Genomic DNA, 72089 nt, shown 5'->3' on the forward strand with positions numbered 1-72089 from the left:
CAAATGAGGTGATGTCATTCCTGAAATCAGGTGGTGTAGTATGCAGAGAATTTCTCATGCAAAATTTTTGATTGACATTTGTGACCAGAACTGGGAGTAAAACCATAATGATAAAACTCAGAATCCGTTGGTCTCTTTTTCTTATGACATAGAGAAGACATTTTATGATTAATGGTTCATTTACCAATATTACAAGAAATATTTTTATTAACTTCAAGAGAGCTGGTAGTTGGAACAGTTTGTACATCATTGGAACATGATTTGACTGGTACAAAACTTTTATCAGAACGATTCAATTTTTCTATGGAGTTAAGCTTTTCTAAGAATTTTAACATGTTCTCAAACGCTCTAAATAGATCCTTGTCAATAGATCCTTTATGATAATATTCCTCAAAAAGATTAAGTGTGATTCTTGTGAGGGTCCATACCTTTGAGCGTTGATCATGTTTTCTTTGACGATTCTCATTAGAGAATTCTTTAATTTTTCCTTTAGACTGTTTCTTCACATCTAGATTTTCCGATAGTCTAGATGGCATAAGATTATCATGAAAGACGGTTGGTATGAACAATAATCTCTGAGCAGTCTTAAAGGAGCTATGGTGTGCGTTACAGATGCCATGAACAAGCCTCCCAAAAAGATTTCCCATAGGGATAGACTTTTGAGTATCAGACAAACACAAACTTATAAGGTTTCACGTGTTTGCCTGCTCTGATACCAATTGAAAAAGCGGGGGTCTAACAACCACACCCAATATTTTCAATTAGCAATCTTTATGGACTAACTCCAATATACTTTCTAGAGAATCAACTAGACAGTCAGACTCAATCTAGAGAAAAGTATATCGAGGAGTTAATATCTCTCTCTCTTGATTTGATTTTTACTCAAGCAAATAGAAATCTGCGAGTCTTTATCAAATACAAGGATAATAAACTTGGATGGTACCAAAGGCCAATATCTAAGGATCAATCAATTTCCAATCAACAACAAAAGGTTGGATTTCACAATTGATCGATACAAACGCACAACATGTGATATTTCAATTATATAACAAAATATAATGTGGAATAGAAATAACACAGACACCAGAAATTTTGTTAATGAGGAAATCGCAAATGCAGAAAAACTCCGGGACCTAGTCCAGATTGAACACCACAATGTATTAAGCCGCTACAGACACTAGCCTACTACAAACTAACTTCGGTCTGGACTGTAGTTGAACCCTAATCAATATCACACTGATTCAAGGTACAGTTGCGCTCCTTACGTCTCTGATCCCAGCAGGATACTACACACTTGATTCCCTTAGCTGATCTCACCCACAACCAAGAGTTGCTACGACCCAAAGTCGAAGACTTTAATAAACAAATCTGTATCACACAGAAAAGTCTACGATCATAGATAAATTTGTCTCACACAGATAAACCTACAAGTTTTGTTTCGTATTTTGATAAAATCAAGGTGAACATGAACCAATCGATAACCCGGACTTATATTCCCGAAGAACAGCCTAGAATTATCAATCAGCTCACAATAATCTAAATCGTATGGTAGCGAAACTAGATATTGCGGAATCACAAACGATGAGACGAAGATGTTTGTGATTTCTTTTAATCTTTCCTGGCGGAGATATAATCTCAAGCCAATCTTACAATTGAACTCGTACGATAGAAAATGGCAAGATCAGATCGCTCAACTACAAGAGAAGTAGTTTCGTCTGGCTTCACAATCCCAATGAAGTCTTTAAGTCGTTAACCGACAGGGTCTCGAGAAGAAACCTACGGTTAAAGGAGAATCGACTCTAGCAAACCAACTAGTATCACACAGGAGGTGTGGGGATTAGTTTTCCAGTTGCTAGACGTCTCCCTTATATAGTTTTTCAAATCAGGGTTTGCAATCCAAGTTACCTTGGACAAATCATTCAATATTCACCGTTAGATGAAAAACCTGATTTATCCAAGCTAATATCTTTCAACCGTTAGATTGATACTTAGCTTTGTCATACACGAAAATGAAATGTATTCATTTAGGTTTGAGTAACCGTACCTAAACGTGTACACTTAGTTAGTTCACAAATAGTTAACCAATGGTTAGCCATATGAGCACTTTCATATTAACCGTATTCATCTTTCTCATAACTAGTTCAAATGACTCATAAGAACTAGTTCAAGAGTTATTCAATTGCTTAGATCTTTATACATAAACACAATTGAAACAAAATCGGTTTGATTCACTTGAATCAATTCATGAATAATATAGCCATGATTTGCAAAGATTGCATTCCTTATTGATTTATTGTTTAAGTTCATGAAACTACCGATTTGAGAAATATAACAAGCTTAGGTACGCGTACGGGTACGTGTACCATAGCAACCGGACTTTGAGTTTAAAAACTCAGGAGAAATTTTTGTTTGAAAACTTCTGTGGGTACGCGTACGGGTACGCATACCTAGGTGGCTGGTTTTTCAGTTTGCAAACTTTACAAATTACAGCAGAAATTTTCGGTATGAAAACTTCCGCCAGTACGCGTACCTAACCTGTCTCCTTCACCAATACCGCATGCACACATATGCACGCACTTGGTTTTCCGGCACATGGATTTATACACTAGTGTGCGAACACACTATATATTCGTATATCCATAGTTGGTTACGTAATCTCAACTCTACATTTCAATCATTGAAACATTCTTCTATAATGTTATAATAATCGTTAGACATAAAGAATCGACTATCGTCATCAAAGCTATTTTCAAGATTGAAACGTTATCATGACTTTCGTCACGGGTAAAGATGAAAATGGTTAAAGCAAAAGCTTACCAACACATATTTCGAGAAAAAGATAGGCGAGTAAACTCGGCTCGAAATAGCAAATGTGTATGTATGAAAACTATCATACTTATACGACTTTTGTCTCAAGAGTAGAAGATACAGTAGATGTACTTTTGAGTGACAGATGAGTTCAAGTCTCCACATACCTTTTGGTCGGATGAAGTTCCACTAGTTCCTTGAGTAGTTCTTCGTCTTCGTAAGATAATCGCCATGGAGTCTGGAGCTCAACTATTCCTAACTATCCTAGACCGAGACTTAGTCATAAGTATACTAGAAATCAAGACATATAGTATTGATCACTAACATTGACAAACATGCTTGAGACAGCAACGCATGCGAGTTCGACCGAGCAATGCTCTAACAATACTATTAGTATTTGGTTTAACGTTATGGAAAACCAGATTGTATCTATCTTTCCAAATGTACCAGATAGTGCACATCAGTTTACAAGTATAGCTTTCAGCCCCATAGCCTGCAACCTATTCATTAGCATCATTATTTGTGAACCAACTTACCAACCATTCATAGAAAGAACTGAAATCCTGCAAAATAGTTGAGATATTAACATCCACACCTAGCCAGATTGACCTAGCATAAGGACAATCTCTAAAAATATGACTACTGGTTTCCATATAATGATTACAGAAACTACAATGATGCTCAATGTCCTGTTTATAAATTGAGATCTTGTCCCTTGTTGGTACTATATCTTTCAAACATTTCCACAGATACAGCTGCACTCTATGAGGAACCCTCATATGCCAGAGATTCTTCCAAACCTCCCTAGGTACAACATCATCATTTATAGCATTATTGACATAATCAGAACATAAAGTGTTGTAAGCACTTTTGACAGAGAACTTACCTTTTCTATCTGGCTTCCAAACTAGGTAATCTTGGCCAATTAAAGGAATATTCATGCTAAGGATGGTTGTAGCAGTATCTTGATTAAACAAATAGGTAATAAGATCAATATTCCAAACTCTAGTATTAAGGAGGAAAAGATCACAAACCAAGGTATAAGTATTTAGACTATAAATTCCCATAACTGGGACAGGTGGACTATTGTAAACTATAATCCAATTATCTAGCCATATATTAATTTTTGTGCCACATTGAAAAACCCACATAGCATGATGTTGGAAAACCTCAAGACCAGAGTAAATACTTCTCCAAAGCCAAGAACAATCATCCTTAAGCTTGTCAAGATGAAGTAAACTACCATTCTTACCATATTTGGATCTAATAATCTGCATACAAAGAGAATCACTGTCATTACAGGCCTTCCAAATAAGTTTAGTGAGCATAGAAGTATTAAAATGCTCAAGATTTCTGAATCCTATACCACCTAAAAATTTAGGTATACTAAGTTTATTCCAACCCAAAGGACAATGACCTCTATTGTTTTGATGACCCCACCAAAAATTCCTTTGGATAGAATACATTTTATCAATCATTGTCTTAGGAAATCTAAAACAACCCATTTGATGAGTTGGCAAGGCATTAAGAACATGTTTCACCATGGTAGACCTAGCGGAGTGATTCATGGTTTTCCCTTTCTAATTTTTGAGCCTAGAACCAAAGGACTGCATGACAGGTTTAAAAGCTCTAGTTTTGTTTCTACCTATCAACAAAGTAACACCAAGATATTATCAGTATCTTTCATTTCAGATATTTTAAGCTGAGTGGCAAGAAACTGCCTAGTACTAGGACTGATATTATGACTAAAGTAGGCACTTGATTTATCTAAATTTAGCACTTGACCAGAAACTTTACCAAAATCATCCAGAACAGACATGACACCAACAACATTATACATATCTGCTTTAGTAAAAATAATGATATCATCTGCAAACATTGAGTAATACCTGGAGCATGTCTAGCTGCCTTAACATCTGAAATTTCATGGTTAGTTTCAGCATTCAAGAGGAGTCTAGATAAATATTCCATGCACAAAATAAAGAGATAAGGTGAAAGTGGGTCACCTTGCCTAATACCTCTAGAAGGTGTGAAACTCTTTGTAGGAGAACCATTCAAAATAATTGCAATTTGTGTAGTTCAAATGCATTGCTCTATATAACCACAAAATTTCTCATTAATGCCAAATTTCCTAAGTATACCTAGTAAGAAAGGCCATTCAACCCTATCAAAGGCCTTAGAGAGATCAAGTTTTAGTGTCGTAGTGCCACTAATTCCTTCCTTGTGTTTCATAGTATGTATCATTTCATGAGCAATAATAATGTTTTCATGTATGGCTCTACCTGAAACAAATGCAGCTTGATAAGGGGAAATAAGGTGTTTCAAATGTGGTTTAATCCTTTCAGCAATAATTTTTGAGATGATCTTGTAAACAATATTACACAAATCTATAGGTCGGAAATCTACTGGATTTTTAGCTTCATCAGTCATAGGTATTAATGAAATATAAGTTTTGTTGAAAGCAGAATGCGTAAAACCATTTTCAAAACTTTGGAAAACAATAGTAACATCATGTCCAACAATATCCCAATTGGCTTGGTAAAAACCAGCCTGAAAACCATCAGGCTCTGGAGAGCTCCAGGCAGGTATGTGTTTAATAGTATTATGAATTTCTTCACTAGAAGGAACTCTAGTGAAGTCAAGATTGTTCTGATCAGAAATAATTATTGGCAGAATATCAAAAGTATCAGCAGATAAGCAAGGGCTAGAGGTTTTACTAACAGACTCAAAATGGTTAACAAGCAAATTGGCAATGTCCTCCCTATTTATTATACCAGAGTCTGTTAGATCACTGCTCGGTCAAACTCGGATGCGTTGCTATCTCAAGCATGTTTGTCAATGTTAGTGATCAAAACTATAAGTCTTGATTTCTAGTCTCTTATAGCTAAGTCTCGGACTAGGATAGTAAGTGTAGTTGAGCTAAAGGACTTCATGGCGATTCATCATACAAGTAGAAGATCTATTCAAGGAACCGGTGGAACTTCTCGACAAAAAGGTATGTGGAGAATTGAACTTATCTGTCACTCAAAAGTCTATCTATTCTATCTCCTACTCTTTGAGACAAAAGTCGTATGCTATATATATATACTAGATCATACACATTTGGTATTTCGAGCCGAGTATACCTCTCCTATCTATATCTCGAAATATGTGTTGGTAAGATTTTCACTTCGACCAAGTTTATCTTTACCTAGTGACGAAAGTCATGAATGTTTCAATCACTTTGAAAATTGCTTTGACGAGAAATAGTGTAACAACTATATAACGTCCTCTAAGAATGTTTCAATGATTGGAATGAGAGTTTAGATTACATAACCAATGGATTCCTTGAACCGAAGTTTTCGAACTTTGTTGATCAAGAGAACCAGAAGTATGGCAAGTGCCAAGTCCGCGAACTCAGTCCGCGAACTGCGGAAGTTCTCAAACCCGAGAATTTCTGCTGGAGTTGACAAACTACTTGTGTCATCCAAGTCCGCGAACTCAGTCCGCGAACCGGCGTAGTTCTCGAACCCGAGAATTTCTGCTGGAGTTTGTAAACTTTATCTGGTATCTTAAGTCCGCGAACCTAGTCTGCGAACTTGAGAAGGTTATATATCTAAAGATGATTTCTGAACTTAATCTTAAAAGACTAAGGAATGCATTTGCAAACCGTGGCTATTAAAGTTCATGAACCGATTCTAGTGAATCAAATCATCTTTGCTTCAATTGTGTCTTGTGTAGTTACATAAGATTTTCTTGAAATTGAACAACTCTCTTAACTAGTTTATTTGAGTCAATTGAACTAGTTATGGTGAAGAAGAACATGGTTGGTATGAAACGCTCATATGGTTAACCTCTTTGGGTAGACTATTTTTGAACCAACAATGTACACGTTTGGGTGCGGTTAACAAACCTAGAAGTGTACAGTCATTTGTGTATGACAAGCTAAGTTTTCGATCTAACGGTTGAGAAATATTAGCTTGAATCTAAATCAGGTTTTCATCTAACGGTGAATATTGATTTCTTTGTAACTAAGGCAAAACCCTGATTTGAAAGGCTATATAAAGGAGACATCTAGTATTGTGCAAAACTAATCCCCACACCTTAAGTGTGATACTAGTTTGCGTGCTAGAGTCGTTTCTCCTTTAACCTTGAGTTTTCTTCTTCTAAAACCAGGTTAACGACTTAAAGACTTCATTGGGATTGTGAAGCCACACCGATACTACTTTTATCGTAGTTGTGAGATCTGATCTTGCATCTTCTATCGTAATAGTACAATCATATTGATTGGCTAGAGATCTTGAGAGTTCTCCGATAGGCAAGCTATAAAAAGTAATTACAAACACCTTTGTCTCATTGTTTGTGATTCCACGACATCTTGTTTCTCTACCATACGATTAAGATTGTTGTGAGGTGATTGATTAATCTAGTCTGTTCTTCGGGAATATAAGACCGGATTATCAATTGGTTCCTGTTCACCTTGACTATTATCAAAAGACGGAACAAAAACTTTTAGGGTTTTTCTGTGGGAGACAGATTGATCCTTTGATAGACTTGTTTGTGTGAGACAGATTTGTTTATTGTTAAAGCCTACGATTTTGGGTCGTAGCAACTCTTAGTTGTGGGTGAGATCAGCTAAGGGAATCAAGTGCGCAGTATCCTGCTGGGATCATAGGCGTAGGGAGTACAACTGTACCTTGGATCAGTGGGAGACTGATTGGGGTTCAACTATAGTCAAGTCCGAAGTTAGCTTGGAGTAGGCTAGTGTCTGTAGCGGCTTAATACAGTGTGTATTCAATCTGGACTAGGTCCCGAGGTTTATGCATTTGCGGTTTCCTCGTTAACAAAATTTCCGGTGCCTGTGTTATTTCAGTTTCCGAATTATATTGTTTATCTTTATAATTGAAATAATACAGGTTGTGCGTGTAGATCATCAATTAGTATAATCCAACCTTTGGTTGTTTGATTATTATTGATTGATCCTTGGACATTGGTCTTTGGTACCGTCCAAGTTATTCCTTGTGTTTGATTATAGACTCGCTGATTTCTATTATCTTGAATGAATCAAAACAAGAGAGAGATATTAACTCCTTGAGATACTTTTACCTAGATTGAGTCTGACTGTCTAGTTGATTCTCTAGAAAGTGTTTCGGAGTTAGTCCATACAAATTGCTAAGCGAAATATTGGGTGGTGGTGTTAGACCCCCGTTTTTTCAATTGGTATCAGAGCAGGCAAACACGTTCAAGACCTTACAAGTCTGTGTTTGTAGTGATCTGACTCTATGGAAAGTAGTGCTATCTCAATAAATGCACCACCAGATCCAGGGATTTCAGAATATCTTCAATGACTGATTTAATAAAATCTGTAGAAGAAATTCTATCTAAACCTCCACCAGGTTTAAAATCCCTTGAAGTGTTTTCAGGGCTTGAAAAGAAGCTTGAGAGCTTATCTCTTGATGTTGAGTTATACCTCCAGAAAGAGCAAGAATCTCTTGACAGGCTAAATCAAGTTATGATGAATAATATTCGTGTTGAGGTTGATATTGATTTACTAATCAGTGAGAGCAATGCTCCTCCTCTGCTTAATCCAATTAGTTGTGATAAACTAAACGAATTACAAGAGGAGTTTAAATCTCAGTTATCTGAGTGTATCACCTCAAAGCATGAATTGATTCGTTGCTCAATTCCTGATACTTCCTATCAAGATAGTAGTATTGTCTTCTTTTATGAAGAAGCTAGGACGTCTCTTTTTATCAAAACAGTTTCCCTTCGCAGTACTAAAAACTATCTGCAGAAACTATTTTTTATAAGTTGGAAAATAAGAAATCAGAAACATAAATCTTTTTGGGTTCTCTTGAAGTTCCTTGATAGACTTATAAAAACAGTTCCTTGGGTGTTTCTCAACACTAGAAGATTTAAGAGTTGTTGGAAAGAAACTCTTTCTTGGCGCCATGGTGAGAAAGACATTGTTCACCTCAACACAACTTGTTCGTGTTGAAAGTGCATCCTCATCAAGAAATGCGTTGCTATGTATACGGTGAGGGAAGCACAACAACTGGGGCGCACATATTATATTCGGTAAGGCTGTAGAATTCAATTGGACTTTTCTAAAAAGATATGTCTATAAACTTGAGCAAGTTTTGTGTTTTTATTACTTGTTTGAGTACTTATAATGATCCATGTACCTTGCTTATTGTTCATTTCTACTTAACTTGATATGTGTTTAAGGTTCTTAAATGTTTAGGTTTGAAAACATTAGTTCGGGATGTTTGGACTTCATGGTACACATACCAAGTATGCATAACATCATTTAAAACCAAAATCCAGGGGTTTAAGTTCGCAAACCCCGTCTGCAAACTGCTCCAGGATACGAAAATTCGTTTGCAAACCCGTATGCATACTTGACGTCGATATTCGGTAAACTTGTTTTGGCCGTAATTTCTTCGTCCGAACTCGGATTGACCTCATTCTTTTTGCACTCTCTTCCTATTTGGATTATCTTCAAAATAAAGATGAGAAACCTTGAATTTGGATGAGTTAAGATTGGTATCTGTCCTGTCTCTTGTTTTTGAGTATTTTGCTCCGTTTCGTTGCACTTGTTCCACTTCTCTTGAACTTGGTATTAGGAGATACGTATATTATTGTATATTTTGTATATATGGGCATTAATAGGTTAGTTAGGAAAGATATTATTTTGTGTAATTATGCTAACCGTGTCTACCTATTTATCCTTGGAAGAAACGATTTGTAATTAAAAGCTTTTCAATAATAAGAAATCTTCATCTTCTACCTTGTCGTTTCATGGCATCTGAGCTAGGAAAGACTTAACCTAATTAAAATAAAATTAGAAAATTGGGCTTAAGAAAATTGTGCTTAAGATTAGCACCATGACTTGTGTAGCTAATGTAGCGATCACAACCATCAATTCTAGTAGGGGATCTTTATCGTTTCAAGATCGACTAGGTCTTGATAATACTCTTACTGATACCCAATGGGAAACCATTGTGCAAATGCTTAAAAATTCGAGTAATGATTCGAAGCTTTCTGGTAAATGGATACTTGATACAAGGGCTTCACGACACATGACAGGAACTAAAGAATTTTTGTTTAAAACTCATGAAATAGGGTTTTCTTCCGTAAAGCTTCCGAATGGCACATATTCTCATGCTCCATGCGAAGGCACTGTGGTGTTTGGAAACAATTTGAAATTATTATGTGTTTTATTCGTTCCTGATCTCCACTGCAATTTGATTTCCTTAGCATGTTTAATTAAAGATTTCAGATGTATTGTCACTTTGACTGATAAATTATGTGTGATACAGGACCGCACTACGAGGACGGTGATTGGTGTGGGTGAGGAACGAGACGGGGTCTACATCTTTCATAGTGGAACGCTCATTACTGCAAATCGAGTATCTGCTGGAAAAGATTATTGTTTATGGCATAGACGTTTAGGTCACGCGTCTAATAAGGTTGTTTCTTTACTTCCGGGTATGAATAAAGTTGATTGTCGGAATTTTCTTAATGAACCATGTGATATTTGCTTTAAAGCTAAACAAACTCGGACTACTTTTCCGGTTAGTGAGAATAAAGCGGATGACTTCTTCAATTTAGTTCATTGTGATGTATGGGGTCCTTATCGTACTCCATCTTCTTGTGGTGCACATTATTTTCTTACCATTGTCGACGATTACTCTCGTTGTGTTTGGGTTTATTTGATGGCACATAAAACTGAGGTGGTGCAAAAATTTTAGGAACTTTTGTGCTATGGCGAAGACACAATTTGATAGACAAGTTAAGAAGGTGCGCATACAGAATTTCTTCCATTAATTCCTTTCTTTATTGAACAGGGTATAGAATTTCAAACTTCATGTGTGGATACACCACAGCAAAATGGGCGAGTTGAACGCAAACATCGTCATGTATTGAATGTGGCGCGTGCTTTACGATTTCAAGCCAATTTACCTCTTCGATTTTGGGGTGAGTGTATATTAAGTACTGCTCATATTATTAATCGCACGCCTACGACCTTACTCAATGGGAGAACTCCATATGAATTGTTACATAAGAAGCCTTCTATTTATACTCATATTAACGTATTTGGATGTTTGTGCTATGCAAATATTATCCCTCGTGATCGTAATAAGTTTAATTCACGAAGTCGAAGATGCATTTTTATTGGTTATCCTTGTGAAAAAAAGGGTTGGCGGTTATTTGATTTGAAAACCGAAAAATTCTTTATGTCTTGTGATGTGGTTTTCTTTAAAAATAAATTTCCTTACGCGGTTGTTTCTTCTAACGATGTTTCTTGGGATGATAATAATAATAATGATGAAGAATGCCGAGTTGAATTGGAGCTCCCTACGAAACAGTCAGATCTGTTATTGTCTGACACAACCACTACAAGTCCAGCACATAGGGAGAGTAACATATTAAATACGGATTTGCAGACAATGTCAGATAGTATTCCTATTCCCGCTGTTAATTCAAAGAAACGGACAGATGGTACTCCTGTAATCGGTACACATGAAATGCCAAACAGTTTTGTCTCATCTGATGTTAACAGTCAGAGTGTTCCAGGCGAGATAACCAGAACTGGTGTTGGACAGGAAGTCAGCAGGTGTCCCGTGCAGTGTGTTCCAAACACTGTTGTGCAGATTTTGTCCGGTAGCAGCAATACTGCTCCAGGCAGTGATGTAGGTGATTCTAGTAGTCACAGAAGTCAAGTGGGCAATGATGTACAGATTCTGTCCGGCAGTGACAAGACTACTGCTCCAGGCAGTAATTCACGTGATGTGTTTCATAGTGACAGAAGTCGAACAGTCACAGGAAGTGACAGAAGTCGAACACTCACAGAATCATCTTTAGCTTTAAGAGAAAGTGATGATTTTGTCTCTTCTGGGCTCCAACAGAATACGTCATCCGTCAGGGAAAAAATTGGTTATAGTTCTTATGCAGCTTTATCACCTGCTAAGGAAAGTGATGCTACCGGTGATAGTTCTGATAAGGCAGTTCGACGAAGTGTTCGGACTCGGGTACCTAATACTCAGTTAAAGGATTATATATGTAATACTATCAAAGCAATAGACCCTGCCTTCTCCACTCCTCACTCGTCAACGTTCTCAGGTACGCCTTATCCCTTAACTAATTATGTGTCATATGGAAAGTTTTCTGCTAATCATACTCATTTTTTGGCGGCGATTACTATTCTTAAAGAACCTACGAGTTATGCCGAAGTTGTTCGTCTTCCCGTTTGGCGTGTAGCTATGTCTAAGAAGATTAGTGCTCTTGATAAGAATGGCACGTTATCTGTTACGGATCTTCCCCCAGGAAAGAAGGCAATTGGTTGTTAATGGGTTTATAAAATTAAATATAATTCTGATGGTACTGTCGAGCGATATAAAGCTCGCTTGGTTGTCCTCGGTAATAGACAAGTGGAAGGTGTGGATTATCATGAAACATTTGCTCCCGTAGCTAAAATGGTTTCAGTTAGAACATTTTTAGCAGTCGCAGTTGCTCGTGATTGGGAGTTACATCAAATGGATGTTCACAATGCTTTTCTACATGGGGATCTTGATAAGGAAGTATATATGCAACTTCCTCCAGGATATTCGACTAATCTTCTGGTAAAGTGTGTCGCCTCCATAAATCTTTGTATGGTCTTCGTCAAGCTCCTCGTAATTGGTTTGCTAAGCTTGCAGGTGCTCTTAAGGCTTTTGGATTTGTACAATCTTATGCTGATTATTCTTTATTTACCCTGCGACGAGGTGAGAATTCTATTAACGTACTTTTCTATGTGGATAATTTGATTATTGCTGGGAACAATTCCTCTGCTATTACTGCTTTTAAAAGCATACTTAAGTCGTTGCTTTCATATGAAAGATCTGGGTCATCTCAAGTATTTTCTTGGTATTGAAATGTCTCGAGGAGCTGATGGTCTGTTTTTATCTCAACGGAAATACACCTTGGATATTTTGTCTGAGACTGGACTTCTTGGAGCCAAATCAGCTTCTTCACCCATTGATCAACATCATCGTTTAGCTCTAGATGATGTACCTCTGTATTCTGATTCATCCCAGTATCGTCGACTTATTGGACGTTTGATATATTTGACCATAACTCGTCCTGAATTGTGTTACTCGGTGCATGTTTTGGCTCAATTTATGCAGTCTCCTCGGGTGTCTCATTGGGAAGCTGCTCTTCGAGTTCTTCGTTATCTAAAGGGCCATCCGGGTCAAGGGATTATTTTACGCAAGGATAGTGGTCTTCAGCTTACTGCTTATTGTGACTCTGATTGGGCCTCATGCCCTCTTAGTCGTCGTTCGCTTACTGGTTACTTTATTTTCTTGGGAGGCTCACCTATATCTTGGAAGACAAAGAAGCAACATACCGTATCTCGTTCTTCTGTTGAGGACGAGTACCGTTCCATGGCTCATACTTGTAGTGAACTCACGGGGATAAAGGCATTGTTGAAATATCTAGGCGTGTCTCATTCTCAGCCTATGCGTCTTTATTGTGATAGTCAATCTGCACTTCATATTATTGTTAATCCTGTTTTTCATGAGCGTACCAAGCATATTGAGATTGATTGTCATTATGTACGCGATCAAGTTCAGTCCGGCGCTGTTACTACTTCTCATGTTCGCACAACCGCCCAGCTTGCAGACATTTTCACCAAAACTCTTGGGCGACCCCAGTTTGAGCTGCTTCTTCGCAAGTTGGGCATTCGTGATCTCCATGCTCCAACTTGAGGGGGGGGGGGGGGGGGTATTAGGAGATACGTATATTATGTATATTTTGTATATATGGTCATTAATAGGTTAGTTAGGAAAGATATTATTTTGTGTAATTATGCTAACCGTGTCTACCTATTTAGCCTTGGAAGAAAGGATTTGTAATTAAAAGCTTTTCAATAATAAGAAATCTTCATCTTCTACCTTGTCGTTTCACTTGGGCACTTGGATTCTTGGAGTACTACTCTTCTAAGCTAATTTGTAGCTTTTACAAGAATGTTGTTAGTGAATCACAAAGAAGGAAGTTCAAGAATGGAAAGTAGTACGCAGTGATATGGAATTCTTGAATGTTCACAATCATTCTTTGTGAACTATGGTGCATAGTCGTTATTGACTTTGTATGTTCTTCTTTGTTAATAAAATCTTTTTATACACCTTTGGTAGCTATTATTGGTGTAAATCCATGCGAAAAAGATTGATTTTACCCTATAAGGACAAATCATCTTGTATGTGCATTACGAGTTTGTCTTGTTGCCTAGGAAACTTCTTATGAGAATTTATTCTTATTTTTGAGAAGGATTACTAGAGTTTGGAATAGCCATTATTGTGATTACACATTGCTATGTCCGACGGTTTCATCTTCATGTTTTTAGATTTATTGGTTTAAAATTCTAATAATATTTGGAGGATGATGTTTTTGCAGTATTAATCTTCATGATTTGTTATATTGCAATTTGTTATGGGATATGTATGTTTGCGTCCGTGAACTTGAAGGTCCCATACTTTGTCAAAAGTAAAGTCGTTCGTGTTCGGTATTCACGCACTGTTAAACGGATGAATGGACTTTTGACAAATACAAAAGTTAAGCCTATATTGTCAATTATGTTGATGAAAGATAGGTTAAAATCTTTTGTTTTCAAGGATTATGTCTATTATTGTTGTTATGCAAATAATGATTGAAGATAGAATGAATCCTTGTGTATTCCGCAGTATTGATCATCCCTGATCCATATTCGTATGTATTACTGTGAGGCTCCGTAATGTGTCTTATGTTGAGCACGATACAACCAAGTTAATTATTTTTTACTAGATTTGTTGGTTGTTCCGTAAGGTACTTTATGTTGACATTTTGAACTAAATTAATCATCTTGTTTGGTTATTTAGTTATTGCTCCGTAAGTTTTCTTATGTCGAGCAAAACAATTGACAATTAAATTAATTACTTTCGTAATTAGTTTGGTTGTGTATTCCAATTAGATTAATTATGGGTTCTCTTGTAATTAATCTAGTTGAGTATTTTTGTGTTTCCATGAGTTTTCTTATGTTGAGCACAAACAATTGAATTGATTACTTTTTGTGTTTGATTTGATTGCGTATACCGATTAAATTAGTCGCAGGTTTTACTTGTGATTAATTTGATTGAGTTTTTGGATATAAAAATCATTCTTATGGTTTTGGTGTCCAATAAAATCCTTCTTTTCTTGTGAAATTAAGGTCGCTCTTGTTGTTCTTTCGGGAATGACATCAAATGGGGGAGAGTTATTTTGAACTTGTGCTTAATGGTCATATCTTGAGGGGTGTGCGGCTATGGAATTTTAGAGGGGTTATCTTGTATATTTAAACTCCTTGATGAATGTTGTTAGCTTCGGCTATATGATTGCATCTAAATAAGATGATGTGTGTTTCTTTCTCTCAGTCATGAATTGTCTCTTACGGAAATTTCATTATGATCCCGTTCTTGTACCTTTGCCAATTTTATTGACAAAAAGGGGGAGAATTAATATGTAGTTCACACTACAAATACATATGATTTACGTGTTTTACGTATCATTATGTAAGGGGGAGTGGTTTTCATGTTGAGACGAAAGTATTGACTAAGTGGGAATGATTGGGGTTCAACTATAGTCCAGTCCGAAGTTAGCTTGGAGTAGGCTAGTGTATGTAACGGCTTAATAAAGTGTGTATTCAATCTGGACTAGGTCCCGGGGTTTCTGCATTTGCGGTTTCCTCGTTAACAAAATTTCTGGTGTCTGTGTTATTTCAGTTTCCGCATTATATTGTTTATCTTTATAATTGAAACAATACAGGTTGTGCGTGTAGATCATCAATTGGTATAATCCAACCTTTGGTTGTTTGATTGTCATTGATTGATCCTTGGACATTGTTCTTTGGTACCGTCCAAGTTATTCCTTGTGTTTGATTATAGACTCGCTGATTTCTATTAGCTTGAGTGAATCAAAACAAGAGGGAGATATTAACTCCTTGAGATACTTTTACCTAGATTGAGTCTGACTGTCTAGTTGATTCTCTAGAAAGTGTTTCGGAGTTAGTCCATACAGATTGCTAAGCGAAATATTGGGTGCTGTTGTTAGACCCCCGATTTTTCAGAGTCCATTAGCATCACACAAACAATCTATATTTTTCCTAAACATTCTCCTATTCGCTAATGTATGAAAATATTTAGTACTATTATCCATATTTGTGATAAACTTATCTCCAGTTTTTTGCCTATAAAAATCAATTTTTTATATCAAACCAATTATCCAGATTCTTGGTGATACTAATTATCCTATCATGCTGAGATTCAGAAATGAGAGCCTTTTGAGCTACTTCAAGTTGAGTTTGTAGATTATTGATATTTCTATCAATATCTCCAAACTCAATTCTATTCCAATGAGAAAGTCTTTGTCTAGTGTTTTGCTATTTAGTAATAAGTTTAAAAGCAGGAGAACCATGAATATCATCATTCCAAGCAACTTGTAATTGATTCCTAAATGCAAAGTGTTTCATCCACATAACAAAGAATTTAAAAGGTCTCCAAGTTTTAGAATTACCAATCTCAGTAGGAATTAAAAGAATTGGACAGTGATCAGAACTAGCTTGAACTAGATGAGACAATTTAGCTTTAGGGAAATTCATACACCAATAACTATTTCCTATGGCCATATCTATTCTAGATTTCCTAACTCCAATTTCGTATTTGTTACTAGACCAGGTAAAGTTCCTACCAGTATAACCAAGATCCATGAGACCACAATTGTTCATCTGATCTTGAACATAATTATCCTCAACAGAATAGTCCGAGCTATTATGCAAATCATGTATATGTAAATTAAGATCACCTATCACTAGCCATGGTTGCATTATGTTTTCACTAATTCTTAACAAATAATCCCATTGTTCCTTTTTTTGTCAAAATAGGTGGAGCCATACATGAAAGTAATTAGATCTATGGTTTACTAGGGTCAATCCTAGTAACTATATGAATCATATTCTTAGAAACATCTTGAACATCACAAATGATACCATCTTTCCACATAAAAATCAAACCACCAGCAAGACCTACTCTATCAATACAAACATGATTACACTAGTTCAAAGAATTTTCAAAAGGTCCCATCCTATCACAATCAATTTTAGTTTCAGAGAGAAATAAAAAATCAGGAGATTGTTTTTTAACAAGAACAAAGAGTTAGTCCCTAGTGAATTTTTTAGCCGAGCCTTGGACGTTCCAAGCCATAATTTCCATAGTTGAAAGAGAACAGTAGCAAAAACCAAAATTATGCAAGTTCCAAAGTAAATATTTGCGTAAGAAAGTTACGGAATTAGCAGATGCCTCATTCATTTCATGAAAGTTCTCCCTTGCAATTTGATCTCATTCCTCAGCCAAGTCATGGTCCATGCCATCAATATCTCCAGATGAAGTAGTAGTTCCAGTATTATGACCAGTGATATGTTTGTGAAGTTCATGATTTTGGATAACAAAACCAATGGGATAACTGGAGCTGCTAACATTGTTGCTATCATCACCTCTTGATCTTTTGGACCTTCTTTCCTCTTCTTGTTCCTCAGCTTCAACATTAAGTTGTCTTTGGCTGGCTTCACATATTTGTTTCAACATTAAATCCAAATCATTGATTATCTCAACACCATATTGTTTAGCTAATTCACTGCAATAGCTGATATACTCTTCATTAGTATATCTTCTTATTTTAAGATCTTCAACTATATTATCACACTCATCATCATCGAGGTCAACTGTAAAACACTGTGGGCAAAGAGAATGTGGTTGTATTTCCCAGTGATATCTAACCCATGTAACGCCACCCGATGTTGCATTCCACCAACCACCTCTATATAGAGGTTTTTTAAGATTTATCTTCACCCTTGCAGTGATCATACTACCATATCCAAGTCTGCAGTTTTCTAGAATTGTGTGAATTTTAGGACCTAGTTCCACCAATGCTTCATCCACCACTTGCACAAAGTGATGTTCAATCAAAATATTTTTAAACTGAACATTCCATTCCTGATGAGAGAAAGTTTGATCCTTGACAGCAATAGATGAATCATACTCTTTTAAGTTGAGATGACTCTTTGCAACATTCCATGGACTTCTTTTAAGTACAACTTTCATCACTTCATTGGTACTGAACTTGAAAAGAAAGATGTTCTTGTCCAGACCACGGATCTCCTTAGTTTTGTATTGTTTCTATAGTTGCAAAATCTCCTTTCTTACAGTATCAGTTTCAACTGGATCCTTTGAGAAAAGTTTTCCAATAAGAGTATTCTTCCATTCGTCAGTAGATACAGATAAAGCTCTTGATGTACCCACAGCACGCCTCATTTTTTTAGCACCAAAATCTCGAATCTTAGTTCTTTGCATTTGAGAAGTAATACCAGAAACTTGGTTATTTGAAGATGAAGACATTTCTGTGAAATCTAGAAGTTGTGATTTTCTTTTACAATATGATATGAGAAAAGTCTTTGAATTCTCTCTTTTATATATGTGCAAAACCCTTAAAAATAACCATAATTTTTTGTACCGAGATAACTGTGTTGAGTAACATTAGGAAAGAAAATCCTCTGAAAATATGAAGAATAATTCTCTACATGGAAAATAATGAGAGTCAACTGATACGTAATCTCAAAGGAGTCGTATTTCCTATAATCACGCAAACTAATTTGGGGAAAGTTTAATTTTTGAATTTTAAAATTTTGGATCTGGAAACTTTGTAACTGACGAAGATTAACTCGGAACGTGAACTCACTGCTAATGAACTCACTAACTTCATTGTGATCATAAACATAATCTAAACTATATTACTGGAACATACTGTTTTCATCCACCTTAAGATTGATGTCTTGCAATACTACTGACGAAACTGACCATAAATTGAATCTTGACTGCAACAATATAGTTGTCAGAAGAAGAGTTGAAATTGCAATAGTCCAAAACCGATGCCTTCCATGATATACTGAATGAAGAATCTGCAAGAAGAATTAGAAATCCATTACAAATAGATAACAGTAGTAAAATCTTTGATAAGATTAAATTTTTTTATGAAAACATCGATGAAATTGGAATGAAAGAAAATTAGCAAATAAGTTTAGGGAAAATAATAAAAGAGAGAAACATGATAGAATTAAAACTTTTAACCCTAGTAATCATTAAGAAAACAAGCTCTGAAGAGAAATAAAATCAAAGATTCATGAGTTTTGGAGAGATTTAGAAGAAACTTTTTTGAACTGAGTTAACTTACAGGGGTGTATTGGATCCGGATTTATTTGGATAACTAAATGTCCTCAAAACTCCACGGTATTCAATTAGGATTATTTCAGATTCCTTAAATATCATAGGTATTCAATTAGGATTATTTTAGATTCTTTGAATATCCTAGGTATTCAATTAGGATCGAATATCTTTGGATTGTAAATGATTCAAGATATATTAGGATTTTCTAGGATATGTTTAGGCAAAATATATATAAAATTATCCTCTACCAATCTCGACCAAGACCATGAGATTTTCATGGATACTCACTGTAGTCATATATTAACATATATTCATATATATATATATATATATATATGCGAGTGTTTTTTCTTCATCATCGTAAACAAAATGGATCCTCCATCTCTCTAGCAAGCAATACAAGGTACACTAGACATATGTATTTCTCAAATTCAAGACCATTTTCTACTGTGATTGATCGGGTATTCGTCGCCATTATTTTGATGAGCTTTCTGTTTTGTTTTTTTTTTGTTTCAGGAACAAGAGATAGAGTTTTTATTGCGTGAAAAGGTATTGTTTTTTAGATTAATTTTTATATTCATTAGTGCTAACGTTATTTAACAATCATAAAACACGTTTTGCTTGAACCTCTACCTTTACTGTACCCAATCTGTATGTACTTGAAAATACGTAACTAGAAATGTCTAATATGGGGGAAGAAGAACAAGAGGTTGCAAAGAGTAAACGAAAGAATGATACATGGACAACGGAAGAGAGCAATGAATTGCTTGTGCTCTTGGTTGATGCATGTAAGCGTGGTTGGCGCAATACTAATGGCACGATCTCTAAAAAAATTGTTGAAAATAAAATACTTCAACGACTTAATGCAAAACTTCAATTAGCAAATGAAAATGTAGTGTTCAAACCCAAAACCTATGACAACTATATTAGTCGTTGGAGATGGTTCAAAAATCGCCATAGGGATATGTGTACATTGATGCGGTTCAACTCTGGATTTGGATGGGATAAAGATGATCAAAAGTTCACAGCCCCTGATGAAGTTTGGATGGATTTCATGGAGGTATGCATTACCGTCATAGTAATAATTAATGTTACTTTTTAAGTATTTTTTGAACTAACATAAGCATTTTTTTTGTTTTTTTACTAGAAACATGAAAAGTTGGCATACCTCCAGCGAGAAGGTGTGTCGGATTATCCCGATTTATGCTTTATGGTGGGGAGTGAGACTGCCACTGGGAGGACTTCATATGGTGTTGGAACTGAAACGAATGCTCCTATTTATGGCGTGGAAGACAAAAGAAAATCTGCATTAGAAGACTTGTCTTGGAATTATGAAAGTGGAACATTTACACCATCAACATCAAGTTATGAAACGCAAACAACTGAACATAGTTCTCTTGGTGATCAAAATTTAGAGGATCACTTGGAAAAAACTCTACTGACAAAACGTAGTAGAACTGAGATTTCACAAGGGGGTAATTCACCAAGCATTGTTTCCTCTAAAGATCAACTTTTAGAAAAAATTATGTGTTGATGTGCACAACATGTCTAATAATTTTGATGCAATCCGGGTTGCGATGGAAAAGAGTTGTGGTCTTTGGGATGCAATGAAAGAGGTTCCGGGATTACAAAATCAAAATAGGTTCAAAGCCATGAACTTGATTGCTGGAAGAGAAATAAAAGATATGTTCATTGCTATGTCACCCAAGGAGCGCTACGAGTGGATTAAATTTCAGATGAAAGATGACATTATTGATTAGTAAGAAAATTGCGACCAAAAACATTAAAGTAAAATAAATTGGTCAAGTTAATTATTCGCTTCTAAGTGTTCATCGGTTTTTATTTTGCTTTTTATTAGGTTTTCATATGAATTTTATTTTAAAATAAATATCTATTAGCTTTTGTCTTGGAATTTTATATGATTAATTTTTTATACTACATGCATTTTAATATTTTAAGGTCAACACGGTGGAAGGTACTGCAGTAAGACAAGAGGAAGAGGAAGAGGAAGAGGAAGAAGAAATACATAGTGAGCTAATGCCTCAGCTAATGGTTTTAAATGTTGTGGTAAAGATAGTAATTGTGTTATCATTAGATTATGCGCGTATACGATATCCATTGATTCGACGACCAATTACGTCAAAGGGATTCGAGTACGTGAATGACGAATTAAATGGTGATGCCGAAGAATTCCGACAATTATATAGAATGTATCCCTTTGCCTTTAGAAAATTATGTGCCATCATAAGGGAGAAAACACTTTTAGAGGATACAAGATTCATTTGCATAGAAGAAATGCTCGCGGCTTTCTTACTTATAGTTGGCCAAAATAATCGATATTCTGTCATCCGTAAAACATTTAGCCGATCTCATTTTGCTGTAAGTAAGAGTTTTTTTAATAGGATGCTAAAAGCTTTGAACACAATAGCACCGGAATTGATGGTCAAGCCCGTTTCAACACCCTTTAAAATAAAGAAAAGCACGCGATTCTACCCATATTTTAAGGTAAGTTAAATATTATTTATTAACTATTTCGATACCTGTATTTTTCTGTTAAAAACAGTACAATTTTTCAGGATTGTATTGGAGCTATTGATGGTACACATATTCTAGCTACAGTTTCAGGATTGTATTGGAGCTATTGATGGTACACATATTCTAGCTACAGTACGTGGACGCCATAAAAGCAGTTATCGTGATCGGCATGGAAATATATCACAAAATGTGGTAGCCGCTTGTAACTTCGACTTAGAATTCATGTATGTGCTAGCAGGGTGGGAGGGATCAACACATGATTCAAGAGTTCTTACAGATGCATTGTCAAGAACAAATAGCCTCAAAGTTCCACAAGGTAACTAATATGTACGCATGTTTATGTATATATATAGACATAAAGGTAAATACTTAACAAGATAATTTCGGTGATTTTATAAAGGTAAATACTTCTTGGTGGATTGTGGATTCGCAAATCGCCGACAATTTTTGGCTCATTATCGTGGTGTTAGATATCATCTACAAGTTTTTTGTGGTGAAGGTCGTCATCTTGAAACTGCCAATGAGTTGTTCAATCTTCGCCATGCTTCATTAAGAAATGTAGTTGAACGAATATTTGGTATATTTAAATCTCGTTTCACTATCTTTAAATCGGCGCCTCCATTTCCATATGAGACACAAGCACATATTGTATTAGCTTGTGTTGGGCTGCATAATTTTCTTCGAAAAGAATGTCGATCAGATGAATTTCCACCTGAAGAGGATGATGATTCTTCATCTTCGGATGATGAAGAAGAAGATTTGGATCCAACTATTCAAAGTCAACAACGTCAGCGTGCAGATGCAAATAAATGACGATCAACTATCGCTGCTGAAATGTGGAAAGATGAAACCGGTGAAGGAAATAACAATGAATCATGAGGTTATTTTACTTACATGGATGAACTTTAGATAATAATTAATTAAGAGTAATAAAGATTTTATTTTATTTATTTATTTTGGTATGTTGAACTTTTTTTAATTATTAATTGCTCAATTTTCTTAAGATATTTGATGGTAGAAATTTATTTCAATCTTTATAAATCTAAATTAATCCAAGTTACAATCCATTATAATCTGAAAGTATATATCCTTAAGAATCTGAAAGATTCATTAAGAAATCATACATATCCACAAGATTCAGGTAAAACTTATATCCATATAAATCCACATAAATCAGGATCGAATACACCCGTGTTAGTTTTTGTCCGATTTGCAGAGCCCTCAGTAAAGCTAACATCGGCCCTTTATCCCTTGACCCCCGCTAAAGAGTATCTAATATCAAGGGTTGAGAAAAAGGATATCTAGAGTCGTAGGATCCACCCACCAATTAGATCAAAAGGCTAATACGCTCTTGGAATAGAAACCATTTTATCATCTGATGTTCCCAAACGAACAAGCCATTTCCTTGTTGGCACCACATAGAAACCCTAAAATTGAAAGGCGGGAGATTTATTTCCCCTGAAATCTGAATCTTCTTGCGAGCTAAAAATTCAAACTTTCTGAGGAGCTTGATTCTCACGATACACTAATGTCGGGAAGAGAAACTACGGTTTTAGTAAATGAAGCTGAATGGGTACTCTGTAATGATAATGGATTTGTTTATAAGAAAAAAAAGAGAAAGAGAGAAGAAAAATCTTCTTCTACTACTACTGCTAGTGATGGAGGTATCGTAGATCTGGAGATTGAGTTAAAGAAGAAAGGGTTAAGAAGACGAAAACATACTTTAATGAAGTTGAAAGATAAGTATAAGAAAGAATGTGTTCATTGGGGTAATTTATCAAACAGTTTGAAGGAAATTGAAGAAAGAAATCAAAATCAACAACAGTTACATATACAATCACAACCTTCGACGAGTACTTCGTCTTATAAAGTGAGAGAGATAGGGCAGACAGAAGAAGCTTGCTCTGGGGGGTCTTTGATTGATGATCTTCTTTTACAGGTTAGTGAATTTCTAGGGATTTTGTTTATTACTTTGTTTAGCTTGTAAATACCTAGAATATAGTTGTTCTTTGTTAATTAGGGGTTGTTAAAGTGGTAATCTTCTTTCTTTTGTGGTAATTTTAAGCTGTATTAAAAACGCACTGGATCATAGTTACTAGGGTTTTTAACTAGTGGTCCTTTTCTCAAGAAGCTTGTATCTTTTTGGTGGGGATTATGGTAGTTGGGATAGAGGAGGGGGGTGGTGGTGGGGGTGGGTGGGTGGTGGTGTTGGGGGTGGTTTGGTGGAGTTGCTGGTGTGGTGGTGGTCTAGGAGGAGTTGCTGATGGAAGAATTAGTGGAGGTGTCAGATTAGGTGGTTAGGGGTGTTGTAGTTAGTGGAGAGGTGGGGGTAGGTGTAGTTGTGTATCCGCCAATGGTGGAATCAGGTGGTTGGGGGGTGTTGGTGCTCGTGAAAGGGTAATTGCAGGCGTAGGTAGTGTATGCTGGTGGTGAAATTGGTGGAGGCTAGACTAGTTTAGGCTGCTGGAGGTTGGGGCAGAGTTGAGGTGGTTAATCTCTTGTCACTTATTCGGAGTACCTGTATACCACTTCCATGTCGTAATAAGCGGTGGAAGGAGTTTACATGTGTCACTAGTTTAGTCATTTAAGTTTCTTCTATGTTTCTTCATGACATATGCTAAGTGGTTTGATGTTAAATTTCTGAATTTTAGGAAGAAATGCGGGAAGGCATGATTCGGGACCTTTCGGAGCTCTGCGATGCAGCAGAAGCAATGTATAAGGCAGAAGAGGGGCAGCTGAAGCAATCTTTCTTCGACCTTCCAGTATGGGCATCTCCGCGTAGTCTATTGGCTTCTCTATCTGATCAGGATTGCTTTAGCAACAATAAAGAGAACGGCTATGCCCAGCTAACATGAATGTAATTTATCCTCCCATGCTGTTATTATTTTGCATGAGATTAGATCTTCTGTTAACATAGCATTGTGTCATTATCCACATTGAACGATTTTAATATCTTTTCTTCAGTAAATTTACATCGTTGCAAAATCTGAACTAGGTTCAATTATGTTTCACTAATCTTGGCAATCATAATATAGGATATTGCAAGAATGACGATATACTCTGTTACCTGAAGATTAAACCCTTCAGACCGACTTTGTGCAATAAGTTCTGGAGATTTAACTGCTTATGATGTTTGAACTGCTTGTTTCCTCTTTCGTCGAGTCTGTGCTCTAAGCAATGGAGAAATTTTATTTACTTTTGCGTTTTAATTAGCAGAGTACTAAGTGTTTGGTTTTTGCTGCAATAATGTTGCAGGTGTTTCTTCTTTTTTTGCTGTATTGTCTTCGAAGCTGCCATGCGCTAACTTATTCGCCATTATCACATTGCTTAGAAGGTCTGGATATGTTTAATTTCTAGCTTCAGATTCTGTGGTTTTACTTGTCGCTGCCGTATCTCTGAGGTAATTATTTGGGTGTAAATGAGGAATGTGAGGAGTAACCTGATATGAGGATCCTGGTAGGGTTTCCTGGAACCTTCTCAAGCAGTACTTTCTCAGATGAAATGCCAATGTCACTGACTGATCCTAGAAGCTGTGAGTCCTAAAGCAACGTGTGAAGAGTTTGTGCATTGTGTTCAATCAGGAGAGTAATGAATTATTTTTATTTTTACTGTTATTTGCAGCCGTCTGTTCATGGCCATGTTGATGTGTATTATCTTTTCTTCTTGTGAATAAAATTCATCATTTAACGTGATATTCCCTCTGTTTCCTAAAACCTATAGGTCTAGTCAAAGAATCTGGAGTACTCAAGTTTCTACTGAAAGTTCTGGAGTACTCAAGTTTCTACTGAAAGTTCCGGAGGAATGTACACAAAACCGTCGGCCGAGTCTGATTTTGTGCACACTTTCTAATGAGGATGCACGTGGCATTTTAACTTCCACCATTTGGGAGTTATTTAACCAGGGTCCCATCCGTCCATTAACCAAATTACCTTGTCAAATATATACTTTTTAGAGGAGTGCACAAAATGGACTCTCGGTAACCTCAAATGGATTATGATGAGTGAAGTGTACTACAAAGAGCTCCACCTAGCTTTGCTAATAACATTGAATCTTGCTATAAACTTTAGTTGTTTTTGCCCTCTACTCACTAAGGGCAGTTCCTATGGAACGAATAAACTCCGAGTTTTTTCATTTTGCTCCCACTATGGAAAGAACAAACATGAAAAATGGATGTTCAAATCAACAAATCTATTGATTTGAATATTGAGTTGGAACATTCAGCACGCGTCTGAAAGAAGGACGCGCGTTCTTGCCAAAAACGCGCGACCATGCCAAAACCGCCACGACTTTCTCATTAACGTTCGCGACTCTTGGATTGACGCCAAATACAATCCCTGATTATTTAACTAATTTTTAATCTTATTTTATCCTATTTTATCTCACTTCATCCTATTTTATCTCACATAAATATTATATTTTATTTTCCATCTTTATCCTACAGAACATTATATATTAAAAAATAATATTAATGGGGCCATAGAAAATCAAATCTGTTCATTTTGTCCTGCTTTACCATAATGGAGAAACCCGTTAGGCCATCCACATGGCTCAACAAAATTTTGAATTTTAACATTACCATAAGAACTGCTATAACAGGTTGACATAACAAAAATGTCACAGAACCAAGACAAGGAAAAGGAGACATTTGAGTTTGTTTGTATTGGAAATTAAGTTTAGTTGATATGAAACTTTACCTACCTTGTTAGTTGTATTTGTAATTTTTTCTACGCATTCAGTTGAGCAAATATGCCATGGTCCCATCCCATCACGTTAGGTCTTATTGGACTGGAAGTTTGGGCAGGACATTTTGGAACTTTGCTGCTCTCTATCTCTAAAATCTGTCCACAAACCACAATTTCCAGCAAACTTTGTCGGAGCACTTTTGATAGATTGAAAAATGGAAATTTCATACTATCCCACAGTATCTGGAGGACCTTTTCAAGAATTATTGATAACAATTCTTCACTCGTTTGGTTTATGGATGAATATTGGGGCTGTTTGGTAACCATTACTTTCATTGATTATCAGCTTACAATTCATTATGCAGATTATAATGGATTCTATATGCGTTTGGTAACCATTATAATAATTGCTTATTTTAATCATAATTGAAAAAATCAATTATTTCTATAAACAGGAAAAAGTTGATTTGAAAATTTATTATAATCAATTATTTTTCTAAGGAATTCAAATTGAATTTTTTCTTCTTATTTTCTCTAAACTATCAAGAGAGAGACAAAAAAACAATAGAGGACTGAAAAAATATCCTAGATCATTGTTCTTTCCTCTCCTTTTTGAGATCATCATTCTAAGATAATCAATTATTTGAAAAAAAAAAGTGTTTGGAAAAATTTATTTTTTAAATGATTATATCAAAATCATTTATCAATATGATTATTTATAATCATAAATAGTTAATCATAAATTTTACCAAACAAGGCCATAGTTCAATCAAAGCTTCTTCAAATCATGGGTAGTAATGAAAGTTCTTCCGATTTCGAAGAAAATTCTCTGGTTACTCGTCATTTTCCGAGATTGGTGCAAGACAGAAAAGTGGTGTAATTACCAAAAATAGGACTTTTTTGGGTGTGTCTTTCAAAAATATCGGAAACGTAAATTAATACACGAACATGGGTTTGTGTACCATTTTTACCCCTAACAAATAACTTTATTACATTTTTGTCCTAAAAATTCCTGGCTAAATTGGGACCTACCCTACTTAATTTGGCCCTACTACTAGATGACAAAAAAGGTCATTAGGAATAACTTTCACACCATTCCTTATCAAACAATTACTTAAGTACCTAATTTACCCCTGTTTAATTAGCACTAATTAATCGTATTAGATGTTAATAATGTTTTAAAGGTTAGATCAATTAATGTTAAATAGTTCTTCAAAACTTCAAACAACTTAAATTTTTTGATTTTTTTTTTGGTAAACAGTACCCAGAATCGGTTTACGTTAATGCACTTGTAAACCGATTCTGGATTGATGTTCCAAAATTAACAGAGGACTTCAACAATCGGTTGAAGTTGGCATATGTATAATCCGATTATTAAAATCGGTGTTTTACTTGACATATATAAACCGATTATTGTCTTTCATAAGAATTTTTTTCATTCATTTCATTATTGTAGGATGTATTTAGCACATGCATCAAGCCTTTAAACCCCTAGGCGACCCTAGAGGACGAGTTATAGTCTCATGAGGGTTTACATAGAGATCTATCCACAAAACCTACACAAAAAACTTCTAAAACCATCAATCTTCGTCGGAGGAATCCGAGTCCCATTCACTCGACATGAAGTCCGGGGCATACTCCGGAATTTTGGATACCATGAATTGATAGCTTACATCGAATGCGAATGCTTCCCCCTTTTCCTCCAAGTAGCGCGCTTTGACGACTTCATGCTACAAAAACACAAACACGAACTTACTTTGTTAGTGGTGTTTAGTAGGAAGATCAAACAACATGTATCACGTAAAATAAACCACAAGATAACTTACAAATTGTTCAATGGAGTAGTTAAAGTGGGTAGCGTTCAAAAACCGTTTTTGGATAGCTAAAAAAAACAAGTATTGCATTTTCGATGACTAGGTTCCTATAATGCACTTGTTGACCACTTCTTCCATTAGGAATCCCAAACTCTTTCCTATATTTGGTATGCACCTTCGTCCAAAAGGTTTCGGCATCTACCCTTACGGAGGACTGATTTTTGATTCGAGTTTCGCCATACCATGCTTTGGTGATGGATAGATCTTCATTTGAATCAAATGAAGCCATTTTGGAGGTATGAAATGAGTAGTTGTGGAGTATATGGAGTGAGAGGGAATAGAATGAGCAATTTTTGGCCAAATGGGGTCCAAGGATGAGGTCTCTATATATAGAGAAAGTCCATAACGGCTATTTTTTTGGAAAAAATGAAATAATTTGAAATAATCGGTCTTCTCGAAGGTCTGTGTAGCGCCCCCTAAGCTGGCATCTGGCTAATCCAAGAGATTAACGAAGAAAGAGGAACTAAGGATCTAAAACATATACTTAAGCATTCAATTAAATAATCTTCTACAAAACTTAACCCGAAAACTAGCCCCGCTCTGAAATATATATACATACAAGAACTCCTCTCAAATGATACTTATACAATAGTCATTTGGTTTACAAATATAATATACAACATAATAAACATAGCAGAAGTTAACCAACTAACGAAATCAATCCTTGAGGCTTTCGCTGCACAACTCTGATCTGTCTCTAAAACTGAAAGTGGGAATGGATGAGCACATCATCCCTAAAATGGCTGCCCAGTAGGAATAATATTTAACTTTCAAGTAATCACGGGCAAGATTTGGAAAACAATAATGTTTTCCCAAACATTAAAAAGTGACCAAGTCACTAAAATAAACAAACATGTATATAGACAAACTCCTTCTTCAAACAATGTATAATACGGTGTGATGTAGTTTTGATAGTGGTAAATAAAATTCGTTCAACTCGGACTTGTGGAGACTCGATTTTAGACTTAAATTCTAATTCTAATAAATATATACAAAAATATTGTAGCAATATTGAGAGGTACTGGGACTTTGGATTTCACCAATTTTCATACTCATGTGGTTCAAAAATCAATTCTACACAATTATACCTCATATGATAAAGATTCATTGACTCTTAATTCTTTGCCAAGGTAGATTCTGAAAGTAATGACTGTAAATCTAAAGCATGAGACATCAAAACACTTAAGCTAAGCATGAACCATCAGTTGAAATCACAACCATTCAATAGAAATCATAAATCAATTCAATTTTTAATACAAAAAGTCATATAAAGAATTAATAGAATTACCACACTGATGAAAAAGGGCTTCCTACGTCATCCCAGTGTTGGGGTTTAGCTCCTCATATCAAAAACACGCTCAAAATAATAACTCATGGCTAGATAGGTGTTTTATTGAAGACTTATCGAGTTTGTAACATATATAATTGTTACAGAACCCGCTGTTACAGAGAAATACTAACAGTAATAATTATTGGCAAAGTGTTACAAATTTGAAAGAAAAGGTGACGGTGTTTCTGTCTTCTTCTTCCTTCTTCTCTGTGATGATCGAAAACACCTTTGCAACCTTCGTTTCTTCTCTACAACTACCCCTAGGTCTACATTGCCTCCTTTGTGGCTCTCAAAATTCTATATATATACCACATGGTTCATATAGCTCGATTAAATCCGAGTTTATCTCTCCTTTTCTTCTCGGCCAAGTCCCAGCATTATCTCCACTCTTTCCTTTATTTTCTCTTGTTTACGCGGCTGTATTGTCCAACTGTTTCCTAACTTGATAGTTAAACTCGCAGAAGGATATTCTCTTCTTTTTTCTCACGTAACTTCCAAAACCAATCTCCCATAATCTCGATATCTTCTCATCCTTCTGTTTATAGAAAAGTCCGAGTAACTGCCATGTTTTATCGAAATGCAGCTAAAAGCTCCTCTGTTTTTCTCCTACGCGGCCTCTGAGTTGTCTTCAAAACTCTTATAAAGATGGAAAGAAATCTCCTCGAGAATATATCCTCCCCGAGTCACCATGTATCTTCCAAGCAGAAAACCCGAAACTCTCACGTCTCTGTTTTAATCCAATTCGATGCACTGACCCAATTTAATCGACCCTGGTGGACCTAATATCCGTGTTTAGCATTAACCAACCCATCCCAACGTAATTCATTGATTGAGTCTCTCTGAACTCGAGCAGAAATCAAGTCCAAAATTTTTTCATGTGTTGCAAAATTTCCCGCCAAAATCGTATCTTTAAAAGGAAAGAGAAAGGTGCCCCTTAACCAATTTCGACCTTCCAATAGTAATGTGAGTACCCCTTATCCAACTGAGGTGCCCCTTATCCAACTGAGGGGTGCTTTTAGCAATTCCTCTTGGGTGCCTTTGGTGATTTCTGCGGTGCCTCCAACGTATTCTCGGGGTTCCTTTAACACATCTTCTGGAGGTCCAAATGCCACTTTTCGAGCCAATTTTGCCAAAAACACCTACAAAAACATAAAATAACCAAATAAGTACAAAATCGAGCACTAACAATATACAAAATTGAGATCAAAATAGACACATAAATGCGTCTATCAAATACCCCCAAACTTATTATTTGCTAGTCCTCGAGTAAAACTGAAATGAATAAAATCCCAACTCACTGTCGCAGGCATTGCGATTGCACTTAGCATGTGCAACAAGCCTTTAAACCCCTAGGTGGCCCTAGTGGCCGAGTTATAATCTCGGGAGGGTTTACAAGAGGTATACGCACAAAACCTTTGATCCAGACCCTAGCTATCTACGCAGAACCTTGGAAAGCACTAAAGAATCTCCTTGGTTGGCATACTCTCATTGACTACAGGAGGAAGTACCCTGATGCAAAATTCCAATTGTTGTACACGAGTTTGCACTCAAGCATTCTAAAATTCATATATAAGTGACAGAGCTCTACTCAGATAGTCGCACTATGGACATCAATATCCGGAGTCAAAAGATTCACATGAATAGATTAAGAAGATGGATATAGAGAAAAACGTAGATGATTTTGATGTTAACTTAGGTGAACGGTGTTTCCCATATCTGTCTGAAGGTCATTGTCAGGATGAACCTATCCTAATGTATTGAGATACTGGTCTGACTAATATCAACGCAACTGGCATATACAAGGGAACCAATGGTCGATAATCTTAATTCTAGATCAACTCAGCTGGCATTTACAAGGGAACCAGTGATCGATTTTTTTTTTTTTGAAAACTAACAACATGATTAGATCTTACGGATCCAAGCGCATGCTTCTTGTCAGCAGATTACATGGTAATTCTTGTGTATCATGCGTTCCACGCTTGTTTAGGCGACGAAGACAGGGAGAACACACACATATTGCTATCCAAGTGTTAATATTTATTCCGATTGGTCTGGCCTTTTTTTTTTGTTAGTAACTCAATCACTCTACTTCATCCTATAAGTTGTAACAATTCGATGTTTGTACCCCACCAAATCACTTAGAGGAACATATTTAAAATAAATAAAAGAAAAATAGAAGGTGAAAAGGACTCAACGAGATATGGCGAAACTACCATGTTATTACTAACACCTGAGCTCTGTGCTTTTATGAATAGACTGTATTTAGATGTTTCCATCCACTCAGATTGGTTCCTCAACTCCTACAACCAAGATGCTTTCATCCACTTAGATTGGTTAGTGCTATCTTTAATAGGCATAAATTTCTAGGCTCTGGAGTTTATTTATTGCAACTGAAAACTAACAAAAAGTTTCTTCCCCACACCCCCAAGCTTAAATTTAACACTGTCCTCAATGTTCTAAAGATAAAATTAAAATCATGAACAAGGAGAAACTGTTACCATTTGAAGCAAAAGAGTTAAGGAAAGATATTACCGTGTTGCATGAGCATGGGTTACCTCCCAAGAAGTGTTGAGTTTAACGTTTTCAGCCAGACATAAGAAAGAATTAATCACCTTGAATCATATAGCAATAGCCGGAACAATTGTGGGTCGTCTGCATCAAAAAGTGTTATCACAGACAAAAGGAAACTGCAATAAACCAAAAATAAATATAGCACACCCTTTCCTAGTTTCCTATTTAAGACAACTACATCTAGTTGTGGTTCAAGTTTCGGTTCTATAAAGGGGTCTAAATAAAATATTTTCATGGGTTTCACTTCCTCATAAGTAAGTACCGAAAGATTATGTCCTAAGGTCTGGAAAAATTTAGAAGCACATAATAATAACCTGAATAATTGAGGATCCTCTAAGTCAATCATATTTGACTCACATAGTTGACCACAATGAGAGTGGTGGTCATTCTTAAGCAAATGTATCGATTCTAATCTCCTAAAGTACTTAGGCTTAGTCTCAAAACTTAATAACCGACACATTTGAAACTCATACGTTCCCGCAATTGGTTGAAAAATATTTGATGGGAAAATAAAATTAATCTGGGTATCAAAGCCTGGGTAAACCACATCAACCAGAGGCTGGGTTTCTAACAACTGGACTTCTTCCTGGACATTATTAGGTTCGGGGAAACGTGTCTGAAGATGATCTTTTAAAATGGTAGAGGTACATATGTCAAATCCCAAGTGAGGGATCTCTGTATGAGATAAAGGTAAGGCACACGGAGAATGATAATCACCCCCAAACTTAGAGTTTTAGGTGTCTCTAGATAGACTAGCTACAATTTCCCTAATTTCTAGATCGTCAGAATCCTAAAAATAATCAATTGCTTCTTATAGGTTATACTCAGGTGATGCATCCTCAGGCAAATTTAAAAGCTCTACAAGTTCATCTTCTTTGTCTAAGACTATTGTTTCCAAATCGCTAGACTTTAAAATAACATTCTCAGAATAAACTCGTTCCTCTAAACCATTATCGGCCTCGTAATCAAAAGGAAATACTACATTGTCTAAAACGTGGGTATCTCTAATCAAATCCTCGTCCTTTTGAATAGGTGAATAATTATTAAAATTATTTGGATTTGAACTAGAAAAAACATTATCATTATAAAGCTCAATTGGGGTAACAAATTCCTGACCACTATGCCTACATATTTCATATTCTTCATCAGCACCATCCTCATCATAATCATCATTATAATAACATGAAAATGGTTGAACCTCATATAAACAAGTAGTGTTACCATTTCTAACCTCGTCATCTTGATTATGCAAATAACTATCTTTATTTTCAAGGGTATTATTGGAAACACTGTATTGGAAACTAAGATTATTTCGAGCAAGTCTTTCGTTTGTCTCAGCCATCAACTTGAGAGATTCCTCTATAGAAAGTTTTCTTTCATCATAAACTAAGCTATTCATCTCAGCTATCTTACGTGTCGACTCCTCTAATTTCCTGAGGGACTCTTTTAAAGGAGGAATAGGAATAGAAGGATCATAAAAAGGACTACTTTTCAATAGTTTCATTACATCCTCCAAAGACGAAGAACTAGTGCTATAATCTTCTTGCTCGTATGACTGATGCGCGTGTGAATAGTAATTGGGATCACCATGGTATGAACCATAACCTTCAAAAGGTTGATTTTCCCAACCACTATTTACGCTATGGTCGTAATATGAATAATGTCCATTTTGAAACTCAGTCGGATATTCATTGTATTGGCTATTGTAATACCATCTCGACATTATATTGTGCACGTGCAAATTCAAGGTTGACGAAAATGGGTAAGCTCAGGTTACCACAACAAAATATACCTACAGTCAAAGACCGGTCAAAGGTACAAGGCTGAGGTTTTGTGGACTATCAGCTGGTATAAGGCCCAAGGCAAGGGTTCAGCTTACTAATCCACGAGTTTTCCTAAACTCGGTAGTCTGACAATGCAATTGGTGTGTGCATGTGTTTGTGTGTGTTTCCACAAAATAAAACCCACTGACAGGGGATTCGTGGGGTGGATAAAGTCTTACCTCCAGCACCATACGGCCGATGAACTGTTGAAGTCAACTCAGGCCACCGACTCCTATGTTAGTGTACGAACCTAAGGGGCCGAGACAGTATCGTAACTGTCGTCCTTCCCTGCAGCAGTTTTATTTAAATTTAACCCTTCCTTAGGGTTTAAAAATAATAATGTTCAATGTCCCAAAAATAAAGTCCAAAAAGTGTCCAAAAATAAAAAGAAAAATTACAGAAAATACAACAAACCCTAATACAGTTTTCTAAAAAAAAAAATCTAAAAAAATAAATAAATAAAAAATCTTCTTCACTCCTTTTGGATTCCTCTTTTCTTTCCTTCTTTGGCTTTGCTTTCCTTTTCTAGCGCTTTTTCTTTCCTTGTAGCTTCGCTTCAAACCTGAAAAAAATCGAAAAATACCAAAGGCGTAAAAGAGAACAAAAAATCAAAAAAATAAATCTAAAACCTAAAACCTAAACACAAGTCCCCGGCGGCGGCGCCAAAAATTGATGTAGTTTTATAGTGGTAAATAAGATTCGTTCAACTCGGACTTGTGGAGACTCAATTTTAGACTTAAATTCTAATTCTAATAAATATATACAAAAATATTATAGCAATATTGAGAGGTACCGGGACTTAGGATTTCACCAATTTTCATACTCATTTGGTTCAAAAATCAATTTTACACAATTATAGCTCATATGATAAAGATTCATTGACTCTTTGCCAAGGTAGATTCTGAAAGTAATGACTGTAAATCTAAAGCATGAGACATCAAAACACTTAAGATAAGCATGACCCATCAATTGAAATCACAACCATTCAATAGAAATCATAAATCAATTCAATTTTAAATGCAAAAAGTCATACAAAGAATTAATAGAATTACCACACTGATGAAAAAGGCTTTCTCCGTCATCCCAGTGTTGGGGTTTAGCTACTCATATCAAAAACACGCTCGAAATAATAACTCATGGCTGAATAGGGTGTTTTATTGAAGACTTATCGAGTTTGTAACAGATATAATAGTTACACAACCCGATGTTACAGAGCCTACTGTTACAGAGAAATACTAACAATTATAATTGTTGGCAAAGTGTTACAAATTTGAAAGAAAAGGTGACGGTGTTTCTGTCTTCTTCTTCCTTCTTCTCTGTGATGATCGAAAACCCCTCTGCAACCTTCGTTTCTTCTCTGCAACTACCACCTAGGTCTACATTGCCTCCTCTGTGTCTCTCAGCACTCTATATATACACCACATGGTTCATATAGCTCGATTAAATCCGAGTTTATCTCTACTTTTCTTCTCGGCCAAGTCCCGGCATTATCTCCACTCTTTCCTTTATTCTCTCTTGTTTACGCGTCTGTATTGTCCAACTGTTTCCTAACTTGATAGCTAAACTCGCAGAAGAATATTCTCTTCTTGTTTCTAACGTAACTTCCAAAACCAATCTCCCATAATCTCGATATCTTCTCATCCTTCTGTTTATAGAAAAGTCCGAGTAACTGCCCTGTTTTATCGAAATGCAGCTAAAAGCTCCTCCCTTTTTCTCCTACGAGACCTCTGAGTGGTCTCCAAAACTCTTATAAATATGGAAAGAAATCTCCTCGAGAATATATCCTCTCTGAGTCACCATGTATCTTCCAAACATAAAACCCGAAATTCTCACGTCTCTGTTTTAATCCAATTCGATGCACTGATCCAATTTAATCGATTCTGGTGGACCTAATATCCCTTTTTAGCATTAACCAACCTATCCAAATGTAATTCATTGATTGAGTCTCTCTAGAACTCGAGTAGAAATCAAGTCCAAAATCTGTTCATGTGTTGCAAAATTTCCCGCCAAAATCGTATCTTTAAAAGGAAAGAGAAAGGTGCCCCTTAACCAATTCCGGCCTGCCAAACTTACTTACTTTTTTGCTTAAAAGTCATGCAATTTCCAAACTAACTTATTTACTTTTTTGCTTCTGAGAAGTCCAGAAGCACTTCTGACTTCTACTTCTGTATCCATACAGGCTATAAGTCTTATGAATATTAACCTTGTAGAAGGAACCAAATGCTAATTCAAAACACAAGAGGTCCAAAACATCAATTTAGGAAAATAAGGTTCATCCTAGTCAACTAACAGTCGCTAACGGTCAAACTAGCAGTCCAAGGTCAATTAAACAGTCAACGTCTAAATCCAGGTCAGAGTCTAGTCAAAGGTCAAGTCCAAGTCAAAGTCGGGTCAACTGTCTAACGCGGTCAAGGTCCCTTCAGGTCAACAGGTTAACTCAGTTAACTAACTAAGTCAGGCGAGTCAAAACTGAGTCTACAGAAACAACTCAGTCACACCATAACATTCAGATAAGTCAGCTAAACGGACTGGGATGACTAATAAGCCTAAATCCCTTGTTGTACACAGATTTTCACTCTTCTTTATAACTAGACTGATACTAACACACTTATTAACAGAATTTCACAAGCCAATGTACAATTCAATTATTCTTAAATAAACTTCAAACTTCAATTACAATTACAAACTAGGTTTACCTACAATATGCAGTTCCAAGCTTTTCACAGCCAACACTATCTACAACTCTATAATCAACCATCTAACTTCTCTTCATTCAGTTTCACTACATTCTAAATATAAACTTCTGTAACCAAACCCATATCAACTCTCACAACATCAACACACTCTCATGCCAAAACATCTATCTCAAGCCTTTGTCCTGCATCTTACAGCACCACCAAGTTGAGCTCTATCATCCAACAATGACAAATCTTCTTCACAAATAAATATCTCTATCTCAATCTAATTCAACCACAACAACTCAATTCATCTTCTTATCTACACCTCATATGCCAACTACTATTGCATCTCAGCGCAACCAGTTTATGAATCTTCCACCACTTACACCACCAACAATAGCTAACCCTTCTCCCTGTAATTTACAAACCAACATGACCTGCAATTTCATCTCAGCACAAGCAATACCTTCAACTTCACATCAGACATAACAACAACTAAAACTCAGTTCATTGCACAATCAAATATAACAACACCAGCTCTAGAGTTCAATTCCTACATCAATCCAACATTAACAATACTCTGTAATTCAATACAATCCAAACTATAATTCCAACTTCATTCAATATCCATCTAAATAGTTATCTCCACATTCATATAAAATCAACCATAAAATTGACCTTACCTATTTACTGAGAAAGAACAATCACCTCAGAATGGTTTCATTCCAACAAATTGAGAAACTCCCCTTTCTTGCTTGACTTGATTCAACAAGCCATCTTAAGACAACAACAAACCTACCGGTTCAATTTAATCAACAACAACAACAACTTTACTCCATCTCCTGAGCTTCAACTACAACCACAGCTAACTCCAATTCTTATCACTTCTCTCCCAGCTGTTTGAACTCAAGTCTTGAATCAACACCACTAAGAATTTCTTCATCACCAGAGATAACTCCATCATTTCCTTATTAACACGAAATCAAGCCCTAGATTCATAAACAACTTCAAAACCCTAACTTCATCAAACTCGAATTACACTTCATCTCTAACCCTAATTCATCCAATCGATCAAAACCCATCTCAAATCCCCTTATTAAATTATCAATTTCATCTTTTATCGCTTCTCTGGTTTTCTTAGAAACCCTAGCTCTCCAGTTCTTCACTAAAATTCCTGAATCAACAGTTAATGCTTTTCTCTTGTCTTAAATAAACAAAACCCATCATCAAATATGATCGATTCTATCATCAACCTCACTTAATCTCCAAAGAAACAGCAAACCCTAATCTCGTTCTTCTCAGGTTATCTCGAAACTAAATCAATCTTCAATTGATCTTCTCCATAGATTACAATCCCGCCATCTTCATCATCTACTAGATAGCTTCAACAAATGATTCTCTCAAACAAACGCAGAAGAAGAAGAAGAACATGAGAATAAGAAAGAGAAAAGAAGCAGAAAGAATGAGAATGAAGAAGAAGAAAGAAAAGAATGAATATTTCTTCTCGATTAGGTGTAGATAAGGCCGACCAGGATTGTTAAAGGTACCCGACCAAAAGATAAGGGCTGCCAAGTCGGTTAACTGCAAAATGACTATTTTTTCCCTTCAAACAAATCTGATGTTATCTTCTTCGTCCGATATCCGAATGACACGTTCGAGTAGTCCACTCTGCGTAACTTTTCGAGATCTATTCAACGATACTAGTTTCGTATCTAGATCGCTGTTAGATTCATTTATATTAATTAACGTTCGTATTGGGCTAATCGAGTTATTAGCGGCTAAGACGTCTCTTGACTAGTCCAATAGCGTTGACGAACTTGAGGGTCTTTACAGTCTGTAAAATCCGATTGGGTTTTTGTGTCACCAGGAATCGGTCTTTCTTGTGACCAATATAAACCGATTACAAACATGTAAAAAATTTGAATTTTCACAGACATTAATCGGATTATTTAGATGCATATGTGATCCGATTGTGGCTTGAAAAACATACAGGAAAAACAACATTTCTAAGGCATGAAGAATCGGATTATATTTGCCTCACACATAAACCGATTTTCTGATGGACCTTATTAATCGGAGTATGTTGACATATCCAGTAGCCCAATTGTTGGCATGTGTTCAGGCAACAAAATTATTGAGCATGCATAAACTTGTTTGATACACATAATTATAATTTAAACTTGAAATGCATTAAGTTCAACACCATGATCATCCAAAATGTAAACCTTAACCATCCGAAGTCTAAAGTTTTAAAAACCAAAAACTTAAACAACCAAGTCTTAATAAACTTAAACAATCAAGTCTTAAAAACTTAAACAACCAAAGTCTTAAAACCTCAAAATTCCATTCATGGAGCACCAGCATCAGGAGCAGCAAGGAGCATTTTCAGCAGCAGCATTTTCATCCATGGCTTGAAATTGAGTCATTTCTTCCCACAAACCTTCCATAAATCCATGGCGATCCCTCTCAGCTGAAATCATGTTTATCCTCATCCTAGTGAACCTCTTGACCTCATCAAGATCCTCCAGTGCAAGCTTGTCAATCAATGTGAGGGCTTGTTTAAGACGGGTCTCACCACCATAAGCAAACTTATAGAGGCTTCTTTATGGCACTCGTTGTGGTTCCCTAAGAATATCCTCCAAGGTGAGCTATCGAGTGTAAAATGCTAAGCGTCCGAAGTCCATATCTACATAAAATAAAATAAAAAAAAAACAGAAATCAAGTTAACAATCGGTACATAACCAAACATATGTAAGCCGATTCTCAACAACAAAACACACAGGAATGTCAAACACAAACAATCAGTTTATGTGATACATATATAAAAACCGATTGTGGAAAGGAATCTGAAGAGACTATATAAATCGGCAAATTAACAAGCACATAAAACCCGATTATGGGATCGCATAGTTAAAAAAAAAAATTGTACCCCGAATCGGATTATTATAAAGCACTTATAAACCGATTCTGGTGATGTATTTTCATATTTCTTTTTTAAACCTAGAATCGGTTGATGTTAATCGTCATATAAACCGATTACTCTGCATGCTCTTCATGGCCGAATAACAAAACCCAGAATCGGTTTATTCGATATGTCAACATAAACCTTCTGGGTGTAATCAAAGTTTTTGATGGACGAAAATCGAAGATTTAAACATGTAAATCAATGAAGAAATACGAATCATAGAATGGGTTGATGGAGATTTACCTTTTTCTTGGTTGGATCGAAGATCTTGGAGAAGAGGATGAAAAAAAAATTGATTAGGGTTTTGAGAATTTGGAAAGATTATGATGAAAATAGAAAGTTTTTGAGGTTTAGGTTTTTTATGTTTTTGGATTTACTGAAAATGGAAAGATTAGTATTTATATGAGATTGTTTTAGGAATTAATGTGGGGGTAAATTAGGATTTTTGAGAAGTTTGGTTGTCCATAGCAATTTGATGGAGTGGGAAGGAAAATTTGATAGGTCCAAATTAAATGTAGTAGGCCCCAATTTAGCCAGGTAAAAATTAGTGGACCTTCCATTGTTTTTTGTTATTGTTTTCAAATATTATCATGGATAAATAAATTGGTTAAGGCTAGTGCCTTCGTGAGTAAAGAAGGTAAAGCGAATGAGACCAAAACTATGCTTAGTAATATAAAGCGAATTTTCTAACTAATTTTTCTACTTAGAAAAGGTGTTTATTAATTATTTTTTTTTGTATTTACTTGTTGTATAACTTTTGGTTTTTGTGTAGATTGATTGTGTTGCATCAAACTTTATTTTGTACTTTTAATCAAATCATAACTTTTTTTAGCCAAAAAAATAAAATCAAAAATAAATAAAATATTTTGTTTATTATTAAGGTCCACAATCTAAAATCCGGACCTCTAACCAAATCTTCTGAGATTATTCAAAAGTACTACGACTGGAATTTGTTTTTAAAAAATTAGGTCAAAAAGGTATGGACTTTTTCTTGCTAAAGTATGGACCTTTTAGAAATCCCAAATATGGGTTGCCATATACAGGCCACATAAATTCAGGAAGGTCTTGACCATTAGACTTAGAGTCCCGACCTTAGGTGCCAGATAAGCACCACGTGGGCTAAGGAAGGTCCTCACTTTTAAAGCTAAGGTCTGGAGTACACCATGTACGTTATCATCCCATTAGGGTTATTTAATTTATTTTACATCTTTATTACACCTCTCTCAAGGTCCCACAAAAGTTTGCACCTTCACGTCTTAATTTTTCATTCTTATTTCATTTTTTTTTTTTGTTTTTCGATAAGGCTAAAGCCGGTCCCAGATCCCTATCCAAATCCAGACAGTTGGACTAGGTTAGCCCCACTGTTAGATTCAACCCCGCCAAACTCCTCTATACAACTAAATTAAATACAATGAGGATCGAATCCCTGACTTCCTCCTTACTGGAGTTGATGGGATACCACTGAGCTATACTCTTGGAACCAATCTTATTTCATTTTCACTTCCTCTATTACACCTCTTTCAAGGTCTATTACTCTTCGTTCCTCGTCCTCTCCTTCTTTTTCTGCTTCTTCTTGTGTTATTCTCCTTCTTCATATCATATGATCTTTATCTAAGGCGACACCATCAAAGTTAGGGTTTGATTACAAGTTCAATTTTGTTTGTCCATGTGTTTCTTCTGCAATTTGTATTCCGAATTTCTTACCAGTACTATTATTCGATCACTTTGATTTTGCCAAATTCATTTCCGGTATGTACACAGAAAATTCAAACAACTTAATCTTTTCCCTTATCCTAATTTGTTTGATTATGTTAGAAAAAGTAAAGATTAAAATTATAATTAATCTTCTTTGGGATTTGTATCTCTTCTTTCACGTTTTTATACCTCTTCTTTTGATCAATTATGATTTTTCTGTCAAACGAAAAAAAAAAAAAAACCATTATTGCTCATTTACTGTTTGATAAATGCTTCAAGGAAGTATTTGTGTTTTCCTTAAATTAGATTTCAATTTTTGGACTTTAAAGAGATTTTGATCCACGGGTTTTGTTTATTTAAGGTTCAAGTAATGGGTCTTCATAAGAGTTAAAAGAAAAATTGAGTACATGTATATGGAACTAACGCTAGCACTAAATTCTTTACCGATCAAAAATAAAAAAAAAGGTATATGAAACTAACAATGAGATAATAATTTTTGACAGACATTAGCAGAGTCAATTGGCGATTGGTATTGTGGGTAAACGATATGTTACCGATTAAGCAGTGTACTCCAGCATTGTGAAAACCCATTGGTGTTGTTTATAGTCCATATTAGTTGCTATCAGTGCTATGGGAAATTGTTGTGTTAAGATGTACTGTGTGGACTACAAGGTCCACAAAGACCACATTAGTTAAATTGGTATACTTTAGTACTGACGTACTCGCAGTTATACTCTAATGCTCAAGCATTGATGGCAATTTTCTTGAGTTTATTTTTGGCAGTTTCTTTAATGTCCCTCTCCATCGCGTAGCTGCTGTTCTGTTACAGTCGTTCCAGTCAGGAAAACCGCTCCCGGAGACTAGCACGGTATACATTTGGTCCTAAACTAATAATCTTCAATTGTGCTAACTAATTACCGTCATTGAATATATTTGGTGTTCATAAAGTCTATATTAGACAATTGTGCTAACTAATTACAGTTATTGTCTGATCATTTTTATTCTCATTACTTATTTATATATTCTCATTACTAGGTGGGGCTCAATCTTTTTCGATTTTGTTTGTTTGGTCGATGGTCGGTATATTCTCCCACAAAATTGTAGTGATTAACAAAACTAATTAGATTAGAACTGTCAGACATCGATCCTATAACTTAATCGGGGTCTGCGACCCTAATATTTTGTTGGTCGTGTCAAATTAGCCGGGACTTATAGCCCCGGCTGTGACCTCTTAAAAACGTCCTAGTGTTTTGTTGGTCCGATTAAATTAGCCGGGGCTTATAGCCCCGGCCGTGGCCACCTAAGCATGCCCTTGAGTATTGTTGGTCGTGTCAAATTTACCGTGGCTTACATCCCCGGTCGTGGCCTCTTAGACATGTCCTAATGTGTTTTGTTGGTATTGTTGAATTAGCCGGGGATGTACTCTTATGCATGCCCTAGTGTGTTTTGTTGGTCGTGTCAAATTAATCGGGACTTACAGTCCCAACCGTGACCTCTTAAGCATGTCCTAGTATTTTGTTGGTCATGTCAACTTAGCCGGGGCCGTCATCCCTTAAATTCTTTTAATATGGTATTAAGGAAAATTAAATTATAATATGAAATCTATACATTTGGAGACATGTGAAGCATTTTTTCTATAAATTGGGTTGACTGGACCCAATATGGGTGTCGTTTGGTGCAAGGAGCTTAAATTTGGAGTAGGCACAAACTACTATTTTCTGTATGGAACACCACGTGGCTTAAATTTTGCTAGTAGCTTCATTAAACCAACCTATGAGTAGAAAATCTTAGAATGAGAAAGTAAAAAAATGTACCTGATCTCATCCAAGGATGATGCCTTGCACGTCTTGATTTTTTGAATCCGTGTGAATATTAGGGCTAGGAAAAAAATTGCAGAAACTGAAATCGGTAACAAAATAATAAATAAACATTAGCTAAATTTCACAATCAATTAGAGAAATTGAAACCTTAAAAACAAATTAAATCTTGTATTTGAGGAATGTGTTTTAGATCAGGAAACTATACTATATAGGGAGAGTCGAGTAGAGAATTGTTAGGGGATTAGTAGGAATCCAAGAAACGGACGGAAGGAAGAAAAAGATTATAAGAGGAAATTGACGTCATTGTTTTTCTCCCGATTCGACGTCTCGGTTGTCTCCCGCCCAACTCTGTAGTATAGCTTAACCTCTTCTTCGTGCTTTCTCTATCACCGTAATATAGATTATCCGGGACCTACTGCACCTATCGCGACCGTTAAATTTTTTTTGGTTAACGAATAACAGCAGCCCATATTAATCATCATTCTTTTTCGCCGTCTTAATTACCGGGAAAAATTGAAACTTCTATACTCCTGCCAAGTTTGATCTGCAATGATTGTTCTGCAAGTGAGTAAAGTGGACTCATTTACTAACACAGTTAAGGATATGAGTTTTGGTGAATGACTTCCATACCTGAACTGTGGAGTCGATGTATTATTTATACAAGATCTCAAAGATGATGTTACAACAGTTTTTACCTATTCAAAAGTAATGAATGCTATTCTTAAGCTAATTGAAAGACTCTAAGACTTATCTGATACTACCCAGTCTTTTCTAGACTTACGGTATTCAACCTGGTCAGTTGAGACTTGTGAGCCGGTGAGACTCGTATGGTTAACATTCCCCCTCAAGTTGTGCTGAGTTTACGAATGTGCAACTTGCTACGTAATATCTGAAATCTTGGTATTGGTAGACCTTTGGTAAAAATGTCAGCTATTTGATCCCGTGAACTGATGAACTGCACCTTCAAGTGATTGCTAGCCACCCTTTCCCTTACAAAATGGTAATCTATCTCGACATGCTTCGTGCGAGCATGAAAAACTGGATTAGTTGTAAGGTATGTTGCGCCCAAGTTATCACACCACAGCACTGGGGCAGAGATAGTAATTCCAAGTTCACGAAGCAATGACTCAATCCAAATAATCTCAGAGGTTGCAATGGCAATGCCTCGATATTCTGCCTCAGTGCTAGATTTACTGACTGTCTTCTGTTTTCTAGCACTCCACGATATCAGATTACCACCGAAGTATATACCATAACCACTAGTGGATCTACGATCATCTAGGCAACCAGCCCAATCAGCATCTGAGTAACCATGCAAAGAAAAGTCCCGTGAAGGATGTATATGAAGACCATAATCCACTGTGTTCTTTAGATATCGAAGAATACGTTTCACTTGTTCCCAATGTTCAACATAAGGATTGTGCATATACTGGCACACCTTATTAACAGCTACAGAAATGTCTGGCCTCGTGAGATGGAGGTATTGAAGAGCACCAACGATGCTGCGATATAAGGTACAGTCTGCAAATCTTTCACTGCCTGTCTGCCTTAACTTCAAGCTGGAAGACATTGGACTCGACACGGGTTTTACACCATCTAGTCTAGTGCGTTTGAGAAGATCTGCTATATACTTGCGCTGAGTGAGAATTAGACCACCAGTTTGCCTTATAACTTCTATACCCAGAAAGAAATGAAGGTCCCCCATGTCTTTTATCGCAAACTCTCTACCCAGTTCTTGAATGAGTCGAGCTACCTGCGAAGAGTCTGACCCTGTGAAAATTATGTCATCCACATGAATCAACACATAAGTAACTGATTGTTTGGTTTTGTAGACAAACAAGGATGTGTCTGCAACTGAACCTTTGAAGCCAAGTGTGATTAGATAGTTACTGGGCCGTGAAAACCATGCACGCGGAGCCTGCTTTAGTCCATATAACGACTTATGCAGTTTACACACATGAGTTGGATGATTAGCATCTACATACCCTGCCGGTTTCTTCATATAGACTTCCTCTTCCAGAGTTACATGGAGGAAAGCATTTTCAACATCTAGTTGCTTCAATGGCCAGTTGTTCATGACAGCAATAGCCATAACCAGACATATAGTACATGGTTTTATAACTGGACTAAAGGTCTCTCCATAATCAACCCCTTCCTGTTGATTAAAACCTTTCGCCACCAATCGAGCCTTACGTTTATCAATGGTTCCGTCAGAGTTTTGCTTTACTCGATAAACCCACTTAGAGCCAACAACATTCATGCCTGGTTGAAAAGGAACTATCGAATATGTGCCATTTCTGATGAGAGCATTTATTTGATTATCCATAGATGCACGCCATTCTGGAAGTTTGCATGCTTCTGAGTAACATGTTGGTTCCATGAATTCTGAATCATTGAGGGGATGTTTAGTTGCAGACAAACACATTTTTTGAACAGGCTTGTTAATTCCAGATTTTGCCCTTGTTTGCATAGGATGAGTAGAGGATACTACATGAGAAGTATTTACTTCAGAGCTGTCTTGAAGTGGCATACTTGTGACGGAATCAGCAGCAGAGATAGTTTGAGTATTCAGTTTTGATGTAGATGTTGTAGGAGAGGCCTGGGATGGTTCCAATCTTGTCATATCATTGCTTATGCTCGGTAGCAGTTCTGTAGATGGAGATACAACATTCTGTTGCGTAGGGAGATAATGACTACGCCTAAAAGGAGGAGAGTGTAGATATGAAGTATCTGAAGGCACATTACCTGGACTGTGCAATGGTACACACTGCTGCTTTGGACTGAATGGAAACGTCTGTTCTTCAAACCTTACATGGCGTGTGATATAAATCCTACCAGTCTCTCTATGTAAGCAGATATAACCCTTATGAGAACTACTGTATCCTATAAAGACACATGGGAGTGATCTAGGTTTTTAACTTGTTTGAGTTATAAGATCTGAGGCAAGGATAAGCAAGACGACCAAAAACCTTTAAAAACTTGTAATCTGGTTCTTTATGAAAAAGGAGTTCTAGAGGAGTTTTGACTTCACTGGATGATTTAGGCAGACGATTAATTAAGTAACAGGCAGTGACAAACACATCAGCCCAAAATGATGAGGGCATATGTGCTTGAAATAAAAGTGCTAGGCCAGATTCAGTGACATGGCGAATACGTCTCTCTGCTATTCCATTTTGTGGTGATGTATGAGGATAAGAGAATCGGTGTTGAATACCAGATTTATTCAAATACTTTGTGAACTTCTTATACTGTAAGGCATTGTCAGACTGAAAAGTCTTAATCCTATGATCTGTAAGATTTTCAATTTGTTTTCGAAAATTTATAAAAATGGACAGAGCATCAGAACGTTGTACTAAAGGAAACACCCAAGTGAAATGAGAATAAACATCCATTAGGAGCATGTAATATCGAAAACCATACCTGGATAGTTTAGGGGAGACCCAGATATCAGAAACAACCAAAGACAGTGGTTTATCATAAGATGTAGTGCTGAGAGAAAAGGGAAGTTTTCTGCTCTTACTAACATGACAAGAGTTGCAGAAATTAAACATTTTATTCGAAACTGGAAGTGAAAACCTATTGCAAATGCTAGACACGGTACATAACATCGGATGACCCAGACGTTGATGCCATGTCGGCAAGGAAGATGCAACATTAGCTTGAGAAGACCCTTGTTTGCTGATTTGTGTAAGGCCTTCAAGAATGTACAGTCCATTCCTATTTATACTGAGTACATGAAAAATGTTATTCAAACAGAATATTCTTGAGTTATATGTGAAAGATGCATTACCAGTATGTGTGATGTTTAGTGAATTACCATTACCCACATACACTTGTTCTGTGCCTGTATATTCATGAGGGATTGTTAAGTTGTTCATATCTGTTGTTAGATGATTGGTAGCACCAGAATCAGTTACCCATTGGTTACCATATGATGCTTCAGGAAATGCAATATACGCAACTTTTGGTTTTGGTTGATTGGTGCTTGGTTTGTAACGGAACCAGCATTTGTCACCAAGGTGACCTTTCTTCTTGCAGATTTGACACTTCTCAGTAGTGTTGTTGCTTTGCAGAGGAGACTGGAAACGATGTTGTGACTGATTTTGTTGATAATGAAAAGGTCGTTGATTTTGATTCTGGTTGTTGTTTTGAGGAGTTTTTCGTCCTGATGTAGATGAAGCTGCAATATGTGCAATGGGTTGTTGTATTTCCTCAAGCTGACGTGTGATGCACATATCAAAGTTGAGAAGATGTGAGTAAAACAGATCCATGCTCAGGTTCTCCATTGTGCTTAAGGTGGAGACAATCGAATCATATGCTTGGTTCAACCCATTGCTGATGGATTGCTTCTTTTCATCATCACTAACTGTATATCCGGATGCTGCAAGCTGTGCAAATAGTTCTTTAGCCTCATTTAAAAAGACTCTTAAAGATTTGTTACCTTTGCTTAAGTTGTGTAGCTGCTTTTTGAGATTCATCTGGTGAAACTTTGTCTTTGGAGCATATTCTGCCTCCAATGCATCCCATACCTCCTTAGATGTATTAAGATCACGTACAACCCCAAGACACTCTGGAGTAAGAGTTGAGTTCAGCCATCCAACCAAAAGAGAGTCTTGTTCTTCATATGCAATGAACTCTGGATTTTCAGCATCAGAATCTGGTAGTGTTCTAGGAGGTATAACTTTTGTACCATCAATAAAGCCAGTTAATCCATGGCCCTTTAGAAATGGTTTAAACTGTGTTTTCCACAGTGGGTAGTTGGTTTCTGTTAGCTTAAGAGTTACCAGATGATGGATCTGTACGTTTCTTAGCTGAGTTGTTGTCGACATATTTGGTGAGTTTTGCTTGTTTTAAAGTGTTTTGGAAGCGTAGCTTGGATCAAGGCTGATACTAAGTTAGGATATGAGTTTTGGTGAATGACTTCCACACCTGAACTGTGGAGTCGATGTATTATTTATACAAGATCTCAAAGATGATGTTACAACAGTTTTTACCTATTCAAAAGTAATGAATGTTATTCTTAAGCTAACTGAAAGACTCTAAAACTTATCTGATACTACCCAGTCTTTCCTAGACTTACGGTATTCAACCTGGTCAGTTGAGACTTGTGAGCCGGTGAGACTCGTATGGTTAACAAACACAATGTTCTTTCAGTTAGCATGTACGGATGTACTTACATAACCGTAGTAGCCCCCAATGTAGTCGATTTCGGCCGTATCGGCCGAAATTCCGGCAATCTTTCCGTTTTCGGTCATGGAGGAGCCGATATTGATATTCTCGCCGAGACGAGTTTCCACTGGAAAACTCACCGGAATTGTTCAATTCGGCTAAAATTTCAGCCGAAATCTTGATTTTTTATTTTAATTTTGGTTTAACAGTTTCATGGAGTCTCTAGTTCAATTTAAACTCTTCGGTTTTCATCGGTTGCAAGATCAATTGGTGAAAAGAATCAAGAATCTAAGAAATCAAAACACAAAAGAGTAATAATTGGTAAATCAAACTAATTAAAGAATATGATCAATCCCATCATAAAGAAACAAAATCCTGAATTTGAATATACTCTAAAATTACAGTGCATCATTTAGTGATTCAAAAGAAACGAGAAAAGAAACAAACCCTATTCTCTAATTTATACTGAGCAGAGACTTGTTAATAGGCCCACATCCACACGATACGAGAAGAAACATTTTGTTCCATGAGAGAGTTTTAGTATGAGTGAAAGACGAAGCAATTTTTTCTCGTAAAAGAAGAAAGAGAGCTAATAGTATAACCCCAAAGGGTATGCTTTATGAGAGTTGATTACAAGAGTTTGACACGTCTCTGACTCTACTCTTTTGTACAAATTTCACAAGTATAAAAAAAAAGCCTAAAATGATCCCTCCGGAATTCCGGCCAGTTGTTTCGGTGAGAAAGTTCTGTCTCGGACCGAGGAATCGACCACATTGGTAGCCCCACATTGTTACAAGACAGTCCGAGATACGAAATCGACCACATTGGTAGCCCCACAATCTATCTTACCGACTCAACTCAGTGATTCCATTAGAAATCAGGCCAACCAATTGATTAGTCCAAATTTAGCGGGTCATCCAACTCCTGAACACTTCTTTTCTGATTCTTCTTTATTAATTGAACCTTTTGTCACACACGTTTTATCGTTGTGGACAACCAATTAATAACAAAAACGATTCATGAATGTATCCAGAGTAGTCATTGAATTTTGGATTAACGGACATATACATCATATAGTTGGAATCCTTCAGTCGTGCATAGTCTAAAGAATTCTTAGCATTAGAAAGCAACTGTATTTACGGAAACAAACTGGTATTAGGAAACGTTTCATTTGCGGAAACATAGCGGTACTAAGAAACGTTCCATGTTGTGGACGAAATATTAACGGAAGCGTACCAAATTAGGAAACTCAAGGAATCGACGGACGTCTATATATAACATATAACTAATCGGTCCGCGTCGTGGGATGACGAAATTAATGGTTGTAATTATACACATACACAAACACCACTTCTGTTTACAATATAGTTTTATCTCAAACTTGAGGACTCTTACGTTTCTTCCTTAATTATATTCTCTCATTTTGTCCGCTTATTATTATTTTTCATTTAGACATTTTGTCAGAAATATGCAGAATTTTAGGCATATAGAGAATAATAGAGAAGTAAATGGAAATTGAATCTATTAATGGTATATATATATATATGTATATGTATATATTTATATTTTTTTATTTTTCCTCATCTCATGAAGACTCCTTCATTTGAGCAAATTCCCTCGTTTGATCAAAACTCGTACGCTGTGTTTGATAACCGAGAAAGGAAACAATTCCATGGAATCAGTTCCCTGGGGGAGGCAAAGAAAGACTTTCCATGGAATTCCATGGAATTGAGTTTAAAACATACTTTAGGCCACATTTTTTTTGCAATTCCATGGAAACATATTTCTGACCAAACGACGGAAAACACGCTATTTTCATGGAATTAACTCCTATCAAACACAGCCTTAGTTTCTCCATACTTTCCATCAAACAATGAAGAAATAATAGAAAATAGGGAAAGGTGTCACAAGACCGGGCCACCTAGCCGGTCGGCGATGCCCTAGCCGTGGTCGGTCTCACACCTTACGATTCCTTATTTTCTCATATTATTATTTCCTTCATCTCATAAAACTCCATTATTTGATATTTTCTCGAATATTGCTTAAACCATGAAGGAGTCTTCATGAGACGAGGGAAAATAACAAAATATATATAAGTTTGTGATGGCAAAGATTATTAATGAAGAAATAATAACAAAATAACAAAAAATATAAGTTATATTATTAATTGGAAAAGATTTTATTTTAATTTTTGGAGAAAGATTTTTTTTTTATAGAAAAATATTAGGCCTAGAAAGGCACTTAAGAAAGGTACATAATGTTTGTGATGGCATTGGCATTGGATGTACCACTCATCCTGCCAGCATTGTTTTTACAAAAAAGAGCTGAATTGAAAACATCTGTATATTAAAGACGATGGATGGTGTTGAGATTCAGTAAAACAAAAGATATTGGATTGAAACCAATATTTCTACTACTTTCTTCTCGACAGTTACTTCTTTCATGATAACTAAGGTGAAATCTTCCTCTAACAGCTTCATGGTAGAGCATCTTGAAACGAATCCGAATCTCCATTGACTCAGCAGATATTTCTATGTTTGTGTGTTGCAATTTTTTAGCCCACTGGAAAGCTAGGCCTGCCCCTCCTGTTGCTCCCCAAGCTCCAGAGTATCCTGGATGTCCTCTGGTCATAGTCAGAGCAGTATAATATAATAAGTTCCCAGGGTCTTGTAGGGTACATATTTTGATAGTATTCCCATACTCTGATGTTGCATTCAGATTATATAGAGTGATATTATGATGCATAGTTGAATCAATTTCCTCAGGTAAAAGAGAGAAATTATTCATGATATGATCCGGCATATAATGTATTCTATTATGATTGCACATGTGTTGCTTAATACGTATAGAGGTAACTCCCGCATTAGGCTGTATTTGTCTGAAAATCAAGTCACATCTTGCTTTCCAGATATACCAGCAAGTAGTAGCATAAATGTTGCAGTCATTACTGGTCATTTCAGTTTGAAACCAGGAATTCAGCCAATCTATGAAAATGGTGTTGTTATCAAACTGAGTGTTGTAAGAGCCAATAATTTCCTGCCAAACTAGAGTAGAAGCAGGACAGTTTATGAACATGTGTGTCATAGTTTCTTCTTCCCCACTATTGCAAACAGTGCATGTAGGATTGATGTGGTGTAGTATGCTAGTTGTTTTGGCATTAGTGGGAAGAATTCCGTGAGCACATTTCCAAATGAAAATTCTGCTCTAAAGATCCTTGTTGTTGTATCATTTCTGTAATGGTTTCCAATTTTTGCCTTGTACAGAGCCTTGACAGAAAAAACTCATGTGTCATTTAGGTTCTATATTATCATATCTTCTTCATTTGGGTGAGTCTGCAGGTTGATAATCACCGCAGCTTCATTGTTGCTGAAGTAAGCATACACTTGAGTTTCATCCCATTTTCCATTTGGAAGAAGTAAGGACTCCACAGTTTCTATGTGTTGGGGGCAGTTCTGAGGTTTATGCAGTCTTGAAGTGGTATTGGGGATCCAAATATCTTCCCAAAGCTTGATGTTCCTCTCATTTCCAATTCTCCAGGTGCAGTGTTGTTGGATGCTGCTTATGCCTTCTAGAATTCCTTTCCATACCCAGGAGTCACCATCCTTTGATTTTGTGTCCATGTTGAGAACATTTCTGCCCAAGAGATACTTGGCATTCATGAGTTTATACCATAGAGAGTCTTTATCCTGCTCAAGTCTCCAGCCAATTTTGGTTATCCTAGAGCTGTTAAAGAGTTCCATATTCATAAATCCTAATCCCCCCAACTCTTTTGGTTTTCACACTACAGTCCAAGCTTTAGGGTAATAACCAGTAGGATTTTCTATGTTTTTTCCCCAGAAGAAGTCTTTTGAAGCTTGTTGATGTTTTTGCAGGTTTTCTTACGCATCTTGAAACAGTTCATTTGAGAGATACATGCTGAAGAGGTGACAGATTTGATGAGCACTTCCCTTCCAGCAGGGTTTAGAGGAGTATTTTTCCAAACAGAGAGTTTCAGCTTCAATTTTTCCACTTCAGGCTTGAAAGAATTTATTTTGCTTCTATGAGTGAAGAGGGGTGAGCCTAGGTATTTATCATCCAACTGAAGAACTTGAACTCCCATAGAGCTACTAATTTGAAGAATGAGGTTTGGATTAGTGTTTTTGCTGAAAAAGACTCCAGATTTGTTGAAATTTATTAGTTTCCCTGAGGTGCTTCCAAAGATTTGAAGAATTTTCATGATATTTTGGGCTTCAGATAGGTTGGCTTTGTAGAAAATCATACAGTCATCAGCAAAATTAAGATGGCTGATAGATGGTGCAGCTTTACAGATCTTGATACCAGTAATAATTCTCATTTCCTCAGCATGTAAAAGAGTTCTTGAGAAGGATTCCATGCAGAATAGAAACAGATAAGGGGATAAGGGGTCACCTTGTCTTAGCCCTATGGAGGGTTTGAAGAATTTATCAGGGGAGCCATTAATTAGGACAACAGAGGTGGAGGTTGCTATGCATTGGAGTATTTTATTACACCATTGATCATCAAAGCCAATTTTCTTCATAATGACCGTTAGAAATGTCCAATCAACTCTGTCAAAGGCTTTTGCCATATTTATTTTTATGCCCATGATACCAGAGTCTCCTTCATATTATGAATAATTTCATGAGCAATGGCTATGTTGTCAGAAATTTGCCTTCCAGGTAAAAAAGCAGATTGGTAAGGAGATATGATTTTGGTGAGGTAAGGTTTCATTCTATGGGATAGTAATTTGGATATAATTTTGTAAGTGGTGTTGCAAAGACTGATAGGCCTGAAATGGCTAGGGGAGGTTGGGGTGTCTGTTTTTGGTATGAGAGATATGAAAGTGGTATTCATTTCCTTAAGTAAGTGACCAGAAGAGAAGAAATGTTGAACCATTTTGACAATATCAGTGCCAATGATATCCCAGTTGGTTATGAAGAAGTTTGGTGGGAATCCATCTGGTCCTGGAGCTTTATCATTGGCCATACTAAATAATATAGCTTTAATTTCATCAGGTTCAGGCTTTCTGTTGAGCATAGAGTTATCAGCAGAGGTTATGGTTAAGGGAATGAGGTTGATAATTTCTGAAGAGGGGTTTATGGTTTCAGCAGTTGCCATTTGAGAGAAGTGATTGGTAAAACAGTTCTTGGTTTCTTGATAATCAGTAATCCAGTTGCCATCCTCATTTTGAATTGTATATATTTGGTTTCTTCTTGTTCTGCTTTTAGTAGCTCTATGGAAGTAGCTTGTGTTCAGATCTCCCAAATTGATAAGTTGATCTCTGCTCTTGGTTTTCCAGAACTTTTCTTCTATGTCTAGCCAGTTTTTGAGTTGTTTTCTTGCATCAACTAGAGCCCGACCTCTATCTTCTTTGAAGTAGTGTATATGAAGCCAATTTAAGTATTGCTTGCTTTAATCAATATTGGTTTTGATGTTGCCATATACATCCTTGTTCCAGACTCTTATTTGTAGCTTTATGTCTTCAAGTTTTCTAGCAATAGAGAATGCACTTAATCCATGAATTTCCTTTTCCCAACAATCAACTATAATTTTCCTGCATTCAGCATGATCTAACCAGGGACCAAAAAACTTGAAAGGTACCTTACCATTTTTCCAGTGAGGATTGGAGTTTAGCAAAATGGGGTGATGGTCAGACCCTATGGCTAACATATTAGTGATGGTGGTGTTAGGGTAGATGACTATCCAATCATCATTTTCTATTCCTCTATCCAGTCTTTGTTCAGTAAGAGCATGACCCTTTCTTTTGTTTGACCAAGTAAAATGGCAACCAGTGAAACCAAGATCTATTAAATCCAGATCAAGGATCTTTTCATTGAAGATAGAAGCTTAATTGGCATCCATTGGGTGAGTGTTGAATTTTTCAGTGTCATGAAGAATAAAATTGAAGTCCCCAATTACCAACCAAGGAAAATATAGGAAGCTGCAGTTTTATCTATCATTTGCCAAGAGATTAGCTTAGATGGAGTGTCATAAGGGTTACCATAATACCCTGTGAATAGCCAAGAAGGGCTATTGGCAGTTCTGATTATTGCATGATATGATTCAGAGAGAAATCCTTAATGTCTAAGGATACATTGCTTTTCCATATCAATGCTAATCCACCAGCAGTGCCACTTGCCCCTCCTGGGTTAACATACCAGAAATTGTTGACTCCTATTTCATGCATAGTTTTCTTAAACTTATCATGTTTTTGTTTTGTTTCAGATAAGAATATAAGGTCAGGATTCAATTTATTAATCATATCATTGAGATATCTCTTAACATCCCTAGTTCCCAATCCTTGGCAAATTCCATGCTAGAGTAGTAAAGAATTGCCAAAAATAGGACACATTTGGATACTTGGAGATGAGTCTTCTAGTGATATTATCATAGTAAGTGTAGAACATGATTTGATCAATATATAAGAGGTTATGAGATCTTAATGAATGGTAATTAATTGAGTTGAAGAAGTGTACCATTGTTCCCGTGGAGGAGCTATCCAAAGTGCCATTAACCATGAGGAAAGGAATGTTGCCCAACTGCTCTTGAGGAAGTTCGGTCAGATATTTGAATCTTTTGACACTTGTCATCTCCATATTTTTGAGAGATAGGTTTTCTTCATTGTATATAGACTTCTTTCTTTTGGTATCTATGATGGGAGTGTTAGAAGTGTTCTGGGCATTTTCATCAGAATTATCAAAAAAGTGTCATTTTTTCTTGGCTTTCCAAGCTTCTTTTTTCTTCTTGGTAGCTTCAACTTCCATGTTAGCTTTGATTTGAGCCAAGTTAGGGAGGGTATTGAATGGAAAATGTTTTGGAGTGTTAGTGGTTGGGAAAATTTGTTCAGCAGTGTTTATGGGTGAAAACTGTTTCTGCGGTTTTTGGTAAATGTGGGTGTGTGGATGAGAAACGAATCTAAACCCTAAACAGATGCAACGCACGGGAGTGATTTTGATTCGAGAAATCAATATGTACAACTCTGGCCTAAACCAAGAAATGACCGTTCCAGACTTGCTTCGATCACAAAGTGAAGGAGATGGGGTTGATCTTAGGGAGGGAAGCGAAGAAGGTATTGAGGTTGTGAAGGTGTTGGTTGTGTATGAGTTGTATCAGAAAGCTGAATTGGCTTGCAGAATGTAAGCTATCAGTTCTGGTGTTTGGATACGGTTGTATCAACACTTGGTTTCTGTCTTCTTCTTCTGGAAATAAGAAGGAGAACCTATATATACAAGTCTTTAAGCCTAACCCACGTTTCTCATGGGAAGTGGAGGAAGTGGAGTGATGGAGTAATGGAGTTGTGTGTTAGTGTCACACGATCAGCCTTTCTCCCTCCTCCCATCATCACTAACCGTCCATGTCTTCCTGACACGTTCTTGTGATGGCGCGTTGCACGTTGCACGCTGTAAACCGCCAGACTAATACCCCAGTATGTATCCCCCAGTTTGTGATATGATTAATATCTCGAGTGTGTGGATCGTGGGACCCACAGAAAGTAGCACGTGATGCTAGATTAAATAACTAAGTTATTTAGGAAGTCGATATTTATGAAATATCGTGTGCATTCTATGCATCTAATGCATCGAATATATTCAGCGTGTATGAAGCGTCGCTGTTTTAAGGCTTAACGGAGTAAGTCGCGGATTAAGCATAACACCACGTCCAACCATCTTCGAGTGATCGTTTGGAGGCTGTATAGGTAAGCCTTGACTTGACCGATCACTCTGTGTGGAAGAGTGGTGGACGGTGATTGGGGTGATACCTCACGGGTCGCCTAACTCCTGTCTTAGGCTATCCGTCCAGGCTGGTGAAGTTGGACGGACGAGATGGCTTGCGACCCACATCTGCGACCGTCGGATTAGGGTTTAGGAGGTGCTCGAACACCAACCTTTAGCTTGGTCGAATCCAAGCATGGGACACGTTTTTGGCAGGGCCGATTGGGCATGTGAACGCTGTCGTATGCGTCAAAAATAATATTACTTTCTCACAACTTAAAATATATAATATAGCAAGGGTAAGAAAGGATCGTTCCACAGAGAGGACTAGGTTGTCAATATGTTTTGGTAACTTAAGCAAATAATGGGGGGATGTTTTGTTTTTATGAAACTAAAAATAAATAAAAGCAAACAATAAAGGTAGATGAATCAAATCGAGGATGAGAAAATATTGGTTACGGATTTCATCTTCATTCATAAACATGTTTTCTACACAATAACTAGAATTGATATTTTAATCTCAACTTTTATCAAAGGCCCTAGGATACCTTGATCGCAAGAATGTCCCGCTAATTTCCTCTTATCATCAACAAACACATTAAAAGATGCGAATATGAATTCTACCTAAGAGAACAACCTAACGTGTAAAAGCACTATCAAGTTTAATTCCCTAGATGCACTAAGTTTTATGAAATCAGGACAATCAAAGCAATCGAACGTGTAAAAGCACTAATCCGATTTAACAAAGCTTATGACTCACATGTGACTACTAGGATGTATCACTACAAGCAATAATCACAATTATGCTACTTGTATTCAAGGTGTATCACGTTCACGTATAATAAACCCTAAACTAGCAATAGATATGATTACGAGTTCTACCAATTTGCAACTTGATGAAACTAACAATCAATCATACATGCGATATTTCTAATGAATCATAATCGATAATTGTGAGACAAAACTAATTTATTGAACAAAACCCATGTTTGGAAATTCAACTTATTCCTTAGCCAATAATAAAATCTAAGTACTCATGGCATAGGAGTTCATCACAAAGAGAAAAAGAAAACCCATGTTTCGAAACCCTAGGCTAAAAGTAGAAGAAGAAGATAATCCATAACTAGAATAGAACTCTCCCTTTATATACTTTCTCTACCTTCACCTTCAATAAGTCGCGTCCAAAAAAATCAGTAGTTTAACTAGCCCCTGAGTCAAATCCAACAGGTCCAAGCCCATCTGAGTCAGCTATTGGATCTCCGAGTCAACTCGCTGTACTCCGATTTCAGCCGAGTTACCTCTGTTCAACCGATCCAGGACAATCTCAGGACTTTATTGCAGATCTTCCATTTCTTCCTGTAGCAGTCTTGACCATCTCAACAACCACTTGCAGCTCACTTGCACACTGCGGTTCAGCTTGCCGCTTCCCCGCAACTTCATAACCTGCAACATAGGTAGCTGGCTGCAATACAAAGCTCCACCATTTTGTCTTCCCATACATGCAGCACAACCTCAATTATGTAATTCATCTTCTCATTTCGCATCTGCGACATCACGACCTGTCACCACATCCATTCTGCACACTCCCATTTGCTCATACACTCAGCTATGGCACCTGCATCTTTATGGCCAGCAGTCACTCATTGGCTGCAACACCTGCTATTGCTTCAATCACCTCCCTGCAGTTCTTGCAATTCAATTCAGGTCACACATTCCGTTCTTCTTAGCTTCAATAGCACATCAAATGCATTTCCTCGGCCCTCGAACCAACAACAACACCCAATCCTTGCAATATCAGCTCATCCATCCATTTAAGCTTCAGTTACACAACCTCATTCTCATATAAACAAGATCAACACATCCGTTGTAGCTCATTCTGCTCTTCTTGAACTGCAACTCATTCTCACCATCATAACTCAGCTGCAACATAACCATTAATCCATCTCATCAGCACAACCAACTTATCTGCTTACAGGCTTCACCTGCAATGCTTTTACTCGCGAATCCCTTCAACACAGACCAGCACAATCTCAGCTTTAACTGCACAAGTCAATTCCTCCACCATCTCTGTCAATCACCAGCACAACCATTGTGCATCACAGACCCAAGCCAACACCAGTTATAGCTCTTCAAACTCAGCCACTAACCTAGCAAACCGCACCATCTGTGTACAGCTTCAACCATTCTTTGTCACTCTCTGCTCCCTCTCTCCATTTCTCCTCCAAGCCAACACAATCTGTAGCTTCTCAAACAAAGTTTGTAATCCTTCTTCTACATCTCAATTTCACCCTGCAACAACATCTCAATGGCAGCAGCAGCTCACCAGTTCAACCAATTGACTCCCCTTCTCAGCTCAACCAATTCTAACCACAAACATCAGCTTCTGTTTCTTGTCTCACATGAACCTGCAACGCTCTCTTACCTGCAGTTCAGTCACAGATAGCCTTTGCACCACAAATCCCTGTAACTGCAATTCAATGCCACCACCAGTATCTTCACTGCTCAGCTCACAACAATCAACATCCCTTCAACATTCTTCCAGCCATCACTTCAGTCAAAACCCATAACAGCTGCACAACCAACCCTGCAATTTAGCTTAGCTGTATCATTATCAGCACCACCTCAACATCAGTTCCATTGCCACTGCCAACATCACATTCCTCTTCATTGAAGCTTAGCCCACAGCATCACTGCCTCAATCTCATTACAGCACCAACAGTTCAATCTTCTCTTGTTCTGTGTATTCTTCAAATCCAACACAAACTCATTCTTTCATCTTCAATTTCAGATCAAACATAAACCCTAAACTGAAATCTTGAATCGTCACCCGTACCTGCAATTTCCCATCACTGCACTCATATGTACTCAACCCACAGCACCAGTGACATCCTGTCTTTAAATCTCTTCTTCCGCGGCAGGTTTTCCTAACATACATCTATTTCACAGGAACCATTTCATTCATTTTCCATTGCCACCAAAACCCTTTCCTGCAACTCAAACTTCAAGCAGCAGCAACAACGTTTGCAACTTCGGCACCTCATACCACTTGCATCAGCTCATTTATCACAGCATAACCCATCTACACATTTTCTGGCACTTTCTTGGCTACGCGCACACCAGCAAAACTGCATCTGCTCATCGAGCACAGCATACTCGAGCCATTCCATTCTCTGCATTTCCATTTAGCCCACCCTTGTGTTATCGTCAGCAACCACAACAATAGGTTCATCCTTAACGAGTTAATCTCGTCTCCCTGGAAACTCCGCTTGGCTCAATTTAACTTGAAACCCGTCATAACACCAGCTGCAATTTCCACCGCATCTTCTTGGCCTTCTCTTGTAATATCCAGCTGCACAAGCTTATTCTGCAATTCCCAGCTCAATCGATCACCATGTCCAAAACCTGCACCTAAAATTCATCTACCAAATCACTCCGCGGATGCACCAAGCTACCATCATCATCTCCATATCAACCACTCCTAACCAGCACTTCCATTTGTTGTAGCTTCTGCACCTGCAATGCCATTACCAGTACCATCTACAATACCACCAAACCCTTGAATATCCTCACTTCTTCATCGCCAAAAGTTAAGAGTAACAGCTTACCCTTGTATATCAACGGCACCACCAGTTGCAACATCATGGCCTGTAACTCATATTCTCTCTGCCATTTCAACAACCCCAGCAGTACCAACATTCACTGAATCACTCAAAATTGAATCCATGTCTTAACTGCAACAGCAACACCATCTTCTACATGCCGCAAAGGAATTGAATACCGCACGTCATGCCTACTTCGGACGCGCGTTTCGAGACGACCAACCATGGTCGGTCTTGTCCGATCAGTTAGGCGTGCGGTCGGCAGGCCAGTGTACATGTCCGTACCTCACTGTCCCGTGAAGATGTGATCTTGTAGATGGGGAAAAACGATTTGCTGGTTTTTGAGGAATTGAGGAGACGACCGTACGGAGGAGACTCCTCGAACCGAACGAAATGTTAAACCTTACACAGATGCACCGCTGCAAAGGGGGTGCTTTAGATTCGAGAGATCAATCTGTAATACTCCGGCCTAAATCAAGACAATGACCGTTCCATAGTAAATTCGGTCACAAGAGAGGATGGGTTGATCTATAGGAGGGAAGCTGGGAAATGTGTGGAATCAATGGTAATCAAAGATTGTGGGTGTGTGAATTCTAAATATGATAAGCTCTGAATGATTGAAATTGCTCAATTGAGAGTAGTTGCTCAATTGATGAGTTGATGATTTCGTGTTGTCGATGAGACGTGAGATTGATGATACTGTTGATGCTGATACCTCAATCATGATTCAGAGACTTATTTCTATTGCTGGAATTTTAGACACCATGACCCCATGAAGTGTGACAGTTGATGGAATCAAGGAGTGGGGAAGTGGAGATCGTGTTTGAAACCAGTTGCTCAACGTGTGGAGACTTGGTCGATTTTCCACCCACTACCTCGTGAATTCCTTCAACTGATTGCACGAATTTCTCACATTCCATCGTGTGTTTGAGCACACGTGTCGTAGACCGCCAGACCAAAACCCTAAGTGATATCCCCCCAAAGTGACACGATTTACGTCTCGTGGTGTGTTAGTCAATTGATGACTTCGTGGTTTGATGGGACGATGAGTCCATGTAGTTGCTGAGTTGAACATGATGTTATGAAACTCATGAATGGAACATGTCATGAGACAGATGTATAGTTCTTACGATGAAGTGAGCAAGTATTGCTCATTCGATGGATCGTTGAATATTGATTGTTGAACCAATATTCCTTGGTTTGAGCAAATATTTATCATCTGAGCAAGTGTTGCTCATGTGATGAATTGTTGAATGTTTGATCGTTTGAGCATGTGTTGCTCATCTGATGGATTATTGGCAGCGTACCAAAAATATTAATTAGAATACTGGTCGTTGAACCGAGCATAATTAATAAAATTAATGACCATGAGGTCTTCGTAAAATTATTAAGGTTGGAATCTGGAATGATGATCCTTGGATTCAGAAACCCTAATTTGATCAATTGATGATCAATTCATGGTTCGTCAGAATTTTAACCATGGGACGAAGGAGAGAGCGACTACATGGACCGTGGATCAACCATGTAGTGTCCATATGCTCACGTGAGCAAATACAATGAACTCCTGAAGAGTTGATGATTTGTTGGTGAAAGAATGATTAAATGCTGGTTTAATCATTTATTCGAAAATGCTCGTCTGAGCCTTAGGTGAGAAAACCTAATTAATTATGACGGAGTGAGGGACCGACCATGGGGTCATGAAACCGGCCCTGGGTAGTCACGTGACCTCCTGATGATCACTTCATGAAAATCCAAAGTGTTTGGAAGAGTCTTGGACCTAATACGTGCAATTGTGCAAATTGGGTTAAAACTGTGAAACTTGATGGGACCGGCTTCTGTAAGCCAAAGAGCCAATCTTGGTCGGTCAAGAGAGCGCGCTCGTGTCCCCAAGGCGTCCGCGTCTCAGTCCTGAGAATTTTGATATTTTCTGGCGTGCAATTGAGCGTCCATTCGAGAAAATATGCCAAAATTCGGGTTTCGACGAAACTGAGGAAAACACCATGAGATGATGGAAAATAATTATAAAATAAGGAATAAGGAGGCGTGGGACCGTCGAGGCCAAGGCATGGTCGGCCGGTCGTGACCACGGTTTCGTGGTGCCATTTTCCTTAATTTTATAATATTTTTGATGATTTTATGAAGAATTCATGAATTTTAAGAAATTTGATGTTCAAGGAAGCAAAAAATATTAAAATAATAAAACACGGGCATGTGGGACCGTGGGGGCATGGCAGGCCGGCTAGGGGCCCGGTCCCACGAGTTTTTATAATTTTTTTTATATTTTTTAAGTATTTTTCATGATTTGAGGGAATTTTTCCTAATTTGAGAGAAATACCATGAAATCAAGGAATTTGATGAATTCAAGGAAAAATAAAATAAAATAATAAAACAAGGGGCGTGTGGGACCGGCTAGGGCATGGCCGGCCGGCTAGTGGCCCGGTCCCACAAGTTTTCATAATTTTATTTATTATTTGATGATTTGTGCAAAATACCATGAAATCAAGGAGTTTTTTCATGAAATTAGAGAAATAATAATAATAAAAAAATAATGAGGAACCGTGAGGTGTGGGGACGGCTGGGACCAAGGCATGTCCGGTTGGCCTACGGTCACGCCCCACACTTCTTTCCTTAATTTTATATTATTTTTTACGAATTTATGAAAATACCATGAAACCGAGGAGTTTCCTCGAGACGAAGGAGATTTGATAAAAATGAGAGAATTTTCATCAAATCATGGAAAATAATAAAAATGCATTAAAAATATAAAACTAGCGTGGGATTGACCATGACACGGTCGCTCGGTCGTGTGTCCGTGCTCCCAGCACCCTGATCAATATTTTTAATTATTTATTATTTTCTTCCCTATTTTGCATAGGTTCATCGTTTCGTTGTATTTTGAAATACTCGTTCGTGCGGTGACTGTTAGTGTATCGTCGTTGAATACACCTTCATCATTTGAATCGGGGCTTACTTAGAGGTAGCTCAGACGCCTGGTTGTTGATTATTTATTACTAATTGTGGAATTCGGTGGAGAATAATTCACAAAACTGAGTAATAAGATGTTTATTATTAATTCATAAGATCAGTTGAGGATTCGACTACGAATTCAGAATAATAAAGTGAGCATTACCATTCCATGGGATCATAGATTCGACCATAGAATCGGAGTAATTAAGATTTATCTATTACCATTTATGAGACCCGTTGTGAGTTCGATCATGAAATCGGAGTAATGAGATAATATAGTTATCGCTATTCTATGAGATCAAGCCGTGGATTCGATCATAGAATCAGAACGATTGTTTATTGCCATTCCATGGGACCAGTCGTGGATTCGACCATGGAATATGAGCAATTGTTATTGCCATTCCATGGGACCAGTCGTGGATTCAACCATGGAATAGGAGCAATAATAGATTATTCTGGGAATTCAGTAGTGAATGTCACGACAGAATTAATCTTAATTAGGAATAATTAACTTTGTGGCTCTATACTAGCAGAGAAAGATGTCTAGGAGCAATAATTATCCCGATATGAGCTTGTCGGTAAGTCATATCCTTTATATAGTCAGGTTAAACTCGTTGTTTGTTCCTGAAGACGTTATCGCTCTATACTAGCAGAGCAAGCTGTCTAGGAGCCGTCCATCTCGTGATACTATATAGAAATAATCACTGAAAGTATTCAGTATTCATGAGATATGCCGTTGTCCAGTCGTGAGACTACATATCTACATGTACTCTGAGAGAAAGTACTCTCCGTTGAGAATTCGATGAGAGACCCGTGTCTCAATACTCACGTCTGATTGCTGGATCAGAGCTTCGTATAATTATGAGTTTACAATTTTAGCCCTTGTCGAAAATCCACCATCTACATTAAGTCCCCTGCTTACTGAGGAAAGCTGTGTTCCTCAGTCAACATTAAATGGTGATTTTCCGGCCATAAATAATAATACCAGTAATTGAACTTAGTCGTAAGTTGAGACGTTACCGGATTTAGAGAGCATGAGCAAACCACGACTTGATGAAGGCTTCAATGTCATGATTGGAGCGTCGTTTGATGAGCATAAATTGGTGTTGAACCGCTGGTTTGGACGACGAGTCCGTGGTCAGTTAGGATTCGCGGGCCGGGCCCAATAAGGAAATCCTTGTTTTATGAATAGACGCTCGTTCGTTCGTTTAAGGAACAAACAAAATAGACCTGAGTCTAATGATATAAAATTCGTCTATGAGCTTTCACGAAATCCGGAATTTTATATTTTAAATATGTGAGATTTCACAAAATGGAATAAACTCTCGTTTCAAAGGTGGATGCTCGTACGAGAGAAAAGTTTTTTTTTTTTATAGACGTGCGTCTGTTAGTAATAAAATTTTGTTTATGAGCCTTCATGAAAATTTTTATCTTCGAGCTTTCGGAAATCTTTGAAAATATACTCTCGCTTCAAAGACAAATGCTCGTGCGAGGGAGCAAAAATATATAGATATATTTTTCAAATTTACGTGAGTTTCACGTTGAATATATATATTTTGTAAAATCAATGTTTTGATTTTGAACAACTGTTGAAAGTAGACAATTATACATGGTGAAATAATGTCTATATGTGAGTTTTCACAATTGTAGAATGGACGTCTGCACAATTTTTGAAGATCAGTGAGTGTTCACATAGTAAAAATTTACGTGGGTTGTTCACGGCTTTATGAAAATCAAGTCATGATTTTTGAGCAATTGCTGAAAGTAAGCAATTGTATACGTGATGAAATAATGTATGTATGAGTTTTGCGATTTTATAGTGTATGCACACATGTAGAAAATCAGCGAATGTTCACATGAAAGGTTATGTGAATTATTCATAGTTTCACGCAAAGTCAGGTGTTGACTTTAAATAATGAATTTTGCTCGTCTTGGCAAGTTTGAAGAAGCGAGCAAGTTTTTCGAGGTTTTTACGTTATTATCACTAGGTTCTTGAAACCGTAAATAAGTAAGAGTTGAGGATTACCATTTTTGTTGCGTGTTTGTTATTGGTATATCCATGACTACATGCCTTGCGCCTCAGATAGTGGTGACTTCTGGTTACAACCACTCTTCGGGATCTTCCGTGGAGCGCTCCAAAAATATCAAGTCAAAGATGAAGACTTCTGCGGATGTTCATACTGAGGAAAATCAACCTTTCAGAGACACTGGAAGCTGACATATTGTATGTCTCTCGATCATCCGAGAGTCGTCCCTCATTAGCAGAAGCACCGTCGACTTCAGCAAGTGAGACTATCAGCTGAAGATGAAGTTCGGCTTTGTGTTGATGGTGTACCTCCTGATTGGATGAATGAAGAATTTCGTCATCAGAAAATTCAGAAGTTAGGTCTTCATTGAAATTGTTGTAGAATCTTCGTCCGATGTCGGATTTTCGCGGTCGACCCATGTATCCTCATGCCCAGGAAATTTCCAAACTTTACCAAAGAAGCCTTTTGAGTTCCGAGCATGTTTAGGATGTGAAATCGACGAAACAGTAAACTTCCAGGAGACCTTCAGAAAATTTTCAGTTGGCATGTGGTCCAATGTTTGGCCACAACTCTTTGCTCGTTTGTCCAATTGTTTTGAATTTTGGATATGTTGTAGCGGACCTTCATACGAAGAGAATGGTATATGACCCATCCCTCGATTCTTCACCAATTTCTCCCAGCTCGTCGGTTTGTACATGACAGTGTAAAATCATCTCAGCCGAGCTTGCTGTAAAACACTCATGTTGTGTTCTTAGACCATTCGCTTGTGTCTTGAACGGTTGGTGAAGGATTTTAATGTCGTTGATTCGTTTGAGATCAGGACCTCTTGATTGATACATGATCATGGTGCTTGCAGCGCCATCTTGCTTTTGTCAGTCGTAGAAACATCGCTTCTGAAACCCTGGTCATGGGACCATACCTGAGGTTGCTCTTGAGAGGGGATGATGTAATGACCACGGTTTCATGTCCCGATGGTAGCATTACTTTTATGATGAATGATTAGCACATGAGAGTCTGGTGCCACAGGTCTTGGACTGTGAAACTGGTCGTCATGATCAATGGATCGTCAGTCCCCAGTATTTTGGTTAGATCTCTCCTCTTCGTTTTCTCTTCTTCTGGCAAGACTTGGATATAGGACCCAGGTAGAAAAATTGATGTAAAGACCTAGATGGTCGAAGTTGGAGGTACCTTGATGAAGTACTTAGTGGAAAGACCTGGTGGACACCGATCGACTGTGGAAGTCATGAATACCGTCTAAGAATTGCTGCTTGCATATTGTACACTCTGGAAGATGTAGGAACCTCATACGACGTCGGAATTTGATGCTTGACCCCAACTTTTGAATCTAAGAGACTGAGTTATCCCATGAGACAAGAATCACTCAATTTGGAGTTGTAGAGGTCATCCAACGAAGCGTGCACATTTGTAATTTTTAATCCCGTACAAATTTTTCAGATTTCGTAGACCTGACGGTAAAGGCCATATCTTTCAGCTCGTACGTCCGATTGATGCGCCCTTTTGGTAGGTTGTATAAGAGACATAGACGAACATCTTTTGTTGAGGAAGTATCGTCTCATTCCTCACTCGTTGGTACGTTTTTGTAAACCCATTTGCTGAAGTATGTTGTATCTCATTTGTAGAGGTGATGAGAACATCTTGTAGAAGACTTTGGTGTTGTGCCCGCCCATCGTGCAATCTTCAGAAAGACTTTCATGTGAGCATATTTCATGTCTACACGCCTTGATATGAATCATTAGTGCTTCGAGAAGTCCGTTTCCTCGAGCAATACTTCAGAGAATGGTTAGTTGATGGAGCCTTGTCATGAGGATGTTGCTCCTGAGACCGTTGTTGGTGCTGAGACCATGAATTATTATGCTCCAGATATCCTTGTCGATGCTAAGATCATGGATGGTGTTCCTCTAGAGATTATTGTTGATGTTGATACCATGGTTGAAGTTGCTCTAAAGACCGAAAAGGCTAGAACTATGATTATAGATATAATTTTTGTTCCTTCATCCAGTGAGCCTTTTACGTTCACGAACTAGTTAGTGAGTTGAGAATCCGGTATACTGGGAGTTCAACCTGAGTGCTCTTGAAAGCAACTGTATCGTGAAGCGGCTTTGTAAGTGAATCCACGTTGTTGTGGAAGATAGCAGCAGAAATCTCCGTTCTAGATCGGTGAAGGGAACAAGTTCCTCAGTCATGTAGGGTTTTGTGATGTAGAGAAGTCCCGTCGATGAAGTTTCACGGAATCACCTCAGGTTGCCCAGTGTATGTTGAAGGAGTTGGTAACATTCATGTGTGAATGATGTTGCATCTGCTTCAGAAGTCTTATAATGAGATAATGAAGACTTATCGAATGTAGTGCCGTGCTGGTGTTGAATCAGTGTCGAGATATTTGTGTTGAAGCCAGAGGCGCCATTATCGAAGGTGTACTCTTTGATTGGGAGTACAATTTTGAAGGCTTCTTAGATGATTGAGCGTTGAAGCGTCATACCCCTTGAGCATGTCTTAGGTTTGATCGTCTGGGCCCCGACTTTCTTCTGTTGATTCAGCATTCCTTTCGTTGCAGCAGTGGGATTCAACACTTGTGCAGAAGTCAGAGCTTTCTAATTTTGTGGCACACATGGACGCTCCTGCAAGGCTATGTAGAAACTCCCAAAGTGTTCTTTGCCATGTTTGGACATCATCTCAGCAATGAACGTCTCAGTGATCGATTCAGAGAAATGTCAGATTCAACCACTTGGTAAAATACTAATGCGGTGAAGTTACCATTCATAACGTCTTGCAGAGTTGCTAGCAGAATTAAGTCCCCATGCTACATAGCATGTGAGGAAATAAATGACGTAGACACGGGAGGAATGAGACTTGCCTGAGTGTGGAACCTCTTGATGAATGTCTATGCATCTTTTGCAGGTTCTTGCTTCAATCTCGTCAAAGTTCGAAATTCCTCCAAGTGCTCTGATGATGGAATGTCCGTCAAATCTTCTGGATCAGAACTTTCTTTGTTGGAGAGATATGTAACCAAAGGCGCTTTGTAAGTACCCATCTTTTCAGCGTGGATCCACGCTCTTCTGAAGGACGTGTCATATCCTGGATCTTCCTGATTATGTGAAACTTGGTTTCTGTCCAGGTTGAACTTATGTTCACTTTGAGAATGATGTAGCCATAAGTATTTGAGCGCTCCTTCAAGGTCTCTGATTGAGATGGAGCATGAGTATCTTCTTGTCGAGTGATGCATGTGGATCCGATGGTTTTCAGTGGAATGTTGTTGATGGCGGTGTCAGCATCGATCAACGTTCTTCCCAATTCGTTTCTTCTGAGATTGACTGTGGTAAGCAGTCCCCAGTCGTACACCTCTTGGTCCGTGGATGGAGGCTCAAGAAGTATTTTCGGAATGGACTTCTTGACATGATGTGTTCAGTGTTGTGAACATGTCTCTCCTTCGTGCCTTCGAAAAATAGAGCAATTCACGTTCGACTAGGATTGAACTGCCTCTTTGATAGGTTGTTCAGAGAGAGTGTAAAGCTTCTGATTGGGAGAGAACTCTTGTGTACTCCTTCAGTCCCTCGTTGAAGCTATTGTGGATCAACCTTCTCTTTGAAAATTTTCTTCAAAATATTGCAGTTACTTGTTGGATGATTTGATGGATCTATGAAGGTGAGAGTACCTGGGTTTCTTTATTTTTCTTCAGTTGGCTCTCTATGATGAGCAGAGATTTGATTGCACCATATTGAACCGAGACTTCTAGTAAATCGAACACTGCTTCATGATAAGTTTGAGTATGTCCAATCATCTCCCCGTACGTTAATATCGGATCGAGGTTTGTGTAAGATTGGTTATCCTTTCTTGATGCTTTTGTAGGATGAGGTGTTGGATGTCTCATGTTTGAGCAGGAGCTTTCCTTTTGCTTGATCAATAACGTTCATGGAAGGTTGGACATTATATTGTTTGTTGATCAGGCGTCGGCTGCTCCGAGGTTCCCCGACCTTGTATACTTTTCTCAGTAAAGCAGGTGTAGTAGTCGCTGAACTTTTGTCTGCTTCATGAAGTTCTGAGAGAGTCTGGAGTCGCAGAGAAAGGCTCTGTAGATTGGGATCATTTCGTTTTGTTCATGCTCTCCTAGTGCCTCCAGGGATCGAGAGACGTGTTCTCGAGCGCTCCATGTTCCGTTATATAGTGCGAACGTTGGGGAAGTGTAGCCCTTCGGGAAAGAAATTATTTGCGTAGCAACAGGGTATGAAGGTTGATAACGATGAGATGATGCTTTGTCTTTTCCTCGATCCTCCATGAAGCGTTCCAGGTCCTCACGAGCGATGAAGCCTGCAAGTTCCTTTGCTGGAGAGTCATCTGCAGCTTTGCGGAATTCTTCATCTTGTACAACATGGATTGGAGAGATTTCAGGATCAGCAGTTGAAGATGTTTCTTTAGCTTCTCCTTTTTCGCGCTGAGGCTGAGTTCGTTCAGACGCAAACTTGTCTGTAGAGTTTTGAGATAAGCATACAACTCTTTCTGTGTTGCAGCCACGTCAGTCTGAACCTTCATGAGATCAAGCTGATTTCCTCTGGTTTCTTCAGGAGACCAACCGAAGAGTGGATTGTGATGGCGCCAGTGTCGTCACTTGCAGGGGCGATCTCTGGAGCACCAGTGCTTGGAAGAGTGATAGTAACATGTGACGTGATATTGCTGGCCGAGGAGTGGTGTTAGCGCTACCACTAGAGCCTGCAACGTTAATAGGAGTAGTACTTGCTGGGAGTACCACTAGGACTTGCAATGTTAGAGTTGGGTGTTGAACCCGGATTGGTAACTATACCTAAGACCGACCATCCTGCCGAATTGAGATTGCAACCGAGAGAATGATCTCCCACTGTGGTCGCCAATCTGTAGATGGGGAAAAACGATTTGCTGGTTTTTAAGGAATTGAGGAGACGACCGTACGGAGGAGACTCCTCGAACCGAGCGAAATGTTAAACCTCACACAGATGCACCGCTGCAAAGGGGGTGCTTTAGATTCGAGAGATCAATCTGTAGTACTCCCCTAAATCAAGACAATGACCGTTCCAGAGTAAATTCGGTCACAAGAGAGGATGGGTTGATCTGTAGGAGGGAAGCTGGGAAATGTGTGGAATCAATGGTAATCAAAGATTGTGGTGTGTGAATTCTGAATATGATAAGCTCTGAATGATTGAAATTGCTCAATTGAGAGTAGTTGCTCAATTGATGAGTTGATGATCTCGTGTTGTCGATGAGACGTGAGATTGATGATACTGTTGATGCTGATGATTCAATCATGATTCAGAGACTTATTTATATTGCTGGAATTTTAGACACCATGACCCATGAAGTGTGACAGTTGATGGAATCAAGGAGTGGGGAAGTGGAGATCGTGTTTGAAACCAGTTGCTCAACGTGTGGAGACTTGGTCGATTTTCCACCCACTACCTCGTGAATTCCTTCAACTGATTGCACGACTTGCTCACATTCCATCGTGTGTTTGAACACACGTGCCGTAGACCGCCAGACCAAAACCCTAAGTGATATCCCCCCAAAGTGACACGATTGACGTCTCGTGGTATGTTAGTCAATTGATGACTTCGTGGTTTGATGGGACGATGAGTCCATGTAGTTGCTGAGTTGAACATGATGTTCTGAAACTCATGAATTGAACATGTCATGAGACAGAGGTATAGTTCTTACGATGAAGTGAGCAAGTATTGCTCATTCGATGGATCGTTGAATATTGATTGTTGAACCAATATTCCTTGGTTTGAGCAAATATTTATCATCTGAGCAAGTGTTGCTCATGTGATGAATTGTTGAATATTTGATCGTCTGAGCATGTGTTGCTCATCTGATGGATTATTGGCAGCGTACCAAAAATATTAATTAGAATACTGGTCGTTGAACCGAGCATAATTAATAAAATTAATGACCATGAGGTCGTCGTAAAATTATTAAGGTTGGAATCTGGAATGATGATCCTTGGATTCAGAAACCCTAATTTGATCAATTGATGATCAATTCATGGTTCGTCAGAATTTAACCATGGGACGAAGGAGGGAACTACATGGGACCGTGGATCAACCATGTAGTGTCCATATGCTCACGTGAGCAAATACAAAGAACTCCTGAAGAGTTGACGATTTGTTGGTGAAAGAATGATTAAATGCTGGTTTAATCATTTATTCGAAAATGCTCGTCTGAGCCTTAGGTGAGAAAACCTAATTAATTATGACGGAGTGAGGGACCGACCATGGGGTCATGAAACCGGCCCTGGGTAGTCACGTGACCGCCTGATGATCACTTCATGAAAATCCAAAGTGTTTGGAAGAGTCTTGGACCTAATACGTGCAATTGTGCAAATTAGGTCAAAACTGTGAAACTTGATGGGACCGGCTTCTGTAAGCCAAAGAGCCAATCTTGGTCGGTCAAGATAGCGTGCTCGTGTCCCCAAGGTCCGTCTCAGTCCTGAGAATTTTGATATTTTCTGGCGTGCAATTGAGCATCCATTCGAGAAAATATGCCAAAATTAGGGTTTCGACGAAACTGAGGAAAACACCATGAGATGATGGAAAATAATTATAAAATAAGGAATAAGGAGGGGGGACCGCCAGGCCAAGGCATGGTCGGCCGGTCGTGACCACGGTCCCGTGGTGCCATTTTCCTTAATTTTATAATATTTTGATGATTTTATGAAAATTCATGAATTTTAAGAAATTTGATGAATTTAGGGAGTTTCCATGAATTGAAGGAGTTTTCATGAGTTCAAGGAAGCAAAAAATATTAAAATAATAAAAACAAGGGCGTGTGGGACCGTGGGGGCGTGGCCGGCCGGCTAGGGCCGGTCCCACGAGTTTTCATAATTTTTTATATTTTAGTATTTTTCATGATTTGAGGGAATTTTTCCTAATTTGAGAGAAATACCATGAAATCAAGGAATTTGATGAATTCAAGGAAAAATAAAACAAAATAATAAAACAAGGGGCGTGTGTGACCGGCTAGTGGCCCGGTCCTACAAGTTTTCATAATTTTATTTATTATTTGATGATTTGTGCAAAATACCATGAAATCAAGGAGTTTTTTCATGAAATTAGAGAAATAATAATAATAATAAAATAATGAGGAACCGTGAGGTGTGGGGCCGGCTGGGACCAAGGCATGGACGGTTGGCCAACGGTCACGCCCCACACTTCTTTCCTTAATTTTATATTATTTTTTACGAATTTATGAAAATACCATGAAACCGAGGAGTTTCCTCGAGACGAAGGAGATTTGATAAAAATGAGAGAATTTTCATCAAATCATGGAAAATAATAAAAATGCATTAAAAATATGAAACTGGCGTGGGATTGACCATGAAACGGTCGGTCGGTCGTGTGTCCGTGCTCCCAGCACCCTGATCAATATTTTTAATTATTTATTATTTTCTTCCCTATTTTGCATAGGTTCATCGTTTCGTTGTATTTTGAAATACTCGTTCGTGCGGTGACTGTTAATGTATCGTCGTTGAATACACCTTCACCATTTGAATCAGGGCTTACTTAGAGGTAGCTCAGACGCCCGGTTGTTGATTATTTATTACTAATTGTG

General features: G+C 37.5%; 2 protein-coding genes across 2 annotated transcripts; one reads left to right on the forward strand and one right to left on the reverse strand.

Moving 5' to 3' along the window:
• Positions 1 to 16219: 16219 nt before the first annotated feature.
• LOC113279396 lies at positions 16220 to 16663 on the reverse strand. The gene has a single exon (XM_026528088.1). The coding sequence runs from the start codon at positions 16661 to 16663 to the stop codon at positions 16220 to 16222; it is 444 nt and encodes a 147-aa protein (XP_026383873.1).
• A 6320-nt stretch (positions 16664 to 22983) lies between these two features.
• LOC113277688 lies at positions 22984 to 25284 on the forward strand. Its single transcript, XM_026526719.1, has 3 exons — positions 22984 to 23529; positions 24242 to 24447; positions 24846 to 25284. Exons 1-2 carry the CDS (start codon positions 23119 to 23121, stop codon positions 24443 to 24445), a joined length of 615 nt encoding a protein of 204 aa, XP_026382504.1. The 5' UTR covers positions 22984 to 23118; the 3' UTR covers positions 24446 to 24447; positions 24846 to 25284.
• Positions 25285 to 72089: the final 46805 nt, after the last annotated feature.

Source organism: Papaver somniferum, chromosome 5 (assembly GCF_003573695.1).
Source record: "Papaver somniferum cultivar HN1 chromosome 5, ASM357369v1, whole genome shotgun sequence".
Classification (NCBI taxonomy): domain Eukaryota; kingdom Viridiplantae; phylum Streptophyta; class Magnoliopsida; order Ranunculales; family Papaveraceae; genus Papaver; species Papaver somniferum.

What these genes read in the sequence shown, in the direction of transcription:
- LOC113279396 (XM_026528088.1), bottom strand. Translation starts at nt 16,663, where the DNA reads ATGCAACCATGGCTAGTGATAGGTGATCTTAATTTACATATACATGAT.
- LOC113277688 (XM_026526719.1), top strand. Translation starts at nt 23,119, where the DNA reads ATGTCGGGAAGAGAAACTACGGTTTTAGTAAATGAAGCTGAATGGGTA. An exon ending in TTGATGATCTTCTTTTACAG is followed by an intron (nt 23,530 to 24,241) that starts GTTAGTGAATTT and finishes TCTGAATTTTAG; the next exon opens with GAAGAAATGCGGGAAGGCAT.